This window comes from Pinus tabuliformis, chromosome 8, assembly GCF_031772625.1.
Source record: "Pinus tabuliformis cultivar Carrire ecotype Pingquan chromosome 8, CPIR1, whole genome shotgun sequence".
Lineage (NCBI taxonomy): Eukaryota > Viridiplantae > Streptophyta > Pinopsida > Pinales > Pinaceae > Pinus > Pinus tabuliformis.
The window spans coordinates 409129090-409195581 of NC_142294.1; the positions used below are offsets into that span (position 1 = coordinate 409129090).

General features: G+C 38.2%; 1 protein-coding gene across 1 annotated transcript; it reads left to right on the forward strand.

The window, feature by feature from the left end:
• The first annotated feature begins 27273 nt into the window (after positions 1–27273).
• Positions 27274–40796, forward strand: LOC149235785 (C2H2 and C2HC zinc fingers superfamily protein). Its single transcript, XM_089372191.1, has 5 exons — positions 27274–27637; positions 29451–29651; positions 39475–39658; positions 39777–39872; positions 39982–40796. Exons 1-5 carry the CDS (start codon positions 27629–27631, stop codon positions 40398–40400), a joined length of 909 nt encoding a protein of 302 aa, XP_089228317.1. The 5' UTR covers positions 27274–27628; the 3' UTR covers positions 40401–40796.
• The last annotated feature ends 25696 nt before the right edge of the window (positions 40797–66492 follow it).

The following is a 66492-nucleotide window of genomic DNA, read 5'->3' on the forward strand; positions in this document are numbered from 1 at the left end:
ACTTGAGCCCCTCATTACATAAGGAATTAAGAAAATTTTGGATACTCAGATCATTTACAAGGTGTGACATTCGACATGGGTGTCTAACATAGTCCCTGTAAGGAAGAAGTTCGGCAAGATCCGTCTGCGTATAGATTTTCGCAATCTCAACCGCACCTCGGACAAGGACAATTACCCAGTGTCATCCATGGAACACATATTGCAAACAGTATCTGAGGCATCACTAATTTCTTTGTTAGATGGTTTCTCGGGCTACAACCAAGTTCTAGTAGCAGAGCCTGATAGGCTAAAGAATATGTTCTATACCAAGTGGGGTATGTTCGCGTTTCATTGAATACTGTTTGGGCTAGTTAATACAGGTGCAATGTTTCAATGTGCAATGGAAATCACCTTCCGCGGGCTTATCAGACAGAGCGTAGTGGTTTACCTTGATGATGTAATAGTGTTTTCAAGACAATGGTCAGACCACTTGCGCCACCTCAAGAAAAATTTTGAGCGATTCAGAAAATACAGGATATCCTTGAATCCCAAGAAGATTATCTTCGTAGTGTTCGAGGGTAACTTGCTTGGACACATTATTGCTAAAAGTGGGATCAAGGTAGATTTAGACAAGGTTCAGACCATCACGCAGATTCCCCACCTAGTGCACAAGAAATTTATGTAGTCTTTCTTAGGGAAGATCAACTTCCTCAGAAAGTTCATCTCCGACTATGCTAAGATTGTCAAACTTATACAAGACAGATGATCAAGAAAGACGCAGTCTATAATTGGGGAAAAAGGGAAAAGGATGTGTTCGCCCGTATAAAGCAAGTAATAGCAGAAGCACTAGCATTGTACAACCCAGATTTCAACAAAGACTTCTTGCTCTAGACTTTCATTTCTGGCACTTCTCTTGCTGCTATGCTCACTCAAAAGGATGAGTTGAACAATGAGTGACCCATCTCCTTCATGAACACGAGCCTACAAGGACAATAAATCAACTACCCTACCATGGAAAAACAAGCTTATGCAGTATACAAGGCGGTGAAGCACTTCAAACCCTACTTGGTAAAAAACCATTGTATTATCTTTGTTTCGCACCCAGCAATTAGATCACTACCTGTTCAGCAAGAGATAGGTGAGAGAAAGGTGAAATGGATGACCAGATTACAGGAATACGATCTTGACATCAAACTAGTTCACACCATTAAGGGTCATGGTCTTTGTAAGTTAGCAACAAAAGTAGTCAACACACAAGAGTAAGAAGAAGAGCTCGCAGGATGGGAGAAAGAAATATAAATGTACAATGTTGAGCGAGCCTCCCTCACTTTGGATGGAAACTCTTGGTACATAGATGTGTGTCAGTACCTTGAGCATGGCATCATGCCCTCTCACTTTTCTATGCGACAGAAGAGGGAACTCCGACTCAAAGCATTATCATATCAAATGGTGCATGGGGTGTTATACAGAAAGCACCACAATGGGATATTGCTCAGGTGCCTAGAGGCATAGGATTCAGACAAGGTTATACGTGATCTCCATGATGGACCAGTTGGGGGACACTTCACAGGAAACACCACAACACACAAGGTGATGTGGGCTGGTTTCTACTAGCATACATTATTCAAGGATGCTCATGCCTACACCCACAAGTGTCTAGTCCGTCAAAGGTGCACCGACAAAAATTGGAAGTCAACGACCCACTGCAGCCTATTGCAATGGAAGAACCATTCCAATAGTGGGGCTTGAATATCATTGGGGAAATTTTCCCTCATTCATTGAATCAACACCACTATATTTTGACAGATACAGATTATTCACGCAGTGGAAAAAGGAAGTTCCACGAAAACAAGTGAATGATCAGGAAGTCAACAAATTTCTACAAAAGAATATCATTTCTAGATTCGACATACGTACATCACTTTTTTTTGACAATGCAACATACTTTTCTTCGTTAAACATTATGATTTTGCATTGGAAAATGGTATTTTCTTGAAACATTTTGCTAACTATTATCCATAAGGTAATGGTCTTTCCGAATCCACAAATAAGAACCTCATTCGTATCATCAAAAAGACCATTTTCTCTTAGCAGTGAAACTAGCACTCTACTTTGGTGAATGCTTTATGGGCTGACTGAGTTACACCTAAACCTTCCTTGAATACCTCCCCTTACTTCCTAGTGTACGGAAAGGAATCCATCCTCCCGCTACACATATACTTGCCTTCTCTCTAATTGTCCCAAGAATCCCAGGGCAAGCCATGTCTCTTAGTTCAATGTAGGATGGACACTTTGCACAAGCTACATGAAGAAAGGCTAAAAGAAAAAGAAAAAATTCACTCCATCAGAATTGTATCAAGAGATGGTTTGACAGAAAGTCTGCAAGGAAGACTAGCTTTAGTGTGGTTGAATTAGTCTTGAAGTGGGACAAAGCCCATGAGGACAAAGGCAAGCACACTAAGTTTCAATCCCCATGGATTGGTCCTTACACAGTTCACAAAAAACTTGGCCAATACAAATATCCTCTTCAATCACTTGACGAGAAGATTGACTCTCTCCCTGTCAATGGCCAAGACTTATATTATTTTCAATGAAAATCTGGGGCTGCGCCCCACACTTTGTACATAGTCTTTAGTTGTTTGTTGTTATGTTTTCTTTGGTTTTATGTTGTTTTGCTCATGTAAATAAGTGTTGTGCCTTACTGCATTGTGGCTTCCAAGTGTGTGTGTGGCTGAAGTTCAAAGAGTCTTGTGACACTGCAGCCCTTGGCTAGTCCTGTGTCCATATCCCTTATATTGGTTGTACCTTTTGGCCGATGAAGTTCTGACGGAAAATACAATCCATCCATAAGGAGAGTTTTAGTCCAACCATGAACCTATGTCCAGTCTAGGAACCTCATGCCTATACTCAGTTTTATGCTTTGGTGTTTTCAAGCTTATCCAACTAGTAGAAATGGAGAAGGGGGAAATCTAAACGAGCAAACCTAAATCAGAAGTCATTATATGATTCTCTATAGGAACAACCTCTCCTGCTCTCAATAAGTTGGGATCCCTCTTCTGCCCCAAAATAAATAAGCTTCAATGCATAGTTCTCTTTAAATAAATAAATAAAGGTGAAAGAAGAGAAAGGCTTCCTACACAGAGAGGTGAAGTAGGCAACTCCACTGGGGTACTTTACAAGCTCATTGGTAGTGAAGCAATGCTTGTGTTCCTGCATGAATTCGTCGGGGTAATGTCCAATCCTGCTGGCAACAGAGCAACACCACAGATGAAAATTATACTCTAAAAATCATGAGCTCGGGAGCTAAACTACCCTTCCCAATTCAAAACACTGTGATCTGGTTGAATCCTGTGTTGTGTTCAACTGACAAGGTATAAAGGAGACCATGTATACCCATGGGGTAATTGGGGAAGCCAAAGTAATCTGCATGATGAATCAATACTCCCTGAAGGACCAAGGCCCTGCACTAAAAAATGAACCAAGACAGAGAAGTTGGAATTCAACCAGTGTGTCACCAAGTGTTGTAGCGGCTGCAAAACAACCTCCAAAATTTTGGCTTGCACTCAAATTTCAGAACCTTCCTTGGTCTTTCCCTTTATTTTTGTAAACACTTGAGCTCATTTCATGAGCTTTCTTAGAGTCTTTTCACCCCCTTTGCTTGTTTGATCAACTATCATCTTTTAGCATGTTTGATTGTTTTACCATGCTTGCAGACCTTTTCTGGTGGTTTTAAAGGTTTGTATTTGTGTATTTGAGTGGTCCTAGCTATGTAAACATCAGTTACACTCATATACAAAGTTTAAGCATTGTCGAACAAGTGTCGTCACAGTTGTCCTAAAGTCTATATCAAGTGTCGCACTTGTCTCTTTCTATTCTAGGACACTCACACAAAGAGTAATGCTTTGTCTTGTTTTCTGGAGATCAATGTTGTCGTGTTGTCGAAGTATGCAAAGTGTGCTATCACAAGTTCAAGTTCTTCACAAGTTCATCTTTTCCCACATTTAGCCACTTCTCTGAAAGTCCTTTCAATCGGGAAACTAAGTTTCACTGGACCCCGACTAAACTATGCACTGCACAGTCTCAACCCTCAGTGATGCAACCTTGCTTCTTGGAACTACGTAGTGCGTAGTCATTGTCCCCAAGGGCAGTTGCACTACATAATTCTAGAGTTGAGCAACCTCCCTTCATCCCCATAATTATGCAGTAACTCCTCCCAGCCTGACCTGAAGTGCGCATTTAGAAAGATAAATCCTCAAGCTTCCCCCCTTTCCTACTGTAACCCTACAATGTGTAGAAAACACAGCCTACCCTTCCTCCTAGAATTGCGCAGAAGTGTCCCCCGATGTCCTCCCTCAATCAAAGCTCACTAACCTGATGAATTGCGCAAATTTGTCATCCAGGTCCCTCTACTGCCCAGTCCTACCTTGCCCCTGAAAACTACATAGACATGCCTCCCAGGGTCCCATATTGCATCAACCAATTACTGTCTCAACTACACAATCATGTCTCCGAGTGGACCCTACCCAATTTTTCCCCTTAGTGAGGACTGTGCTTAGAAGTTCCTTAACCAAGCCTAAGCTCTATGTAGTCTCAATGACCAACCTCTCTCCCTATCACCTAGAACTACACAATGTGAAGTTACAGGGCCCTTTTTCTCAGCCTGTTACTTGTCCCAGGCACAATCCATGGATAACAATGTATCATCTTAGACTAGGGATTTTTTCGATTGATGTCGTCCCGTCATGAGTGAATTGCAGGAACAAGTACACTATTAGATCATGGTGAGACGATAAAGAATGAGAAGAAGGAGCGAACATGCTAGAAAACTCACTTGCATCTGGACGGGCAAAGGAGCTTATCAATAACAAGCAAAGGGAACACATGCATGCAACCACCTCTCAAGACCAAAGATCATTGAAGAGCCCACATCATGAATCTATGCAGAGGAGAAGAGAAAGCACATCCAAGAACAAGAACACATCCATCACTCAAAAGCAACAACATCTCGACATTACCACATCAGCAAGCCAATCCATGTCAGAAGTGTCATGTCAAGTCATGTCATGAGTTGTCAAAGGCCACATCACTATTATGAGCCATGTATATTGTAAATCAAATGTAATGTAATGTGGAAGTCCAATGGAAACACATGAATATGAAGAGTCATGTCAGTTGAAAAGTCATAGGAAGTTGAACAGTCATGAGGGAAGTCAAAGAGTCATAAGGGTCAAGCATCACCCCTTGGTTATATATACCCCTTCATTGTATGAGCAAAGGAATTTTCACCTTGTCTCCTCCCACAAAGCATGGAGAGTTTAATTCAATTCTTTGAGGAGAAAGGAGTGGCTTCAATGTCCCACTACTGGGGCTAGTGATGTATGATGTAAATATGTGTCTAGGAACTTTTCCTTAATATAAAAGCCTCTTGAGGCCAACACGTTTCCATGCATGACTTATGGATGTTTGTAAGGCTATTCTGTAAGCATTTGTATTTCATGTTTTCTTCCACGCACTAAGATAGTTGAACTATTTTGGTTGTTTTAGTGCTTATCTTATTGGGAATGTGTTGTCATGGTTGCTACTGTTGTCTCATCCTTGTCGAATATTATGCACGATACTAGATAGATATTTCCTTACTTATCGGTTGTAATGACTGTCACATCTGCTATGGACTACTCCACTAGATGGTAGATAGATCTTTCCCCGTTCTTTGTTTGTAACAACTATCGCGTCCGCTATAGACTTTTCTATTGGATGTTGGATAGGCCTTCCTGGTTCATGTGTGTCTCTTCCTGGGTGGTACTATTACCTCTCACTTAGAGGCTCACTTTTCTCCCCCCTTTTGCAGTAAGAGAACCTAGACACGGTTACGTTGCACACTCACCTTGCTGTTCTAAGATACCATTGCAACACTCTCATGTGCTGACAGCTAGAGCCGAGGAAAATCTCCTAGTGTTTGGAAACTGGGTCGTTATACCAGATAGGACTCCTACACCAAATGGTGTGAGGTCTAATTGGGACCTTATATCGGGGAGATCCCTTGAATGTTTCCAGATCCAACACCGTCAACACATCCTTGTAATACTCCTTTTGTTGAGTAAGATCATATAGGAGATGAAACTTTTATAACAACATGTTGTTCAAGAACCTCCCTATTAGCTCTAGTAAGCTTGCCTCCTCTGGTAACAATATTAATGTTAGGCTGGAAAGGTGATTCAGGCTCTATTAGTTTTGCATTAATTAGATTTACACCTCTTTGCTTGTTGCGCTCTTCCTAACGAGAAATCAAACCTGCACAGTCTTAGTAACATGAGTGTTTACTCGACAATGAGAGCACCAAGTACTCCTTGGCAATAGACAATCTCAAGCGACATGACCTTCTTGATCACAATTATAGCACCAAACCAAACCTCTACCTCTAGTCCTTACTCCATTGTATCTGCCTCCTCCTCTTCCTCAAGGTGTGTCATTGACTCGAAATGCAGTACGGTCAAGGCAATCAACCAAAGCATCCAAGGCTTTGCATTGGTTAGTATGGTGAGTTGGGGACACACATAACTCAAAAAAAAGTGTTATTTGAAACATTGGAATATTTCAGCAACACAGGGAAAAGTTGAGGCACAGGGCCATAAGTGTGACATATTTCACAATATTCATTAGAAAACGTACCTTGACGATTAGGGAACATGTGATATTGAGTATGTACTTAATAACGAACAATATTTGAAACTTACACAACCCCTCCATAAGGTCTTGGTTGTGGTGGAGGTGGTCCACATGTGTAACAAAAGGTCCTGCACTTCTCAACCTCGGGCACCTTGTAGCATGATTCCCTTCAAAATGAAAAATAGTACACCAAACCTGTGGATGAGAAGGCCTTGCAACATTCATATCCTTTAGTCTCTCAATTAGATCAACAATTTGATGTTGTAGTTCAATGATAATAGGGTCATTGGAAGCATAAGTTGCTCTATAGTCATGTGGATACCCCGCCATTACCTCAATTTTCAAGGCTTGTTCCAATGATATTATATATTGACAATCTTCTATAGTGTTAGGGGGATTCTAGTCAGTGGTAACAATGCTTTAATGAACCAGTCTTTTTGGTGATGCAAATGAATAGAATAAGTCAATTTTCCAACAGAATCCTTAAAATGTTGCATGCATTCCCATGCAATTTCTCTGTCATGTTGTTTAATATCCAATTATTTGGCTAAGCCATATTACTCTATTTGGGGAATCTTGTGCTCCTTAATAAACTCTTGTTTGATTGCAATTAGAATTGGATTTTGGATTGTTGTGGACCACTTAACGAACCATCAGAGAGCTCTATCCCTCAAAGTAGTCTAAATCCCAATTATTTTGGAATCATCTAGATTTTGTCTAGCCCTCCAAATAGCCTTGCAGAGATACCAATGTTATTCTCCATCTTGATCTCCTCAGCCTAAAAACTCAAGGTACCAGGGAAACGTTCTTGCCACATTCCCAACTATTGATGTATGACCATGCAAAACTATAATAAAGCACTGCGAACTAGGTTGCAAAAAAGTTGTAGAATGTGATTGAGTAATACTACTAGAATTAACATAACTACTAGATGCATACACCTTATGAACTTTCTGAAACTTCAATGTTTTGACCAGCTTTGAAATAAAACTAACAGGGTTTTGATAAAGTACGAGGGGGAGGTTAGGGAGAGAGCTAACCACACTGATATCTTGCAGACTTATATTTGTGTGGAAGGAATCATCCTCATGAAATAACGTCCTCATAATGAAATGCATCTTCTTGTCCACATGAGCATTCTAATTAGTCATCACAATCATTTGTCTTGGCATTTCTAGTGTTCATACTCTATTTGATTCTTGGTGGGCTACACTATTTCTATTCTTATTTCCAACATCATCTCTTCTAGCTCCTCCTCTTGTGCTAGAATTTGATCCTTTGCCTACTTCCACATTATGCAACTTTGAGTTGCCCATTCCTCCTATCCGAAATTGTGGACTACTCAACACTTCTCCTATCTGTTGCAACTCTCTTTGTCTTCTCCTAATATCATGGAACTTCTGCTCCCACCATTGTTATAGACATTTTTGTGCCTTACAGCATTGAGCATGAAATGTCCATAATCCAAGGGATCCAAAGTCCCTAAATGAGTTGTTCCTACCCCTAAAGGAACAAGGTCAACCAAAGACAGCTTCTCCCAGAAGTTCTCCACCAAAAACCACTCAAAAACAGTCAATTCAGGATCAATTCAGAGGCTCCACTAGTTGTCTGCGCTGAAATGCAGAGATTGCACTGGCTAGGTGCACTGCAACGCAGGTAGAAGCACTACCAGGGTGCACTGAGTGGGAAATGACAAATGGCAAGCTCATTCAACGAGGTGGAAAGACCCTGGAAGCTTCCAGAATCTTCTCCAATGACACTTGCCTCAATGAATTCGACTAGTGATGAGTAAGAGGTTCTCAACCTCCAAGTGGAAGCAAGAACTGACAGAGAGTAGCCACAAGTCAAAACATGAGCTGACTCATCTTCTCTGCTCACATCTATATATGGATCTCTCACCCAGAGGTTCAAGAGGCTGGAATTTTGTTATTGCAAAGAATTGTTGTTGGTTTGAGATTGGAATCATTGGGTGCTTAATGCTTTGAAGGGAGGTGAAGAAAGGATTTCATTCGCTGGGAGGTAGATGCTGGATTGGAACTCTCTTGGTTGTATCTTCTCCTGAACCTTGTTATTTCATCAATAAAGCTATCTTGGTTTCTCCTATATACTGATGTGTCTTTGATGTATGATTGCATTAGTATGTTTAGTTTATTTCTAATCCTGAACTAGTTATGAATATGAATCTATGTCTTTGTGTAGTGTTCCCTTCTTGTGATCTTGCAGGAACTTGTTGAAGTTGGGCGAGTGAGAAGGCAAGTAACTGGGGAACTCCCAAAGGGAAGAGAAACCGGATCGAGGGACAAACGGAAGACATCGGTTAGTCCATCCATCTCTCTTCATTCTTAATTCATAAAGGAAGAATACTAGAATAGTTGTTTCTGTTTGTTGCTAAGGCACTGTCACACCTTAGGTGGATAGGATCGTCCTGCATAGGCATTTTTCCCCACAACAAATTGGCGACTCTGCTGGGGATCGTATCTTGTTGGTTTATTTGTGTTTCTATTTTGTTCTTCTCATAAACTCAGGAGTGCCGAATCGAAATGCATTTGCCATTTTCAAATGCAAAGTAGAGATCTGCCACTCTAGTCCACTCACTGGGCCTGTTTTTATGATCTAAACAAACTGATCCACAAGTGCTCTAACAGCCCTTTGTGATAGATCTTAGTCCTCCTATAAGTCATCCTCCTAATAGTACCTAATTGATAGCTTTGATCCGGCCAAAAACTGTAGATTTGACTGCAAACTGTAACCCAGAACCCAGAAACAACTCTCGTTTTTGCTTCAGCGCAGACTCTGTGAAGAGGTTCTGCATTTCAACACAGGTCCCGTGAAGGCTACCTGCGCTGAATGTCAAAACCTCTGTGTTGGGAGTGCGTTGATCAGTCTTTGCCTTGTGCAGCTGTGGTTCCCTGATTCCTTTTGCTCAGTTTCATCTCTGTTTTTTGGAGCCTGTTATCAGTCAGTGTACCTATCTGAAACCCCTTTTCTTTGCCTCAATTCCACCTCAGTTGTATAAAGAAACTGTATTTGTTCTTTGTGTATTTGTTACATCATTTGCAGTTTCCCATTACAAAAGTAAACTAGTCATACTGTCACCCTTAGATCTAGACCTGTCGTAAGTGTCATTTTGATCTTAGGAGTGAGTTTGTTTGCTGTTCACAGTTGATTGAGCTTTTACTTTTGTCATTTGGTTTGAATTTATGTATTTCTAGTGTCGAAACAAGTAAATCATAAAGTGTCGTAATCGTCTTTTTGATTTTGAAAAAGGAACTTGTTTATGTTTTCACTTGAAATCGAATTCAAATTTGTACAACAGCTTTCTTTTTAGGCATCAATATTAAGAAAGCGAAAATAAATACATGCATTTGTGCATTTGCATTTTGATAGTTTGCATGCTTTGATTTAGGGAAAAGTGCATTACAGTGTGCTCTATGCTCTTTGAGAAAAGTTGTGTCTTCCTTTTCCCATTGTAGCTAGGATTTTCATTATTGAAAAGATATAAAAGCTTGCTTATCATCTTTAGACTGCATTTAGGAATTGTATCATACATCTCGTGGTGATCCAAAAAGGCAAACTTCTAAGAAAGATCAACCTAAAATAAATTGAATGAACTTAACAACGCTTTGTAACTTAACGCACAACATAGAGGTCTAGGCTAGAGACGTGTTCCGGCGTCGTAAAGCCTGGTGACTGTCGATCTCGCTGATGGTGGGTGATTCCTCCTGAGAGACGATAGCGCTAGTACGGATTGTGCTCCCACGTACCGTCGAGTATATATTGGGAGACCCCTATAGGCATAAAACCTTTATCCTTAGGAAGCCATGTCGGCCGCCCTACTAATCGTAATGCACTGAACACAGCATTCAGGAAGATTGACCGCCCGTACCTTAAAAAGTATTCTGCGATTTTGCGAAAAGTTTGGCACACCCTCTACCTAGAACTCCAGAGCAGTTCCTTTTGGCCTTTTTCAAACTCTATAATGGAAAAAGTCCATCCGAGCATTTGTCACTTCAGGCTCGTTAAAACATCGAAGGAGACTAGAGTCATCTTTAGCTTTTTCTCGACTCTTTAAAACTGAAAAAGCAAGTTGTGTCTAAAGCGTCGTTAAAATTGATTTTAAACGGAACAATCACCCCTTTTTCCTGCGTTGATCTTTAGGTTGAGAAAATGGAGCCCACCAACCAAGGAATTCCCCTTGGTGGAAATCCTAGTCCCTTCTCCTCTTGGGGAGATGTTGGTGCGCCCCATATGGCCACATTGTCGCTTCCAGGACTGACAATTGGCTTGCCGGTCTAGCTCTTCTCAACCAATGTCATTCAAAACACCACTATTCCTGAACAGTCGAATCAACAGTTAGACCAGACCAGAGTTGCCCACCAGCCTTCTACTTCCTCTAATTCTTCTTCTCCTCCTTCCTCTTCGCTTGACGGAACTGGTAAAACAAAAAACCAAGTTCCTAAGGAGAAGAAGGAAAAGAAGAAGAAAGAGAAGAAGAAGAAGGAGCCAAAAGTGACTGGGGGCAAACAAGTGTCGTCTGACAAAAATCCACACACAGCACTGACTAGGCCTAAATCGCCATGTGTCATATGCAAGGGAGACCACTTCCACAGAGATTGTCCCTGCATCCCTCGGATACTAAGGGACTGGTCTCCCCGTTTGCACAATCCGGTAGCATCAACCTCTGATAGCCATGTTGAATGCATATCGTCAACTAGCGAAAGTGAAGTCCTTGGACAAAAAGGGAGAGCTAGATCTCCCTGTAGACTGTGCGAAGGCGACCATGCCATCCACCGTTGTCCCTTCTTAGACGAAGCGAAGAGAGTTTTGGATGATCGTCTGGTTTCACCGTTACGACTTCCTCCTGGATATAAAAAACTCTTGCCGAGTCCTTCGTTAGTTGAAAATCCAGCTGGCCCGCTCAAGTGGTCAGCTGAAGCGCCGGTCATTGAAGATGAACCAGCTGAATCCATACCCGACGAAAGTCAAAAGGTCGAGGCGGCAGTTGACCTGGTCTTGCCTTTAGAGGATTTATCTTCGAATGATACAGTCACTGAAGAGAATAAAGATGACACCATCCAAATTCTCTTCATCAACACAGACTCCGACGAGCACGGGGGCACTCCCCCCATTCCTTTATCGCAGGAAGGAAGTTCGTCAGAGCGATACCCGGCCGTTTACTCGGTCCCACCACCAAGCAACCTAGTTGTCTCCTTCGACTGGAACCAACTAGGCAGACCCCGTTTGCCGGCAAGCATACCATTCAGAATTATCGTCCAAATATACAGAATGGTCATGGCCGGCACCATCATTGATGAGGGGGCATCTGTGAGTATCCTTTCCTCTATTGCTTGGAAAGCGCTTGGTTCACCAGCGCTTTTACCTGAAATGAGAAATCTGACAGGCTTTGATAAAGGAACCAGTCGACCTTTAGGGATCCTCCCCAATGTGCCTATAACATTGAAAGGGAAGACCGTTCAAATGAACGTGATGGTCGTCCAAGGACCCTTGGATTATAACCTACTCCTTGGACGAGACTATATATATTGCATGGGAGCCATCGTCTCCTCACTCTTTAGAGTAATGTGTTTTCCGCACGAAGGAAGAGTGGTCAAGCTCGTGGACCAGCTTTCATTTCCCGGATCACACACCGCAAATAGTCATATACCATCCCTAAACGGTCTCTTCACGCAAGAAATGTCTCAACCCACGGTCCGTCCTCCCGATGAGCGCGAGTGATTCGGAAGGATATGACTGGAACCCAGGGGGCATGCGTCCTGGTCTGCTTCGGCGGGAAAAATTTGGGTATAGGGTAGGTTTCCGCGGGAGAATATGACTAGTTTGTACCCCGTCCGTGATTGAGACAGGGGTTGTTCTAGAATAAGATTCTTTTGTCAAAGTTATGTGTTTGGCGCTCGTTGTCACTCACCTTTGTCTATCTCGGTAGACATCGCCGAAGAAGTGTTTTGTTTGAAAGATTAACAGAACAATCTTTGGGTAACCTGAAAGAGGTAGGCCTCTCTCGGTAAAACAAATGTTTTGGCGGAAGTGAAGTAGGGGTAACTTTGAAATCGTACTTTATACCTGGGGGCATGCAAACCTTTTGGAGTGAAAGCAAAGAGCGATTATTTATTTGTTTTTTGGATTAGTTGTTTCCTAACTTGCATAAAGAAAGGATGCGGAGCATAGCTTTGGTAAGGCGCAAGCTCCATAAAAAATGGAATCTTACATGAGACATTCTTATCATATGACTGGATAATCGAGCAGTTTTAGCACATAGTTCATGCTCATTAAAAAATAAACATAAGATCGAGCAGTTTTAGCACATAGTTCATGCTCATTAAAAAATAAACATAAGATCGAGCAGTGTTTTCCGCGTTTAAGCTCGTTAAAAAATGAACTACCCTCCGGTAAATAACCACCGTGAATGTTACATTATCAGCCATTAAAGCCTTGGTCGTGTTTGCACCGTCACCTCCACTTTTCCATTGGCCGATCATTCACCTCCATATTGATTGTTTACCCATTTTGAGGAACAGCTGCGAAGAGTGATTTCACTAGCCATCCTTGTGACACTGCCGTGATTGGAAAATTCCAAACCTTACCTGGAATCAGCTGCTAACCCGTTTTATCACTCGTTCCTCAAAAGACGAGTCTTCTTTAAGCTCTTTTCATCTGACTCGTAAAATATGAAAAGATTGCCGAGTTTTGGCCTTCCAGCTCGTTAAAGCGACCGGAAGTGCTATCCCTCCTCTAGATTTTAATCTTTTTGGACCTGAGGGATTATTGCACAAAAAGATCGAGCGCTTGTTTTGTTCGGCTCGTTAAAACTATCGAAAACTCATCCCTTCTGTATTGTTTTATACTTTTTCGGACTTAAGGGATTAGATGACGAAAAAGGACTTTCGGAGTTAACTTTACGTACCTTTTCAAACTCTCTAAAAATGAAAAGGACCGAGTTATCTTTGTCGTTAGACTCGTTAAAAACATTAAATAGCGACAAACTTGTCTTTAGACGAGAACGAGTTTCACTATCGCTAGGCTCGTTAAAACATAGTGATGGGTTTGCCCGAAGGGCAAATTATAGAACAAGCATATGTTATCCTCCTCAAGCTTGACAAAAATAAAGAGGTACTGGTTAGCAATGACTGGGGAAAAATTGGGAAGAAACTCAAAGAACTTTATTGGTAGCAAGTCGCTCTTGAACATGACACTTCCACTCCGTGCCTGAGTCGGGTTGGGTTGTTTCATTCACCGGTCACATCGCCATGGTCTCGCCATACCATCCATCTTTGGGGTAAATGCTACCAATCCATCACACAAGTGTCGCCGATATGTTCAATAGAAGTCATCCAGAGAAGTCAACCATGTCCCATCCACTACCATACATTATCCTTCATCCTTTCATGACCGCCACCCTGAACCATATATCATCACATCGTTTTCACCTCCACCAAAATCATTTGCTCCGTTCCGTGTCACTGATGTGGGATACATTAAGGCCCTCCTTTGACGGATCGCTTCTTGTCGACATCAGCTCATTATCCAAGAAGTTGATCTAGGAACAACCCCTTCAGTACTTTGAAGCTTGCATGCCTCAATGGCAAGTTTCTCACTTCCAGCGACAGGTATACATCAATGACCTTCGACCGAAAGATTTTGCATGGTGTTCGACGCCAAGTCCTTTATTCACACCACGTGAATTGTACTGCAATACCTTGAGGGTCATTATCATTAACGGTGATTCCTCTCGCGCTTGTTAACGGTTTACATCATTGATCGGTAATGAAGCGATGTCTTTCCATGTTCGACTTCAGAACATTTCTCACATGGATCGACTTGTACTTAGAGTGAAGATCGAACGAGATTGAAGACCCCGGATCTAGTTTCATCCATCCGGGCTGCGATATATATTCAGGAAAAATAAAGACATTGACATGTACAACATTGTAGAAGATAATCATCCTACCAAAAGGATGATGATTTCATCAAAATCATCAGTCTACCATCAGACGATTGTCTGTTCTATGTACAGAAAAATGAATTTATAAAGCTGAGCATGGGAATGCCCGCCTCAGCTAGATCATGAAAGCAGTATGAAAAATAATGTATTGTATTGTATTGTATCTTATTACAGGTCTCCTCCCAACATTGGAAGAACTTCAGATCCTCCTAATAAAGCATTTCACTCGATAAACGGCCTCATACTTTAGGGGGCAACTGTTATAGACATTTTTGTGCCTTACAACATTGAGCATGAAATGTCCATAATCCAAGGGATCCAAAGTCCCTAAATGAGTTGTTCTTACCCCTAAAGGAACAAGGTCAACCAAAGACAGCTTCTCCCGGAAGTTCTCCACCAAAAACCACTCAAAAACAGTCAATTCAGGATCAATTCAGAGGCTCCACTAGCTGTCTGCATTGAAATGCAGAGATTGCACTGGCTAGGTGCACTGCAACGTAGGTAGAAGCACTACCAGGGTGCGCTGAGCGGGAAATGACAAATGGCAAGCTCATTCAACGAGGTGGAAAGACCCTGGAAGCTTCCAGAATCTTCTCCAATGACACTTGCCTCAATGAATTCGACTAGTGATGAGTAAGAGGTTCTCAACCTCCAAGTGGAAGCAAGAACTGACAGAGAGAAGCCACAAGTCAAAACATGAGCTGACTCATCCTCTCTGCTCACATCTATATATGGATCTCTCACCCAGAGGTTCAAGAGGCTGGAATTTTGTTATTGCAAAGAATTGTTGTTGGTTTGAGATTGGAATCATTGGGTGCTTAATGCTTTGAAGGGAGGTGAAGAAAGGATTTCATTCGTTGGGAGGTAGATGCTGGATTGGAACTCTCTTGGTTGTATCTTCTCCTGAACCTTGTTATTTCATCAATAAAGCTATCTTGGTTTCTCCTATATACTGATGTGTCTTTGATGTATGATTGCATTAGTATGTTTAGTTTATTTCTAATCCTGAACTAGTTATGAATATGAATCTATGTCTTTGTGTAGTGTTCCCTTCTTATGATCTTGCAGGAACTTGTTGAAGCTGGGCGAGTGAGAAGGCAAGTAACTGGGGAACTCCCAAAGGGAAGAGAAACCGGATCGAGGGACAAACGGAAGACACCGGTTAGTCCATCCATCTCTCTTCATTCTTAATTCATAAAGGAAGAATACTAGAATAGCTGTTTCTGTTTGTTGCTAAGGCACTGTCACACCTTAGGTGGATAGGATCGTCCTGCATAGGCATTTTTCCCCACAACAACCATTCATTAGCTAGTCATGCCCTTCTAAGTGCTCTAATGTTTCATGCCTTCCCCAACTCCTCCCCATCCATCACAACTTCCTCTCTTCTTCTGCAACTAGCCAACATCTATCCCATGAACCTTACCCCTAATATAAGGTTTTACGTTGCCATATTGGTTTGTTGGAGCAACAATAATATTTCTTCCACCATAGGGACCTTAATCTGCAAAGGATTTTCCTTTAATATCTTACCTCTCAATCTGTACTAAACACTTCTTTAACCTTAGAGAATGACTGGTGATTCTCGGCAACGAACTCAATAATATAGCCCTCAACATGGCTTGAACCTAAAAATCAATTACCCTAGTTATTTCGTTATCCAACTGATGTAAGGCAACTAAGTTGGTTGTAACCCAAGTTTTAAATATTCACCTAACACTCCCAATTCTCGAGGTATACCTCCATCTACTCAGCCAATGATATAATTCTTCAAGGAATTTGCACCAAAAAATTTCATATTGATCACATTTAGACTCTACAAAAAGAATTTCTTCCCTAACCCAATCTAGGATTTTATGCCATAGCTCAACTTGTTGATGAACAAATAATTCAAGCTTCTCTTCCCACCATTCCTGAATGCTACTCTTAAGAATTCTTGTCACCATTATCCGAAAACCCCAATTAATCTTTGGGTCCTGACAATGAAACCATTTCTTGGTGAAAATTTTTATGTATTGACTTGGTGTTCAACCGTAGGGTGCCAACAAAGGGTTCATGGTAGTCTAGCATATCATTGTTGGGCCGCGAATATGCCCATTTTTTTCCATCGCACCATACCACTATTCATAACCTACATTCTTAGTATTTTAACTCATTTCATGCCATAATTCCACAACTTGTCGCCAATACATATCCTACGCCTCGTGGTTGATTATCATTAGTTTTCTTGAATTTTCTATGATTAGAGATGATTTTGTCATGATTTTCTAATGACTATTTTTTCTAAGTTCATTTGTCGCAGGATTCCATTGTGGAAATTCTTCACAAGACAATTAAACTAGTTGCTACAAATTGAGTACGGAATAAATTCCTATAGGTGAAAATATGAAATTTGTGATCAAATGAAAAAGAATCTCGACATTCCAAGACTTGGATCATGTTCAAATTACCCTCTTTCAGGTAACCCAGAAATTGTTTATCAAAATTCATCACCAAGAAGGAATTATGGTCAAAAGAATTCTGAAGTACAGAATCAGTGCCGAAATACTCCACTTAAGTACATAATCAGTGAACGGTGAATGGTTTCAGGCTTGAACGAGTTTAGATCTGAACGGTTGTGGGTCGGCCACGTGGGACAACCACGATTGGTCCAGTTTATTGCATGTTCCAGAAGATCCTTATTTAGTTTAACTCCAACTCTTTTCTACTATCCAAAGCCCTAATCCACTCTTTGCTTTATTTGCCATAACCACCTCTATGATTTGTTACAACAGTTGAATTATATAAAGTTGAATGTAGGCAGCAACAACAAGGGGGCTGAACGATACGAATCTGTATGGTGTGTTGCACAGGTTGAATCGACATATGTATATTTTTATGTATGGAGGAGCTGGGGAATACTATTAAGCAATTTCTATTACAAAGAGGCTACGCTCAGGAATTTTGATGTATTTGTTTTGCTGAACTGTAATACAAATTCTTGATTCAACATTTAATTATCTATGAGTATGATGGTTTCTTGTGATTTTTAAGGCATTGATTTAACTTAGACTTGCTCTGGGAGTGGCAAGGGCCCACCACCACCTGGAAGCAAGTCTCGCCATTAGCATAGACTGTAGGAAGTGTGTTTACTGCAATTTGCAAATTTACATTTCGTTTTGAAGTTGTTTTCTAAATAAGATTTCAGATTTCCTGTATTCTGTACTTAAACCACTACTCTGTTTTCCTTTGATTTTGGAAGAACGTATTGTCTCGAAACCTTTGCGAACAAAAGGACAATGTTAATTAATATTTGTTGTGCATGGATGATTCCATAATCACATTTCTACAGTTCAGAACACTTAAAACGATGCTCTCCAATTTCAAACAAATTTCAAAACAAATAATAATCGTGTTATGAGCTTAATCTATTGATTCTTGGATTTTGTCTTTGTTATTTAAAACCATGTACACTTAACAATAAAACAGAGTTCTTGTGAAATCATAGAGGTGGAATGTTATGCATTAATGTAAGTCATGTATTTTAGGATAGATTTGAGTTTTCATTTAAATCCCTTTTGAATTGAAGTGTGTTGAATTAGGCATTGATTTAAATTGTCATTTAGTTTCCTTTTCTTTCGGAATTAGATGTGTGAATTAGATAGGATTAAAAAGTTAGTTTGAAATTCTCTTTAGCTTGTCTTATTTGCCTGGGGAATTGAAATTAGTTTTGTTTGGATTGAGATTTCTTAGATTAAGATTGACATCGTTTTGGAATAGAATTAGTTTCATTTAAAATTAAAATTGTTTTGATTGGAATTGGTTACTTGGATTGCGATTTCCATTTAATTTCTTGAAGATTTATTTGAATTGTAGTAAATAGAAAGTTGGTTATTTGTTTTAATTCGTAGGAAACTTTAATTAGATTTATTTATGTTCATCATTAGACAAATTAAATTAGAAACAATAATTTTGTACTTAAACAATAAATTGATTTCATACTCTAGTTTAGGCTAGATGCTCTAATCTTGCGTTACCTGCACTTGTGCCTCTAAGTCTTACGACCCCAGATTGATAATTTAATGTTGGAATTATAACATATATAATTTTCCCCGACATTTTTGGCATCGTTGCCGGGGAGGTGCAAAAAAGGATTAGAGCATAGTTTCTTTCACAAGTTTTCAATGTGATCTTAGTTACAGGGCAACTAGAGGGCGGAGATGACGGTAAGATGTGAGTGAAGAGCCACGCATCCGCTTTGGTTTGGGGTCACTCCAAAGTTTGGTTGTCCAAGTAAGCGAGGATTTCAAGTTTGGTAAGTTTTATTGCAATTAGCAGTTTTTAATTCATTTAGATTAAAATTTCAAGCTCTTTCAAGATAAAACATTTTTGGGGTGCTGTAAGAACCCCTTTGTACTAATCCATGTTGTGAGACATGAATCATCAACCAGCAGGAGAAATTCAAGAATGATTGAGAAGCTTGAATAATGTCCCTCAAAGTACTTTCTCAAATCCTAGCAGTAGCTAGGGTATCTGCCTCTCAGGATAAGTTCATCCTGACTGCATTCAGGAAATTATCTATCTCTCCACAACCAGAAAAGGATTTGGAAGTCTCCCTTGATTCCTCTTGCCTATCTACCAAGGAGATTGAGAACTCATGTACCAAATCCAATGGGGAGCATCTAGCTGAACCTGAGATCGAAGAACTTTCACCATGCCCAATATCAAGTCTTGTATGCATTCCAAAGATTAATTATCCAAGGTTGCTTGGCATGATCGAGGAGGGCTTTCAGAGTGGTTCAAATGAAGAAATGGGCCAATACCACCAGGATTACATCGAGCACTGGTTCCAAATCACAATCCATTCAAAGTACCACTCTCATCTTCACATACTCTTTATATCACATCTTTCAAAACTGTTGGTTTTTCATGCTCATGTACATTCTAAATTTTATATGTTAAATCTGAGCATGAATATATCCTTGTACTTGATCTGCACATGGCTTCATTGGAAGTTCTATTTCACTTGAAGGAGGACATCTTTTCTCCAGTATATTAGGAAAGTTAGTATTGTAAATAAATAAATGAAAATAGTAAAGAGAAGAATAAGTCCTTTTGTGAAAACTAGCTTGTCTGGCACAACTGGGCAAGGACTTTGCTTGAAAATCAGATAACTAGCGAGAAAGGTTCCCAATAAAGTTTGTAAACTTGTATGAGTTCTTCCAATTATGTACCTTTCGAGTTATTATGTCTTGTATTCGTGTTAGTTGATGTGGGATCCCTTAAGGCCCACCTGCCAACAAGCCTTGTCCCATCGACATCAACAAATTATCCGGGACTAAGGTTAGGGTTAAATAAGGTACCTAGGAGCTTGCATACCTTAATGGAAGGCATCCTTGTCATATACTAAGGAAATACATCAATGTTTCTTGGTGGATGAATTATGTCGTCCATTCGACTTCAATAAATCCATTCATGGCTACTAGAATTTACCTAGTGCCTTGATTCCCATTGACATCAAAGGTGGGATATCTCGCATTGGTTAATGACATCCTTAATGGTCAATAATCCAATGATTCTTGCTTATGTTTGACATAGACACCATTTATTCACATATGTAAGACTGCACACAGGTGTGTAGCAGTTGCAAACTATCTAGTTTTAAGATCTCAACACAGATTTGCAGCAGTTTGGATTTTTGTATCAATATTCCTATTATCATTTGCAGTAGTAGTCACCTTTCCTCAGTTATTTGGGGACATACAACTCCTCAAGAATGGGGGATAAGGGGACCTTCAATTCATCCTTCAGCACTTCAGTTCATCCTTCAACCTTCTTTAGCAGGTCAGATCAATAGTCACATCAGCTCCATCCAATTCATCCTCCACTTCATCTTGCAGCACCGAGCACATCAATGACAAAGGTAAAAATTGAGGTAAATTTGGCTTAATATTCTCTAATTCATTAGAAGGTTTAAGAAACTTAATGATTCACCACTTCTCATTCCATGTATTTTATCTTTCATAAACCTTCTATTTTCCTTCCATTCATTACGCATATACTTTGATTACAAGACCATGTTAAAAGAAAATCCTTATGGTGTATTAATAAAAACAGTCTCTATAATGTCTTCTCCTCCCATGATAACAAGCATTCTATTTGGAGGATGAAGTCATTACTGCCATGAAATGATAAAGGAAACCACCTATAAGCATTGGCCTTACGATGACAGAGTATGCAAGCACCCATCCACATACTTACCATCTCCATCACCACCTCATTTCATCCATCATCTCTTCCTCATCCATCCCTTTCTTGTCCTCAATTTGTATTGCTCAGTAAATTAGTGTGATATATTAAACGTGAGAAGTGTTTCTCCACAAGAACCAGCACCTCCAAATATTCAAGTAAGTGTTGCTCCACAAGAACCAACACTTCTCAATATTCAAGCAATGTTGTCCAAAGAACCAATATCTACAAAACAATTTCAAGAATTTGTCAAATGAGCAAGGGATTTATTTGCATGAGGACATGCAAATCCTCAGGCATGGGGGGATGTTGGGCCTCGAATATGCCCATTTTTTCCATCGCACCATACCACTATTCATAACCTAAATTCCTATTATATTAACTCATTTCATGCCATAATTCCACAACTTGCTTCCAATACATATCCTATGCCTCGTGTTTGATTATTATTAGTTTTCTTGAATTTCCTATGATTAGAGATGATTTTGTCATGATTTACTAATGACAATTTTTGCTAAGTTCATTTGTCGTAAGATTCCATTTCCGAAATTCTTCACAAGACAATTAAACTAGTTGCTACAGGTTGAGTATGGAATAAATTCCTATAGGTGACAATATGCAATTTATGATTAAATGAAAAAGAATCTCAACATTCGGAGACTTGGGTCGTGTTCAAAATACCCTCTTTCAGGTAACCTAGAAACCGTTTGTCAAAATTCATCACCAAGAAGAAATTATGGTCAAAACAATTCTTAAGTACAGAATCAATGCCAGAATACTCTGCTTAAGTATAGAAACCTGAACGGTGAACGGTTTTGGGCCTGAACGGGTTCAGATCTGAACGGTTGCGGGTCAGCCACGCAGGACAACCACAATTTGTCAAGTTCATTGCATGTTCCAGAAGATTCTTATTTAGTTTAACTCCAACACTTTTCTACTATCCAAAGCCTTGATCCACTCCTTGCTTTATTTGCCATAACCACCTCTATGATTTGTTACAACAACTGAATTGTGATTTGTTACAACAACTGAATTGTGTAAAGTTGTACGCAGGAAGCAACAACAAGGGGGCTGAATGATACAAATTTGTATGGTGTGTTGCACAGGTTGAATCGACATATGTATATTTTTATGCACGGAGGAGTTGGGGAATATTGTTAAGCAATTTCTGTTACAAAGAGGTTGCGCTTATGAATCCTGATGTATTTGTTTTGCTGAAATGTAATATAAATTATTGATTCAACATTTAATTATCTGTCTTGTCATTTTTAAGGCATTTATTTAACTTAGACTTGCTCTGGGAGTGGCAAGGGCCAACCACCACTTGGAAGCAATTCCCGCCATTAGCATAAACTGTAGGAAGTGTGTTTACTGCAATTTACAAATTTGCATTTCGTTTTGAAGTTGTTTTATAAATAAGATTTCACATTTCCTGTATTCTGTACTTAAATCACTGCTATATTTTCCTTTAATTTTGGAAGAACGTATTGTCTCGAAACCTTTGCGAACAAAAGGATAATGTTAATTAATATTTGTTGTACATGGATTATTCCATAATCACATTTCTATAGTTTAGAACACTTAAAACGATGCTCTCCAATTTCAAACAAATTTCAAAACAAATAATAATCTTGTTATGAGCTTAACCTATTGATTTTTGGATTTTGTCTTTGTTATTTAAAACCATGTACACTTAACAATAAAACATAGTTCTTGTGAAATAGTAGAGGTGGAATGTTATGCATTAATGTAAGTCATGTATTTTAGGATAGATTTGAGTTGTCATTTAAATCCCTTTTGAATTGTAGTGCGTTGAATTAGTGCGTTGAATTAGGCATTGATTTAAATTGTCATTTAGTTTCCTTTTATTTTGGAATTAGATGTGTGAGTTAGATATGATTAAAATTTAGTTTGAAATTCTCTTTAGCTTATCTTATTTGCCTGGGGAATTGAAATTAGTTTTGTTTCGATTGAGATTGCTTAGATTAGGATTGACATCGTTTTTGGAATAGAATTAGTTTCGTTTAAAATTAAAATTGCTTTGATTGGAATTTGTTACTTGAATTGCGATTTCCATTTAATTTCTTGAAGCTTTATTTGAATTGTAGTAAATAGAAAGTTGTTTATTTGTTTTAATTCGTAGGAAACTTTAATTAGATTTATTTAGGTTCATCATTAGACAAATTAAATTAGAAACAAGTAATTATGTACTTAAACCATAAATTGATTTCATATTCTAGTTTAGGCTAGATGATATAATCCTGAGTTACCTATGCTTGTGCCTCTAAGTCTTACAACCCCAGATTGATAATTTAATGTTGGAATTATAACACATATAATTTTCCCTAACAATCACCGAAATTTTCAATCCTTCAAAAGGGAAGAAGGTATCACCTGAGGTGTGCCAAGAATAAGAAGTGATCTGTTGGGGTTTTAGAAGGTAACAAAATTTATTCCATTAATTAAACATATATTGAACCCATAAATACCCACATATTTGTAGAATAACCCTTGCGCAAAAGCAAATAGATGCATAATAGTGATTCTAATATAGTACTTTAAGATTTTAAAAGGGGGCTATACAACACAATTACATTCATTCATAAACATACATATTTAGATCCTTGCAACAAACTCCCTTTATATCATATCCTGAGGAATTCAAGCATTACATCATAGATCCACGAAGTCTCTACGAGATTTTTTCATAGCCCTCATCCAAATTCTCTCACCATAGGATCATATTACATCAAATTGTATCAAAATACAATAAAAAATATATGCAGATTCTAGCAGCATGATGGCCCTTCTCTGATCTCTTTTTCCTTGCAGTGTAATCTACACGTCTATATATAGATTTCTCTCCTTAGATATTTTCTGTGCTCGCTTGATATGGTCCAACTTAGCCGGCTTGACAAAATTTATGGGTTTGGTCCACATTTGTTTGATTTCTTCAAATTCAGCATCTCGATCTTTCTTCCATGGCTTTGATGAGTTTCAATGTAACTACTCTCTTTCCTTATTTTCTGCTTTCTTCTTTCTGTTTCCGCTTTCCGGCCTGTTTGACCATTTTCTTTTCTACTTGTGCTTCATATTCCCATGACTCTTTTATGTCAAAACTGGTCAAAACTGCTCACAAAAATGAAGGATCCAACAAAACTACATCTAGTTCTACTTCATCAATAAAATCAACACTGATAACAAATTTAATTTTGCATTATTTGGTTACCTTCATTTTTGTATCCTTATTTACTCAACCTAATGGATATGGGTTTGGATGATCACGTACTTACAATCCCAATTTGTTGACCAACTCTGCTGCAATGAGATTCACTTGTGATCCTAAGTAAAAAATAACATCAATCTTGATATTTTTAACTTATACATGTATATGGAAGAACCTGTTCCTTTTGTTGAAGGCTGCTCAGGTTCACCTCCTTCTACACTTATGTATAGACGATATTCTCATCCATGTTTGACATACTTTCAACCTAGTTGCTTGAATCAATGGCCATGAGATTCTTCTGCTTATTATCTTTCTTTTTATTCTTTGGGCTAAAATCTGGATGCAACTTCCAACACTTCTCCTTTATATGACCATCAATGTCATAATGGCTGCTGGGGTCTTTGCAATAGTGTGTTGTGGTTGCAATCTTCTTATCTTCCCCCCTTTCCACTTCTTTTTCCCTTGCTTAGAAGAATCTTGGTGCTCCTTATGCTTCGATCCACTTGATTTCTCTTTCTTCAAGCCTATGTTCTCAAGGTACTGTGCCTGCACACAAGCCTTGTCCACTGTTTTGAGCTTGAACAACATCACTTGCTTCTATAGGTGGTTGTGTAGACCCCCTAGATATTGGAGGAGTACATCTAGGTTCTTTGGGGAGATACCTAACAATATGGCCATCTTTCTAAATTCTCCGGTGTACTCCTATATACTCTGTCCCTACTTTTTCCTGAAGTAGTGCCACTAGATCCAATGGTCCTCTACATACTCAATAGGTTAAAATTGTGACTTTATGAGGGTTTTAAAATCATCCTTCTTAGTCAATGAAGGATGTCCCTCAAACCTCATGGTCTTTGTGTGGATTTCCCACAAGGTTAGGGCATGACCCTCTAATTTTAGTTGTAAAAATGAAATCTTTTGTTCTTCCTCTATATCATGAACACTAAAATAAACTTCTAATTGCTGCAACTAGTGATTTAGCTTTAGAGCATCGATCTCACCTTAATACTGCTTGATATCGACCTTTGCTTCCATTTTGAACACTCAAACTGGGTTTACAACACTAGAACTGGGTTGATCCTTTTTGGGTCCTTTGTTTGGCTTGTTCTCTGTTTCTTTCCAATCCCCTGATCTCCCCTCTGATCGGACCTCTACATTAGAACCACCATCTTCTCCAAATATACAAAGCTCATTGGTCAGGGCCACCATGAGGAGATTCATGTTACGGTTTATATCTGCAACTTGTGCTTCTAGCTATGAAAACCTCTCCTTTGCAAGATCATGAGGGTTATTCATAGATTCGTTGGCCATGACTTGGGTTTTATGACTTTTAGCTTAGCCAATCTAAATTCCTCGAGAATCTCCACAATACACCCATAGAAACTTGCTTTAGTACCAATATGATCCATAAATTGTCGTGGATATTCCATTGGACGATTCGTCACAAACATATATGATAATATTATACTTAAAAATCCAAAATCTACACAATGAGGGTTTATTTCTCTTTAGATTTATGGATATGTGAATTGTTGTTTATTGTGTACACATGCAAATTATAATTACGCAAAAATAGAGAGCAACGAAATAAAAACTCGCAAACCACAATTCGCACAAGATATAATCGAGGAAACCCTTTTGGGAGAAAACGTCACTGGAAGGTGAGGCTACTGTGCTCTCTTTCTATGAATAGAAAATGGTTGCGAGTACAAAGAAGTAAGGCCTGTGGTCCATGGGCTACTATAGTGGACAAGTCTTCTTTGTGTGCTCTCTCCCTATCCCTCCTAGCTACTCTGCTTGTCTATGGAACAAAATGCACCTAGAAATAATGGAACCCCTTTTCCTCCTGGTGGCTCGGTTATAACACAACTCAATAACCTACTTAAATGGTTAGGTTTAACTCATTCAACTCTTAACGAGAGTTAGAATATGGACTCTTTGAGAGTTTTCTTCATCATGAACATTTGGCTAGCCCCTTTTCCATGAGTAATGGGGGCTGACGTGGCATCCTCTTGAACTATGGTCGTCAATTTCGATAGGTCAACTTCCAGGAGGCACGACTTTCTCATGCAAACTCTGATTGAAGAGATTCTTGTGCCATTGAAAAGACATCAACATATAGATTATGTAATCTAGGACCACAAAAAGTGTTCATTTAAGGTCTCAAAATGACTCTTGATGTTTTTGACCCGAAATTTTTCAAACTGGGACTGCTGGTAAAAATGGTCCTAGTAAAGAGCTTCAATATTATTAACAAACTCAAAATATTAGCATCTCATATACTAATACAATTTCCTACTTGTTTAATTATTAATGAATTAAATTGTATTTGAAAAAACAAATGTCAATGAAAAAGCTAAACTAAGTATCAACATTTATATCACTTACATCTCAAAATTTAAATTAAATTTCAGTTTTTTATGTGGGAAATAAATTAGGAAAATATAATAAATGAAGAAATAATTTGTGTCGAGAGAATTGAACCCACCACCTCTCAAAGAAAAAAGTGCTTTAACAATGGAGACATGATCAATTGAGCTAACACTCAAAACTTCAATATATATATATATTTTATCAATTGATCCAAACATGTATAAGGAACAATTGATTGAGAAATTTAACCCAACAACACAAACTTTAACATATTATATTGTCAAATACTAATTTTTTAAGTTAATAAATTACATATCAAGAGAGTTATATGAATTAAATGGGTAATAAATACTAATAGACATCAATTCATAATAAACATCAAAACACTTATTTTATTTTATAATATATCTCACATTGATACAATTATAGAAACTAACTAAATTATAATCTTATTTTAAACTATTAATATTATTAATTATTATAAAAAATTTAATATAAAAATTAAATTTTAATAAACAAAAAGTTTATTAAATTTATTTCCATTTAATCATAAAAATTATTAAATATCATCTTATTGTGAAGATAACCACATTAAATGATTTAAAATACGTTAATTTAAAATTTTATATGCAATTTTTACTGAATTTTTTTTAACATTCATAATATAGATCAATAAACCCTTCAATTCCAATATCATAATATTAGATTAAAGTTATTAAAACTCATTTAAAATAAAACGATTCATAAATAATAATAATAATAATAATTAATTAATTAATTAATTAATTGTTGTGTGATTGCGTTTGTTGTTTACCAAGATGCTATGGTATTAAAGATTTTGAAATCTGAGTTTGCATGAAATTTCTCGTTCGGTTGACTAAACGAGAAAATCATCTGACATTCCACAGATCAAATTAACATTCTTCAAGCCGAATCGATCCCGTTCCTCGTATTTACACATGTGTGAACACAGCAATAGTGTACATTTTCTTAGGGAAGCATCTCACGCCCTTTCCTGTGCGCACAGACCATCCTCTCTTGGAAAATAACCTCCTATGGTCGAAGGCTTCTCCACTTTAACGGAATGGTAGTGGCGCGAATGCTATTTTGTTTGCAGAAGTTCATTTGAGATTTCTTGTACCATCAGCGGGGCTTAAAACATATACAGTCTGCAATTCCTCGAACTATAATTGTAGGCAACCATGACAGAGGTGAGTGTTCCGTCTCCAGTGTTTTAATTCATCGTGGAGTATGTTTCATGGTGTTTTCTTCTTAGTTACAAAGCATTTTGTCTTTTGGGTATTGTTCTAATGCATCAGTTTCTCATTATAGAATGGGGGTTTACGTTCCAGGAATAAATAAAAAAATTTACTGTTCATTTCAAAAATTTTCCCTTTGCTATTGTTTTAGGGCTTCTGCTTTTATTGAGTGTGAATGGAACAAATTGGTTTTGGTCTATTTGTTAGTGCTTGGCATTTTTCAGTGTTTCAGATCAAAGTTCAATCTCTTTGGAATCACAGGATCATACCCGATGTATAGGTTATACATCTGCATATCTGAACAATTTAACTGCTGGATTGTTGCAATACCAACTGCAAGAAAAATCTGTAGAATGTCAAATCAATCAGATTATGTCTATACTAATAGATTTCTTCATGCCCTAAATTAATTAATTTATGAATTGAGAATATTCATTGAAATCCTTATATGTTATAATCATGGATGATTTCACGGAGATATCTGTATTTTTCTTGGAAAAAGTGAAGCTTTTCATTTCCGGATTCGTAGGAACCCAATTTGGGACGAAATTTTTATCTAACCATCGTCGGAATTTGTAATTGCCATAGTATTCTTTTCATTAGGTTAAGAGAACTTTGACCGGGGTATGTTACATTCAGTGTTTTCTTTTAATCTTAGGTAAAGTCTGGGTACTTTGCAGCTGAGTTTACCATACTTGGGATAAGCTGGGATGGCTTTTAGTATTAGTCAGTATACGAAACTGTATAGGCTCTATTGTTACTAGTTAGGTATCCAAATGTGCATTTGAGTATTATTATTGTCAATTCTGTTTGTATATCAATGGAAACTCGCTTGATGTAAATTGCACATTTCTGTGCTCTGGAAGACCATGTGTTTGAAATGTTTGGAGCATAAGGAACATGGGAGAGCTGTTTAAATGTTTGCATATGATTTACTCGTTTTTTTCCATTGAGGTATACTTGTCCATGGTGCTACAACTGCACTGATGGACTCGTTTCTGATAACAAAAATATTCTCCACCGGTAATCTTGCCCCGATTGTTTGTGTCTCAACTAGGCATCTTCTCCCCCCCCCACAAAAAAGGCATTTTATCAAATTATCGCCAAATCATGAAAAAGGCTTTGCTTATTTGATATTTAACATTTAAATCAAAATAATATTTCTTTTAGGATCCCACATATTCATTCTGCATAAGCATTATCAAACCCATTGTTTCATGGCACATGGATAACTATTCTTCAATATTACTTATTAAGTTATTAACTGTCCTTATTGGTAGTCCTTGAGTTTTTTCTGTACATTGGTCAATAGAGCATGCTCTATGTGGAAAGGACTGACATTGTGTGCTTCTTTATATAAAGTTCTAAACTGACACAAGTCAGAACTATTTTCCATGGATGATACTTAAGCCTTAACCTGCTCTAAGAAGTAGAGCAAAGGATATGTTTTTCAAAATAGCTATGGAACACAAGATTTTAGTCACCTTTAGATGTGCTGAAAAGAGATACTAAATACACATGATAAAACTTAAAATCTTGTTATAAAATCAGGCTACGCGTAAAATACTATTTGATTAAACGAACCTGTAAATAGCCTAAAGGCTAAACCATATAAATCATTGAAGTTAGATTACGGCCTCTCTGTGCCATGCTCGTCCCTGCTCTCTATTACAATATCACATCAATCAGGTTCACCTTTTCATATTCTAATTGTTTGCCAATTTATGTAACCTATAAGTATTTAATGATATATTTGTTCTTGCAGTACTGGGTAAGCCAAGGGAACAAGTGGTGTGATCAATGCAAGATATTCATAGCCAACAATCCTCTAAGCATACGGACACACGAACAAGGCCAACGGCACAAGGACAATGTTACTAAAAGACTAGCTGCTATTAGGAAAGAGAATGCTGCAAAGGAGAAGGAAAAGGAACAGGCTATCAAAGCTCTTGCACAGATTGAAGCTGTAAGATTATTCAGTAATTTTTATTTTTCCGTTGATTCATATATTGCTGGAAGCAATCAGAACTTTTATTTTTAGTATAATATATTGATTTCATATTGTGTATTCAGATTTTATTGGTCTCTTTATTTTTGTAAAATTTTATTTTTGATATTCCAAGTTTTTATTAGTACTGTAGGAAATTTGTAGCTACCAATATTAGTGATACGTTTAATGATTTTCTTTTTTTCTAACAATAACTAGGAAATTTTTATTAAGCAATATCTGTGTCTAAATGCACAGCAGAGTTACATACAGACTTCTGATGAAAATTAAGATCCATGACTACTTCAGGTTGGTCCAGGACCAGGCGTTCTAGTAGTGAATACCCTGTAAAAGACCCCCAAAAAACAAAATTTAAGTTGGATACAGAATTAAACAGTAGAACTGTCCTTAGACAGACTGGTAGCAGTGGCAGGTTCTGGAGGAGGAGCATCCAAATTCAAGTCTGGTAGGAGAGAAACAGAGGGACTGACTGAATTGACTGAGGGTGAGGGAGATGGAATGCCCCCCAGTGCCAGCAGGTTGAAGTTCCTTCAATTGTCCTTTGAGACAACCCAGTTCATCTTCCTATTTTTGAATTTGTTGTCGGTACTCAATCAGGATGTCCATAGTAGCTGATAGTTGTGTGGCCAATTGCTCTAAGCAAATGTCAAGATGATTGACACTCACCTGCATCTTAGCAACCTTGACGGATGAAGCCAATCATAGTTTTAAAAACTGAAACCGGTCTTTGAACCATTGTTATGACATTCGAACCGATTGAACCCTTGAACTGGAAACTGGTCAGAATCAGACTGAAACTGGAAAAGAAAAAACAGGACCAAAAAACCGGTCGACCAAAAATACGTAAAATATTCAAATTTTAAAGAAACACGCACACACATATATTCATGTGGATGCATATGTATCCAAACAATTTATACACAAATATGTAAAAGTTCTCATTTATACAGCAGGTAAGAGTGCATATAACCAAAATAGCACTTAATGCAATACATCTCTGAACCAAAAATACATCAACAAAGACGCTCTAAATGGGCTCTAGCATAAAAAAATCATGCTACAACAAAAACCTACATATCATCAAAATCATTGCCCATATTGGGATCATCATCAATATCATTCTTTCTATGCATTAGAATAAGATAGAAAAAGCTTAACATGTCAATAGGAGCTACATAAACATCATTTAGCTCAAAGTGTTTACTCTCCCCAAATTCTTCAACCTTAAAGTATGGTAGGGCGCTACATACCTAATTAATGATTATGGTTTGGTTTGGTTTTGGTAACTCATGCCACCATGATTGCTCTATCCTTACATCTATATAGTTCGGATGTTGGACCCCTATTAGCTGGTCACATCGCTATGGCACTTGCCCTGAAGCCTTTCCCACTGCGTAATCATTATCTCACACACTTGTGTTAACTTGGGACATGTCACTCCCCTTGGGAGTTGGAAACATATAACAGGGTTATTGAACTAATCATCCCTAATATAAGTGAGGTAACTTGTTTAAATGTTTTGATCTAGTTAACATTTGAAAGTGAGTTTTGTGTGAAGTATTCTTGTGCCCTTAGCATTAGATATGGCCCATTATGATGCTATAATGGTTATTGTCTCTAATGATTATTGATATCACTTGATCTTTGGAGGCTTTTGTTAGGTGGTGTTATCACAAAAATAGGGACCCCTTGAGATCTGGGTTTGATTCCTTTCAATAGTGCTTGCGAGGTCATTGTACCCCATCTCGAAAGCAATTCTGACCTTGATGATGCAGTTTTGCTCCTCTGGTGATGAGTGTTGCTCTGTGAGGTGATTCCACATGGTATTTGACCCTCATATGTGCCCTTGGATGCTAAGATGCTAAGCCAATGAGGTTAGGCATTGGACTATTAGGTGATGTGCCTAGGATGCCCTTAGACAAGCTTTGACATCATTTGATGGATGTTGCTTGTTCCATTGCCTAGATGATGGTTGATTATCCTTGAGATGATATCGTAGGGATGGTACATCACTTTTGTGCCCCAACACTTGAGTGTGATGATGGCACGTCGCCCTTTGAAGGGTGAGGTAGGGAATAATTTTGACGATGTCATGGTTTTGGAGGCTCTTATGGGGGCATATCCATGCACTTGGAGCCTTTCTTGGAGTGAAGAGCACTCATCGTCCATTTTTTCACTTGCGTGTGGCACCTTGAGCATTTATGGAGGGTGGTGTCATGGTGGAGGTCATTATTTCCCACTTGTGTGGCTTATTTTTGGCATCTATGTTATGTTTTTGGGCTATGTTGAAGTTGGCTTGTGACCTTACTTTTGTTGAAAGCTTAAACAAACTTGTTTTAGGGCTTCAATTGTAAAAAATATGGAAATAAGGCAAGTTAGACCTCATATAAATAGAGGAGGCCTTATTTCATGTTTTAATTATCACTCACTCATTAGACTCTTTTTTAAAGAGTGCGCATTATTCTTCTTGTCTCTATTGTTTCAAAATGTGATCTTATATGGTGCGAGTTCCTCTTAGAGGTGGTTTTCACTTGGAGGTGTTTTCCTCGGATTTATTGAAATAATTCTTGTGGAAAATTTTGTAAGTTTACCCCATATTTTCTATATTTTGCATGTTGTATTTGTGTAGTAGGGTTTCCGTTAAAATTGGCAACTAGGGCCAAACTCCACCTTGGACAGATCATATGATGGAGATGATATTTTTATTGGATTCCTCTTTCTAAGAGGTGCAGGATTGATCCAAAGATCATTTCATTCTGACAAGTATAATTGGAATTATGATTTTTTTTTATTTGACAAATTGTCAAGGTCGGCCAAAAGTCTAATGTAGGCTCATGAAGCCCAACAGACGTGTCTCTTCACCCTCAACATTGTGTATATATAGAGGAGTCATTTTCCTCATTTGGTCACTCATCATCACACATCTTTGTCTCTCTTCATCTGATTGGGTTGTACGAATTTCTTCTCCACATATGTGAAGAGTTGATTGGATATTTCTGTTCTCTTCATTGACCAAGTTGCAGCCAGCTTTGACTAGCGTTGACCGGGTAGTGTTTGACTTCATTTGACTGCGATTTTTGTGGGAGAATTTCTTTTTGTACAGGCCGCATATTTTGGCACAAAAACCAAGATTATCTGGGCAGTTTGACCAGTGTTGACTGCAGCCCTTTGACCACAAAAGTTGACTGCATTGACCAGATTTTTTAGGACTGATTTGGACTATCTTTGGAGGCCAAGTTGACTGGGTTTGACTGAGCTGAATTGGAGGAGAATTTCTGCTGGTTTGACCAGTGTTGACTTTCTAGTTAGGGCATCCTGTTGACTGCAGTTTGACTGGACAGTTTTGACAGTGTTTGGGCAAGTAAATTTTGTATATTGTACTCTCTCTCTCTGCTGAACTTTTGAAGAATAATAAGAAGATTTGATCAAAGGGTTTTCCCCACATTGGGGTTTTTCCCTGGCATCTGCCAAATATTGTGTCCTCTTGTCTTGGCTTGTCTTCTGCTTATTGTTTATGTTCTATTTGCATTTACTATCAATGTTAATGTGATTGCTAATCTGGAAATTGATATTGGGCTAATAAGAAAAATTGAAGTAAATTGCTCTTAAGCATAGAACATACCATTGTTATCTAAAATTAACATGGTATCAGAGCTGAGGTGAAGACAAAACCCAAGCAAAAATGATCTTCTATCAATTGGAGAAATTATTGCTGATAGGGAGCTCACTCTCAGTGCCCTTGGAAGTCTCCCTCGTGAATCGGATGTGTTCAACACTACTATCCTCAATAATGACGGGATTCTAGGTTTTGATGAATTGTTGACTAGATGTACTCAAGAAGAAACAAGGATGATAGAGAGAGACATGCCTTCGAATAGGAATGATCCTATTGCATTCTTCGCTCATGCTAAAAAGAAGAACAATGCAGGTTCAAAGAAGCAATGTCAAGGAAGATCGAGATTCAAAGATGGAAGAAAGGGTAGATGCTTCATTTGTAACAGGTTAGGCCATTATGATAGGGAGTGTCCTAGTAAAAGGGATACACCTTGGGATGATGACAACAACAACCGCAACAATTTCAGGGGCAACAACAATCAAAGGAATGGCAGGTTCAATAATAAAGGAAAAAGGAATGCTCCCGCTACTTAACATGGAAATGTTCGACCTCCCAAAAGATCAAGAAACTCCAGGAATGATGAATCTAATGCTATAGATAACAAGCAAAAATAATTTTATCTTATATTTGCCCTCTCTACTGCCTCTCCTCCGGATACCTTCGGAAATTGGTTGATTGATAGTGGTGCCTCAAGGTACTTCACTGGGTATAAGGAAGCTCTTTCAAATATGATAGAAAAGGATACAAATTTGGAAATCATTCTTGGAGACAATGCCACCTATCCCGTGAAAGGAGTTGGGAATGTTACTCTTCAATTGAATCAAGGTAACACCATTCATCTACAAGGAGTACTATATGTACCCGATCTAAAGAAGAACATGGTATATATCTCGGCGATGGAGGACACAGGATTCAAGGTGTCATTCACTGATGGAAAGGTACGTGTTTGGAAAAGAAATTTCAAAGAAGCTTTTACTCTTGGATTCAGGGTTGATAACCTATATCAAGTTGGAGGAAGTCCATAGGGAGCTATGTCTTGCGACACATCTCTTGAATCCGAATTATGGCACCAGAGGTTTGCTCATCTACATTATAAGGCTCTACCCGATTCAAGGAAGATGGTGACAGGAATGCTCGAATTTAAAGTAGAACATGACGGTGTTTGTCAAGAATGTGCTGAAGGAAAACATCCAAGGGGACCCTTCCTCTCAAGTGATAGCAAGACTACCAATAATTTGCAATTGGTTCATTCAGATCTATTTGGTATGTTGCCCGTGACATCTTTGGGAGGATATTTATTATTTATATTATGCTATCTTTGTGGATGACTTCTCTTGCAAAACTTGGATTTATTTCTTGAAGAAGAAGGATGGAGTGCTCACATGGTTCCTCTCTTTCAAAGCCTTAGTTGAAAATCAAACAGAGAAGAAGTTCAAAATATTGAGGACCGATAACGGAACTGAATATGAATCAAATGAGTTAATGCTTATTGTAGAGAAGTTGGCATTAAGAAGGAGACTACTACCGCATATACTCCTGAGAAAAATGGTGTTGTCGAAAGGAAGAATCGTTCTATTATAGAAGCCACTCGTGCCATGCTTCATGATCAAGGCTTTCCGAAGTTCCTATGGGGAGAAGCTGCCAACACTACAGTGTATGTTCAAAATAGATGCCCACATCAAGCATTGGACTCCAAAACTCTGAAGAAGTTTTCACCGGTAAGAAACCTAATGTTTCTCACTTTAGAATTTTTGGTAGCCCCGCAGGGTATTTTCATGTGCCAAAAGAAAAGAGAAGCAAATTGGATGCATCTGGGAAGAAAGGAACATTTGTGGGCTACAATGAAACTTCAAAGGCATATAAAATCTATGTACGTTGTCAAAGAGAAGTGGAAATAAGTCATGATGTCACCTTTGATGAAGATGTCGCCCTTGGGAAAATTAGGAACCTTCCTATTCCAAGGAAGGACAAAGAAGCAGATACAAGAAAACAAGGAGAAGTGCAGGATGAGCCGATGCCCGATGTTGAAGAACCGATGGATCCCATTGATCCACCTCCTCATGAGCCCTCCTCCTTAGAAAGGAGACCCTTATGGCTCAGGGACTCTCTCGAAGATGCCGAGAGATATATCGCACCTCGGGGGACATTTTGTGAACGTAAGAAGCCGAATAGGTACCAAGCGTACTTAGCTGCCATGATCACCATTGTTCAAATTGAGCCTTGCACATTCAAAGAAGCTGTGAAGCACCAAGTTTGGAAGGATGCTATGAACGAAGAGTATGAGTCGATTATGAAGAATGATGTCTGAGATGTGGTCCTAGACCCAAGGAGAAATCTGTTGTTACCTCGAAATGGCTCTACAAGATCAAGCATGGAGCTGATGGAGGTGCTGAAAAGTTCAAGGCTAGGTTTGTTGCTCGAGGCTTCTCTCAAAAGGAAGGTGTGGACTATGATGAGATATTTGCACCAGTTGCCTGACATGCCACCATCCGTTCGATCATTGCACTTGCTACCTCACAAGGATGGAATTTACATCAAATGGATGTCAAGATTGCCTTCTTGCATGGCTCACTTAAGGAGGAAAGTCTACGTTGAACAACCCGAGGGGTTCGAAGTTCAAGATTGGGAGACACATGTATGCAGGGTGAAGAAAGCCCTCTATGGGTTGAAGCAAGCTCCCCGGGCTTGGTATGAGAGGATCGACAGTTATCCGATGAAGTTGGGTTTTACAAGAAGTGAAGTTGATGCGAACCTTTACTTTAAGGTTGAACATGATAGACCTCTCATCTTGGTACTTTATGTGGACGATCTCTTTCTAACAGGTGCAGACCCTCTTATTTATCAATTCAAGAGGGAGTTGGCTTTCGAATTCGAGATGAAGGACCTAGAATTGATGTACTACTTCCTAGGCTTGGAGGTCTGGCAAAAGCCAGGTGAGATTTTCTTTTCACAGGGAAAATATATTGTGAAGTTACTTCAAAGATTTGGCATGGTGGATTGTAAGTCCGTGACTACTCTGATGGAACTTAATTTCAAGAAGTTATGTGAAAGTGCTGCTGGGCCCAATTTGGGAAATTCTTCTGAGTATCGTAAACTTGTGGGGGCCCTGATGTTCTTGGTGAACTCCCGTCCGGACATATGCTCTGCAGTGAATGCATTGAGTCAATTTATGGTTGAGCCTCATCACATACACTGGATTGCTGCCAAGAATCTCTTTAGATATCTCTGAGGCATAATCACTTATGGACTGAGATACACTGCCAGGAATTTGAGGCTCCACAGTTATTCTGATCTTGACTGGGCTTGCAGTGTGGTGGATCATAAGAGCACATTGGGATGTTGCTTCTCACTAGGTTCTACTTCGATATCCTGGATGAGCAAGAAGCAAAAATCGATTGCTTTGAGCACCACCGAGGCTGAATATATTGCTGCTAGTATGGCCTCTTGTGAAGCTGTTTGGTTGAGGAAGCTCTTTAGTGAGTTGTTTGGGCATGTGCTGGATACCACCGTGATCTACTGCGACAACCAAAGTGGGATTCGTCTTTTTGAGAATCCCATGTTTCATGACCGCTCCAAGCATATTGATATTAGGTACCACTTTATCCGGGATATGGTACAACGGGGAGCAATAAGGCTTCATCACATTGGGATTGATGAATAGGTCGCAGATATTCCTACGAAGTCCCTAGCGAAGGTCAAATTCTTAACCTTCCGTGAACGACTTGGAGTCGTGGAGAGACCCGCTTAGAGTTGGATATTGAGCTCTGGGAGCTTCGGGGGGCTTGGGGTACTTCTTGGAGCTATGAGTGACCATAGGGTGAGTGGTTCACCTTCCCCTAGTGGTGTGCTGTGTACAGGGTGAGTGGTTCACCTTCCCCTATGATACCCCATGATGGTTGATATATGCATAGGATGAGTGGTTCACCTTCTCCTATGGCATATGAGCAGGATGAGTGGTTCACCTTCTCTTGCCGATACATCCTACCCATGCAGTCTGGGACTCATGGGAAGTGCCTCTCATCTGGCCAATGAGTTGGGAAATGAAGATAGGGACCATAGTACTACCGATGGACACATCGTGTACTACTCTACTCCCTATGCTAGGATGTTTGATATTGATCTAGGATTAATGGAGACTGACTTTGGGTTAGTGGAGAGTGGTATGATACACTCTCAATCATTTCTTCATGGTTCAGCAGAGCAGAGCAGAGATGAGAGAGATGGTACAGATTGTTAGATGGCTTGGCAGGTGGAGTTCTCCCTAGTTGAGAGGGAGTGTTAAAATTGGAAACTAGGACCAAACTCCACCTTGGACAGATCATATGATGGAGATGGTATTTTTATTGGATTCCTCTTTTCGAGAGGTGCAGGATTGATCTAAAGATTATCTCATTCTGACAAGTATAAATGGAATTATGAATTTATTTCTTCTATGGACAAATTTTCAAGGTCGGCCAGAAGTCTAATGTAGGCTCATGAAACCCAACAGACGTGTCTCTTCACCCTCAACGTTGTGCCACATGGATAGGCACCTTTCAAATATCTTCATGGCATATGACAAAGGAGGAGGGTTGTAGCTTCACAGATGTGGAGATGGAGGAAACAAGGGCATTGAATGCTGCAATATTTGGAAGGGGAGGAGACACTGCTCCTCCACAGTCGAAACCATGAGGGACATACAGAAGGGAACAGAAGCTAGGGTTACCTCAGGGCACAATCAGCATGCGACTACTGTACAATTCTTGACAAATACATAACTGTAGAAAATAGGTGGAATTTCGTGTTTAACAATGTTAACGAGTATAAATTTTTTGCATTAATTTTGAATTTGAACATATTGTTTGCTTTCCTTGTGAGTTTATTTGAGGAGCCTTTCTTTCTCATGTTGAATATGGAAAAAATGGATTTGGCAAGATGTGCTTATTACTTTATAGAAAAAAATACATCACAAGGATGTGCCAATTGTATCTTCTGTTATTTTACCAGTGTTCTATAGTGATGTATCCCCAATGCTCCCCATGTTCCCTGGACTTTGGGACGTCACTAGGAATGTCCCCTGCTGTCTCCTGTTTTCCCCTGGTACTTGGAGATTTTGTTGGGTAGGCATGCTCCCGGAACTTGGGGATACTTTAGGATGTATCTGGCTGGATTCTGTAAGGTACATAAGAGTGTTAGATGTTTTGAGATTTGGCACAGGATTTAGAATGATCCGGTAACAAGGCTGTTAGAGGGACACACACCAAGCTGACCTAAGTTAGCTCTCAAATAAGGGGCTTGTAGTCATCCAATTCAGTCGAGCACTTTCTTTTTGAAAATTGCAGGAAAGAATGTTTACAGTGTTACAGTCCCATCTTTAACTGGATGTATGCAAAATCGATGTGTCTCGACTCTCATAATGTATAGCCTATGTTCTGTTGAGAACTTTTCTGGAGGTTAGAAAATTCAACATGCATATGCACTGGTCCACTGTTAGAATACATTTCATCACTGCAAAGACCGTGTTGCGATTTGCAGCTATTGGTCTCTTAGCTAGATTTCATCAAGTGACACATTTTTAGTTTGGTGCTGCCAAATCACCCCTCTTTGTTCCTTTTCTAAATGTTCTGTATGCTTGTGTATGCTCATGCTGTGTCTTTTCTCCTTAGCAACAGAAATTGACATCTTTTTCTTAAATTATATTAATCCCCCATCTAAATAATTCCCAAAGCAAGATTTCAATAAGATTTGCTGTTTTGTAACAAAATGTCTGACATGGCACTTGTTTCTGTAGAGAAAATTATTCTGGCATGGAAATGTCTGGGAAATGTTTCCCAGAAATTCCCCAGCAGATTCAACAGTTTGTTTATAAGTACCATGGTATTTTCATGTACTTGCAATGCTATTAATTTGTTCTTGTTGGCCCACTGATATTTCAATACTATCTCTTACTATTTTTTCAAATTGAAGCCAAATGAAAGCTTAACTGGCCTATGCTTCTTTCATTTCTTTGCAAGTATCATTAAATGAACAGTGACAGTTTTTCTCTGAGCTGTAACTTGTAGGGTATATGGAGCAGAACTTCTCTAGATGTTTGGAAATTAATAGTCGTCTGTACATTTTCTGATTTGGAAAATGAATGTTTCTAGTCTTCAAGAATTAACTAATGACATTTGAATTGAAGTTCAGAAAGCTAAGCAGAGCTATCAGAAAGACCTTGCAGCTATTCGAGAGACTAAAATTACACCTGCAGAAGATCAATATAACATTTCAAAATCTACTCTGGGATTGGACAGAAAGACACGAAATTCATCTTCATATTCATTAGCGGCTGAGCACAGACCTGGAAGTGCATCAGAGAGCAAGGCAGCTGGTGAGGAGTTCATAACCCATAGCTGTGGCTAAGTAATGATCATTTGAGTGTCGAACATTTGCTCCAGTGCCATAGAAATGTTTAACTCTATTAAACTTGTCTCTTTTGTGATTGGCAGAATGGGAACATGATGAATCTTCGGGTTATTATTTCAATGCAGATACAAAATATTATTATGACCCAAACTCTGGCCTTTACTATAGTGATATAATAGGTATGATTGTCTATGAGAAACAAGTTTTGGTCTAGGACTGTCACAATACTGAATACAGGGATTACACAATGATCATAATAGTTCTGACATTAGATTCTGTTCAAAACAGGAAAATGGGTGACTCAGGAAGTGGCTTTCAAATCATCTCAAGTTTCAACAACAGATACTGGCTTCAAAAACTTAAATTTATCCAATGAAGATGGAGTTGGTACCAAACAGACAGCATCTTCTAATATCTCAGCTCCTCGGACTGCTACTTCCAAAGTTAATATTAATTCAACACAAAATAGTGTTGCAACAAAGAGTGAAAGTCGTCCACCTCCACGTCGAGTACTTCCGGCTTCAAAGGTACCAAGGAGCTCTTCTAAGGGAGCCCCATCTTCATTACAGGTTGCCAAGAGGAAGAGGGAAGAGAAGACTGGCCATGTATCAAGTGAAGAGGCTGCCGCTGTTGCAGCTAGAGAAGCGGCAAAGAAAAGAATGGAAGAAAGGGAGAAACCGCTGTTAGGTCTTTATAAAGCTTATTGAAGACAGCCTCTGAAATTTGTGCATACATACTTTAAACTTGAATGGATGTACAATCCAGTTGTACTTTTGATTCTTGATGATTCCAGGTGTCGGATGCCTCCAGGGTGGTTATTCATTTATTTTAGTTTTTTGTAGCCCCTACTTTATATCAAATATTTGGTGACTGGTGGTTTAAATGATGATTGAATAACTCATGAGAAGTCTGTATATTTTTATTATGCAAATTGCATAGAAGCTGCATCGAAAAGCTCTTGAAAAGACAGGGATGATGGAATTTGTAAGAAGCTGTCTTATGTGGGCTTTATGAATACTAGCAATGTAGTGTCACTATCGTTTTAAAAGCCCATGGTTGCATTGGCAGCATGCTGTATTCAGGCAGTTTTCATTTTACTTGTTCATGACTTTCATGGTTGTTTATTTACTTTTCCCTAACGCGCTGCTGTCCTTATGTTGAATGTCAAATATTCACTAATGTTGAATGTTAAATATTCACTAACAGGCTGGTGTCAAATGCATAAGATAGCAGTGACGTGAGTTCCTTGATGAAGATCCCGGTTTGGTCCTTGTAACTATTACTTGACTGTTAATGAGCCAATATCCACTTAGCTTTTTCCAAACACACAGCTTGTTAATGGAAATTGATGATAGAAGGGGTGTGGAGCTGTTTTGCCTGGTGTACAGCAGCAGTTAAGTTGTTTGAATGCTTCATGTTCTTGGGGAATGCAACATTTTCCATCTTTACTACTACCTTTTTATGGACGTATCCATAACGTTGCAGATTAAGATTTTTCTGTATCTCATCAAGCACATATTTCCATTATTTGCATGACTTCTATGTATTTTCTTTAGGTCTTGGAAGAAGAGTCTCGAGTAACTCTTACTTGACCGTTGATGACCACAAATCCTCTTCGCCTTACGCCAACATATAAACTGTCTGAAGGACTGTCAGTGAACATTGATTATAGAATGGGTTTGGAGCTGTTTTGCTTTGTGTTCAGCAGCAGTTAAGCTGGTTGTATGCTTCATGTTTTTGGGCAATGTAGCGTTTTTCATCTTTATTACTACCTTTCTATGACTGTCTCTATAACATCGTAGAATAAGAATTTCTGCATTTTAACAAGAACTGTTTTTCCGTTTGTTTGCCTGACTTCTTTGTAGTATTTTCCATTACTTCGCTCCTTAAATGAATATCTTTATAAAGCCATGCATTCAGATTTTGCTATATCTCATGAAGAAAACTGTATTTACATTGTTCATGCAACCTACTGGGCAAGTTTTACTTGACTTTCTCTGGTTTGTAAGCAAGATTTCATTAGTACTTGCCACAATAGGGAATATAGCGATAGATTCACGGTAAAAGATGAATCGACAGGAAATTTTTATTAGTCCCTGTTGTGTTGGAGAATTTAGCGATCCATTTGCAAATATGAGTTGACTTAATATTAATTTAATTTTAGATATGATTTTTATATGTATTTTCTAATATTTTCTTAAAAAAATTGATTTTTTATTAATTTTATAAAATAAAAAAATAAAAAAATGGTTTTATAAATTTTCAATTATAAAAGTAATAATAATAATTTAATTTTAAGGTCACGGTCAAGTTAGACATCAAATTGGTGTATGAGATTCCATTTTTTTTTAAACAAGGGACTCTCCAACAATTTGATTGAATGTAATGTCTATAGAGGTGTACAAATTATATGTTCTCTAGATTTGAATTGTTGATGTTTTAGGAGGAGACACATGTTCTTAACATTAAATCTGCTATAATTATATGTAATTTTTGTTATAGAAGTTGATTTGATAAAAACACTTTGGTTAAAGTTGATATATATATATATATATATATATTAAAAACCTTAAACCAGCATTGAAGAAGTAAATTTGGTAGTGATTGATAATGCAAATCTTGTGGGGCATCAAATCAACAAAAATTTCATGTATGCAATCTTTTGCCATGTTAGTGTAGTATTGAATGTGCCATTGAATGTGCAGTATTGAAGGTCTGATTTGCCATAGCAGTAGGTACATTGATGTGAGTGATAGGTTAGAGTAGAGTTAAAGTTGTCCATTAGGGTATTGAGAAGGATGCATTGTTCATTAGCAAAGTAAACAAGCTAGTTCATCCTTCTGTAAAATGATTTAATTTGTAATTCAATGTGTGCAAATTATAAATTGGTAGTGGATGATGTTTTGAGGTGTGCTCTGGAACATAAAAGGATGCTATAATCAGCAAAGCACATGCTAGACTAACTTGATGACTCTTTCATATTGATACAATTGCAAGCAAATTTTTACAATTAAGACATTGGTGGCTTGCACAAATATTTTCAAACCAAAGATAACAAGTATGATAAATGTCAGAGAATTAGTCGACCGCTTTGGAAGGATGAAAGGTCACTGAATTCAATCAATCTCAACCCTACTTTTTGAAATTTGGACTATCAAATTGGTGGTGCTGTTTCCAAAAATAACAAGACGAACAAGTTCTAGATACATCATTACTGCAAACAAATATTTAATTAAATGGGTAGAAGTTGAACTAGTAAAATCATGTACAAAAGATGTTGGAGTAAGGTTTAGATATGAGAATATCATTATTCTATTCAGATGCCCTTTAACATTGATAAGAGATCAAGACATTCATTTTGTAAATGTTACCATCAATGTATCAGTGGACCAATTCTTAATTGAGCACAAAAAGAAATCGCCATACCATCCCCAAACAAATGGTGCATTTAAATTCTTTAACAAGATCTTGTATAAAGGGCTTACAAAAATATGTGGTGTGGATAGGTATGATTGGGATGACCAAATATTTGCTTTACTATGGCCATATTGCACTGCATACAAGTGGTTAATTGGACAACTCCCATATAAGTTAGTCTATGGTAAAGAAGTTGTAGCTCCACTACTTTTTTGGATGAATGTAGAAAAATTGACTTTGATACTTCACCACGATTTCATGGCAAACCAAGAAGTATAAAAATAGCAGCAACCAACATAACACATTGAATATTTATGGAAAAAAAATATAACTATTGGTGACCTCGTATTGTTTTATGATAGTAAAATTAAAGGAAACCACAAAGAGTTAGAAACTTCACGGTTGGGCTCGTATGTAATTGAGGACGTTAGATTGACTAGAGAAATCCAATTAAGAACAAGGTAGTCCATGGTGCTTGACTCGAAAAGTAAAATGTAGTGGAAACCCCTTGGGGTAATTACTATAGAAGGGTTCATTTGAAAACTATTGCATCTAATGAATAGACTCTTGAAAAAGATAACAAAAACAACAAAAAATTCAATAAAAGGGTGGATTAAGGAGAATCGAATATAAAAATATTCTAAGATTACAATTTATTTGACAATTCTTAACCCTCGATAACTAGCAATAAGTATCGCACCTTTAGATCAAGGCAATTGCTTCAAACTAGGATAGGAAATGAATGACAAGTATGGAGGAAGTGGTCAACAAAACCCTAGTAAATGAGAAGATCTCAATAGAAGAAGACACTAAGACCAATCAATAGGTCCAAGCAGATGATGACATTACAAGAAATAATGGACATAATAGACAACAAATCACAACAAAGTTTCATTAGAAGAACAATGTAAACAGTATAGGAATGAAGTTGGTTGAAAAATTTTGCGAATCAACTAGAGGCACCAAATCAACTATAACCATTGATCCAAAGATCAAAAGTAGGCTAAAAAATGAATGTGCTTGGAATCTCTTGAAACCGATGTCAAATCCTAGTCTTCGTTGTCCTGATTCCAATGACACTTGAGTCACCTCAATTCGATGTCGTATGAAGAAGTTATGACATTCTGAAGTTTTTTACCAACAACTAAAAAGTCAACAATAGGGTTGATTAGGCAGTTCATACAGCTGACATCATTAGCCGACTGTACAGGGTATGGATGATGGTGGACCAATCCCGTCTTGACATGTGGCAAGTTCGTACAGGTGCAGGTGGCAGGTTTTAATTGGTTGGTTTGGTTTGAGGTGGCCCAATAAGAGGGCGCCATGTGGCCCTCTGTGATTGGCTAAAATTTTTGTATAAGGCCCGAAGGGCCTCGACAGAGTTTGACCCCTAGACTTTCCACAACATAGTTCAACGCCCAACCATTAGACCACCACATTAGTTCTTAACAAACTATGGTTGCCAGTTATATTTCAATTGCAATGGCTTTGATGTTTTGGGGGAGGGGCATGGCACTTGGCCCCAACCCTTGGTTATATGTCGACATCATACGACTGCAGGCAGAGCAGAGAGGGGCGAGCAGGAAGTTCCAACCCTTGGACTTATTGGCACCATAGGACCACTGGTAGAGTGCTATGGTGGTGTTGATGCCTCGAAAATCGCTGCAACAACATCGGGGAAAACCACCCGGTCCGGACCTTAAAGGAAGCTCCTTTTCCATTTGGTGTGGTGGCTCCGACTGGAAATAATGGGACCAGTTTCCCAATGATTGGTAAATAGGATGGATAAATGGTTGATTCTCTAATATCTAATGATAATGGATGAATGATTTAATCTAAAAGTAAAATTATAAACGACTATCCTATCCCGGGAAATTCTGCTAATAGTGTAACTTTTGGTGATCTTTATACACAAACAGGCATATAGATGACTCTATTGGTAAACAAAGATATTTATTCATATGATAATTACTTTGTTCAAGTAGTTGAACAAAGTAATCAAGAAAACATTATTACACTATTCTTCATATATATATCATAGACATAAATATGATTGAAAGAATAACAGTCCTTAGACATTCAATAGTGAAAAGTACAAGGATTGTTGTTAAAACACATACATATATCCAATGATAGCAAGATTAAATAAATGCTGATTCACATGTAAGAATGAGGCAAGAGCATAGATAATAGTACCATATGTTATTTGAATCACTCCCGATATCAATCGCATTCAAATTCCTTCTTCTAACTTAGAAACACTTCCACAATAAAGCAATAGTGCACATGTCATCAAAGCTTTCTTCGTTAAAATTCAGAATACTGGCCCAGTCTTCATAAAAATAGATCAGAAGCACAATAGTGTGACTTACTGATATGAGTTTATACAAAAATTGAGGACCCTTTCTAAATGCATGAAAGGGCCTATAAATACTAATTAGGCTAACTAATTACAAAATAAAAATGCTATTAATTGGTACAACTACATTATGAGTATCTCCTCAAAATCGGCTTGTTTGCAGTCGGCAGCATGATTCATTGTTTCAGATGATCTCCCTTTTGCTTGAGTTGGCAGATAGCAAGCATCGGTTGCAATTCTGGAGGGCGACTTAGACGAGAATGCAGTTGGGCTGAGTATGTGGCATCATGGATTTCGGGAATCATACAACCGATCACATCGGTTAAACATTTGAGTGCGGCCCTTTGACTGTATGGTTTAATTAAGAAAAACCAAAAGGTATCCCAAGTTAAACTTTGGATGCCGGCAATTAATCTTCCATTCTTTTCCAATTCTTGATTGCATGTTTGTTCCAAGGCTTTGGCTGACGTCAATTTACCTGGAGTGCACTGTGAAATCATGTTAGACAGATAAAGAGTGTCATTGATTAACTCAATTAAATTACTGGTAGATACTCAGCATCCTGAGGTTTTGATGAGCCCCAAAAATGGATAATTATTTGGGCTCATTCAACCTCCTAATTCGACTTAATCCACCATTCTCATTAGTTTATTGCATGTTTTTGATTATATTTATGCTAATAGAGTGAATTTGGTTAGTCATTATGCCAACAAGTCTAATGGGTGCTTTGTGTAGCCTTTTTGGTCAATTTGGAGACAAAATTGAAGGTCTTAATGAGCACTTGGTAGCCAAATTCGTGGGAGAACAAGGGAGAGGATTTGTAGGAAGGTGTTCCCTTCATTTATGGGCCCTTACCTCGAATTCTCCACCATCAGCTCAGAGTTCAAGGGCCACCAAATCAATCAGCACAAGGGCAGCCAAGCAAGTCAAGTAGGACTGCTGTTAACTACAAGTCTTGGGCAGCCGAGTCCCTAAAGTTTAGGAGGACTGTTGGGGTCCTCAATTTGTATAAATAAGAAGGCTTAGGGCCTCATTTTGGTTAGCTAATGGTTAGTCATTTTGTAGCCAATGGTTAGTCATTTTGTAGGCAGAAGTTAGCTAGTTTGTAGTTCGATTTTTATGCAGTAGATCAGCTTTGCTTTCAGCACATTTTCAAGTTTCCATTGTGGAAAGTTTTGATGTAACTCTTCTTTTCTTGCTCAATAAAGATGAATCCAGCTTCGCACCAGCTCTAAATCTCTCTTAGGAGGCTGTAGCTCTCGGGGTTGGGCCCATCTCAAGCGCTCAGTACCTCCTTTGTTTACTTTCATGTGTCTTTGCTGCATTCTTAGAGTAAAATCTGCTATTTAGATTTAAAACTTGTTGTGTTATTTAGGTTGCTTTTGATGATTAAAGTGGATTTTCATGTTCAGATTGATTTGGATAGATTAATAACATAAAGGATCTTTGGAAAAAGGGGCTCAAGCACCTCTGATCTTACCTCTCCCTCAGTGGGATCGTGAGTTGGGACAAAGGTGACCTTGCTGCCCAAAAAACGCTGTTTTGCTTCACCATGCAAGTATTAGTGTTGGATTCTTAGTTGTCAAACTTGATATCAGTTTTGACTGCATGCTTAGGGTTATGATTGCTTAGTTGCATAGTTAGTTCATCTGATTTTGTGCAAATAAACTTCTGTTTCATTTCTTTTGCTATTATCTAGGTCAGATTAGGTCAAGGTAATTAGGTTCTTGATTTTCCAAGTCTTCATTTGTTAAATTCGAAAAATAACTTGCAGAGCACCTGTTATCCTTCTCTATCTACCCATAATCCATCAGATAATCTGCTCCAACCCTTAGTCCATGATTCGTACCCTTCATTTTCCATACTTTCCCCACCTTGCCCTAATTCCTACATTCTTGTGCATCATCGCTTCCTCCATCCTTGAACAAATCCAATCGCTCCTTAGCCTCATCCACCAAGTCCTAGACCTCTTCACACCCTATTTCACCTCCAAACTCATTCCTCCATCTTTTTCCCTTCATCCATGCTCCAAAATCCCATTTCGAAACATCCTGTAGAAGAATTACAGAACATCCTGTAGAAATCTTGAACATCCTGTAGAACCCCTGCAGACTTCCTGTAGAAGCTCATAAACACGGTTTCTTGGCAGCCAAACTTTGTGAGACTCTCTAGAAGGGTGTTAGGGACCCCTTAGACCCTCTCTGAACCTTCCCAACCTTTCCCAAGCATTTCTCCTCCTTGATCCACCTCTGCACAGTCAAAAATAGTTAGAAGCACATGCATGATAATTCCAACAACTTAAACAAAAATACAAAAATATGTTTTCTTCAGATAGAGGTAGTCTAGACACATCTATTTTACCTTCATAGAAGTAATGGCATCTCTTTTAGTAGTTTGCATGCTCTCCTTTGCGTTAGTAGGACTAGCTGGTAGAATTAGGGTTTGCTAGGGTTTGTGTTTCTTTTTGGCTTTCAGTTTCTTTCCGCAAGTAGATCAACTTCCTTTGAGTTAGCTTTCATCCATCAGTTAACAAGCTTCTTCTAAGAGCTCATAGAAGTTGGCTTAAGCCCCTAGCGGACTTGTGCCAGCTGACCAAGTGACAGCTGCGGCAAGAGCTAGTACTTGTGCATACAGCACCGTCACTTCCAAGTTTGTTATGAACTACCGGGTTGATAAAATTAAAGAAGGGAGTTCCAGGAGTTGTAGCATTATTGCTACAATACTGGGGCCCACCAGGTTTCTCTCTCTGCTTTCATCAGTTGTGACTGCCATTCTAGGAAAGGGATGTCTTTGTGTGACTCTAGAATTTTGGGCAGATTCACAGCTTGTCCTTCACTTGTGTCTTGCCAAGCAAGAAAGTTGGTTAAAGTCTCATCGGCCTGTTCTAAATCCTGCTTGGCATCGACTGTTTTATCAACTATTGATGCAGTAATTTCACAAAGGGGCTCAACCAGAGAAATGTTATGACATAGCAGTTTTAGCTGTGTAATCAATGCTTTATTGATTTGGAGAGCTTCGGTTATGAACTCTGCTGGTTGAGGAAGACTTTTGAACTTTTCTACTTCTTGTGACAGTTGAGCGATTTGCTCATTTAATTGATTGTTTATCTGTTGCTGTGTTGAAAGCTACTATTCTAACTGTTCTATTTTTCGTTGTGCTTCGGACACCTGTGACTGCAATGAAAAAATTGTTTGGTCTCTTTCCTTAAGTAGATTGCTTACTTCTAAGGCTTTATCCATGGTGGCTGCTGAATAGGCTCCTGCATACTGAGAAAGTTTTGTAAGGTCATCGGAAGGGTTAAATTCCTTATTCCACACCACATTAGCCATCTCTGTTTGTTCTGGTAAAATGGAAGATTGATCAAGTCTCCTCCTTTTTCTCTGTCTTTTCACCACAACGCTGTGTTTAGGACAGTAAAAGACATCTAATGGTGGTATGTCTTCTATTTGCAAAACAATCTGATCAGATGGATCTTTAGGAATTATTTCTACATCTTTGCTGACGGGTAGGCCGATGGTTCCTTCAATTGGAACCGTAGTTGTTGTTGTCTCTTGACTGACTGTTACTTGAGGTGTGCCGAATCCTTGTGAAGTCTCGAGATTACTTATAATAGAGTCAAATTGTTGCCACTCTTTGAGGAGTTTGGGATCAATTTGAGTCTCTAGATCAATATATTCACTGTCTTGCTTCTTTTCTTTCTCCTGCTCTGTTTCTTGTTCTGGCTTTTTTCCCTTTTCGGGAATTTTCTCTGTAGCAAGAGATTTGTCAATAATTTTATGTTCAAGCTCGCTTGACCTAGTTGTTGGTGTAGTAGCTAATAACTCCAGAGGCAGAGTTTGCAACCTCTATTCTCTGAGCCTATTGAATTCTACCTGTCCTTCATCTTTATATTTCATTTTGGCCAATGTTTTCACCTAAAACAATGATTCTGCTGAAGAAAACAGGTCGTCAAATTCATCCTTTTCATGGTCAAACTTTGTAAGTTTGGCTTGTTCAAGCACATTATGGGCAACTTTCCTTGGATTGAATTGCCTATTAGGAATGGTTAGAAGATTGAGCATATTTATTTTTCCTGCCTCCTTTTCCATATGTTTGTAATCATGTAGAGTATAAATACCGCATCTCAAAGGAAATACAGGCCATGACTGCTTTCTAGAAGTTTTAAGAGTTTTGGATGTTTCCGCTGTTGTTATTTGGTAGGCCAACTCTCGGGCTAGTAGCTTATCAAGTATATACAAAGGAAGGACATGAGGTCTTTCAAGGCTACCAAAAACTCTTATATATGTGAACTTGTCTTCCTCAAACCAATTCCCTACAGCAGTCAAGTCAATCTCTGCTTCCTCGGAAATTTTTGGGGCAGGCTTATCAAAAATGGCATAATAGATATGCAACATGAAACCATTACAGATTTGGTACAAGTGGTCTTTATAGTGTGCCTTCCATAACATTTGATGATAAATGTGGATTGGTTTACGGTCTTGTGGCGTCCATCTCCACCCAAGTACCAGGTATTCGGAATTAAGACAAAGCATATCCATAACATAAGCACTGTAATAGAAAGGAGGAATGGTCCTGGTGGTTTTACGTGAATTTGATCTAAAATCAAGAATTGTCGAGGCTAGTTTATCGAACAATATGTTAGCCCAATCCATTACATAATTGTTAATAGCCGCTTCCATTAAAGGAACCATTTCAATAGTAAACTTTGTTGAATCATGCATTCCCCATATCCGACACATCATTGCCCCAGCGTAACAGTAAGGAGATGACAAGGAATCCACAGAGTACTTACCCGATGATTCATGTTTGTGTTTTGTGGGATTCTGTCTCCATTGCTTAATCGGGGTCGATTCCGTCTCGTTCTTCGTTGTGAATTTCTCCAGAAAGGCTTTGCTGTATTTCTTTTCCGATTCGGGAAAATGATACATCTTCCTTAAGTCATCAGGCTGAAATGAACCAAAAATTCTTCGTCAACTGTGCAAAATGTTCTGTTTGAAACTGGAATTTCTTCAACCACCCATCTGACTACATCAGTGTATGGAAGAATTTTCTCCCGAGCTGCTATCCTGTGCAAATATGAGTCGGCTAAATCTTTCAGGGAGGCTTCTGATTTATTAGTTGAGTCTGCAGTAGCTTCTTCCGACACTTCCTCAGGCTCCTCTGCTTCAATTAAATTATAGATGCTTTGCCAGCTTGTATTTCCAAGACCGAGACATGTAGTGTCTGAGATTAGGCCTTTTTTACTTGGTCCTGGATCACTGGTCGGCTGCACTGTTACTTGAGGGGCCGCTGCTGCCGCGGATCTCTTGGATTTCTTTCCCATTTTCTTAAAACTTGTTATTTCCGTGGAATTCTACACAATGAATGAAACCAGCGTGATACAGGGAAATAGGTAGAATGAGCCAATATGAAAGAGTTATATCAATTAGCGAATAATCAAAGATTATAGTGAAACTGCCGCAGATAGAATCTAAGTGGAAAATCTCGGCATAACTGCTTCATTAATTGGCCGCTTCACCTGTCAATCATGGTAAGGGAGTTTTTAAATACCCATCATAACGTTTATATGGTGAATGATTCATTCAAGCGTGGCTTAGATTTTTGGCAGATAAACGCAATTGATGATTGGTGACGTGAACGGGAAGGTTTTAATAATAGTCCAAAATATCCTTTGATCACCAAAAGGTGATACAATGCATGCAAGATTTTCAAATATGTTTCGAAACACGTGCCTTGATTTAATGTATCGCAATCGGGAATGGGCTCGGGTCATATTACTTACACCATTGCGAAATCGCCGATTGCCGATGGCGATACGCCTTATCGCATCGGAAGATTTGAAGGTGTGACAATTCATATGCAGGGTTGTTGAGGCCGATTGCCGATGGCGATGCCCTTTATCGCATCGGAGGAATGGGAGAGGTGTTTTATATATGCAATGTGTTTTGCCTTTCCCCGATATCCGATAGCGATTTGCTTTTTCGGATCGGAGTAATTAATGGGTCTTTTATATATGTTTTTCTTATTATTACGATATGTGATCTTGCGATCGCTTTATCATAATAATAAAGAGCTTTCCAATTATTTAAAAGACCTATTGTATTATTGTTCAAAAGGTTTATTATATATTATTTCCCTTGGACCTTTTGATGAGGATTTTCAAATGATGAGTTAATACCAATTTATTCACACATCTAAGTTTAAAAGGGACCCATTTCATATTATGATTTTTCATGAAATTTTTTATGAAATGGGGGGTTGTTGTACAACACAACAATTGGCGATTCACTGGGAGAAACAATTATCTCTGAGAAATGTTAAAATATTTAAACTTTCTGAATCTGGAAATCTTGACTAGCGAAAATTTCTAATATAACTAGGCAATCATAAATTCTGAAAATAATGATTACTCTTTCTGCTATTTTCTTCTCGTGCTAAAATTAAATACATTCTATGTTTTAAATTAGCCTTAATTGGTTGTTAATGATAAAATAAAAACTTTTCCAACTTAGCTTTATAGTGACTCCTCTGTCATAGGTAGAGCCTCTGCTGCCAGCAAACGTCTATAGTCTTGACAGGGATACCTTTTAACCATTTGATCATTCATTATCCCATCCATTTCAGAGTATAATAAAAAAGAATGAATTCATAAATATGTCTCCATATTTTGTATTACTTTTTCCTTTCTCCTTCTTTTGTAAGATAAAAAGCCATTGTCCTGGTTTGGTGGCCAGCTGTTTGACAATGCCATTCACTGGTTGTAATTTAACTGAACAATCTGGCTCGTGATGAGACCCCTTGTCTTATAATTATAAGCCATTACCCTGTTTTGATATGCAGTATTGGTAATGTCAGTTAAACTATTCCTCTAATGATCATGGTAAGTAGGCATGTAATAAGACCTCTTATCTTTTTATATCATACATATTTTAGAATTACACTCTGAGTAATTATAAACTTTGATGAATGGGATGAACAATTTTCTCCTTAAGAGAAGATGGATGACAGGATAAGAGTTGAAGATGCTAAGATTGAATCAGTATCTATTTTGTATTGATAACCGTTTTTAGGCTGCTTAAAAACATTAAAATGATTTACAATAGTTCTAAATCTTGAGAAGATTTCACAAAAATAAAATGGGGTTTCAGAATCTAAATCTACCTAATTTCCTAGAAAGTTTCCTTTCGTTTAAGGCTTCCATCTTTAAAAGCAAATATCAGAACTATTTCTTTTGAGAAACTTTTTCAATATAGCAAAGACCAATGGAAAGCTTCTTACAACTTTATTCTCCGAAATCCTAAAAAGTATAAGCTATGTACAAAAATTTTGCTGAAAATTGAATATTTACAAAGGGAGAAGGGGTTACCTCCTCAATTGAAGAATTTTTTCAAGATAAGGCCGTTAACAGGAAGAGCATCTTTCTTTCCTGATAGATCTTGCAATATGAAAGTAGAAGGGCCTATCTTCTCATTGATTTGAAATGGTCCGAGCCACATTTTCTGGAACTTAGTGTGTTTTCCTTTATCCTCATGGGCTTTGTCCCATTTCAAAACTAAATCACCAACTTGTAATTGCTTTGAACTGGTTGAAGTTGTATCAAACGATGACTCGATAATTTGCTGATGTTTTGTTGTATAATCCTGGCTTTTTCCCTTTCTTCTTCTAGTTTTAAAATTTGATCATGTCTTAGTTGAATAGAAGATGATGGACTTTCTTCAATAAACTACACTAAAGCTAGAGATGGAAGTACTAAATTTGCTGGTATGACAGCTTCCTTTCCATACACTAGATTAAATGGAGAAGTGCCTATGGAGGCCTTTTGTGTTATTCTGTCAGCCCATAGTGCAAATATCAAAGATTTGTGCTAGTTTTTATGATTATGCTCAATAGTTCTCTTAATAATCTTAATAAGGTTTTTATTGGTGGATTCTGCCAAACCATTACCCTGGGGGTAGTAATTGGCAGAATACTTCAATTTAAATCCCCTTTTGATTGCAAACTCAAATATAGAATTTCCAGAGAAATAAGATGCATTATAAAAAACAAGAGCGTTTGGGACACCAAACCTGGTAATAATGAATTGATCTATGAATTCCATGATTGCCTCAGAGTTCGTTGTCTTCAAAGGAATTGCTTCAACCCACTTAGTAAAGTAATCAGTGGCAGTAAGGATATACTTATGCTGTTTGGAAGAATGTGGAGTGATTTCCCCAATGATGTCCAATCCCCATTGCTCAAAAGGTTGTTCAATGTTCACTGGTTGCAAAGGGAAAGCTGGCTTTCTTTGTCTTCCACTAGATGTTTGACAACTTTGGCATTTCCTTACATATTCATGAGTATCTCTGAACAGGGTGGGCCAATAATATCCAGCGTGAATGATTTTGTGAGCTGTTGTATCAGCTCCAAAATGTCCTCCTGCTGGTCCATCATGTAGTTCCTACAAAACTTTTTGTGCTTCAGGTTTTTCTAAGCATCTTAATAAAATTGAGTCATAATTTCGCCTAAACAATACATCATCTACAATTATGAAGTTTTTTGCTTTTAATCTAATGGCACGTTTGTTTTTATAGGAAAGATTAGAAGGAGCGTATCCATTTTTTAAATAGAAAATCAAGTCCGCATATTGTGATTTAGAATCTGTGATACTTATCTGATTGATTTCTTCAGTATCTTCTGTACCTTCAGGTTCTTGAAAGTTGGATGCTCCTGCTAACAACCTGTAAAAACCTTGGCCTTTGACAATCTTTGCTGGTTTTATTTCTAAGTCATATTCTTGTAATGCTGTGACCCAATTTGCTCTCTTTTCTCCTAATTCCCTTTGAACTAGTAATTGTCTTACTGCTGAAAAAGGAACTATAACTTTAGTGTGAGCTTTCAAGAGGAAGGGTCTGTAGTGTTTGATGGCTTTGTATACCGCAAAGGCTTGTTTTTCAACTTCCGAATAATTTAGTTCAGCACCTTGAAGATTTGAGCTGTAAAATGAGATTGGTGCTTCCAAGTTTTGATCATTAATTTGAGTCAATACTGCCACATAAGACGAAGTAGACACGAGGGTATATAATATGAAATGATTTGAAAAATTGGGAGTGATTAAAGCAGGGGCATTTATGATTGATTGTTTGATAGAATCAAATGCCTCTTTTTCTGAATATCCCCATTTGAACACCGAATTTTTCTTAATCATCTTTTGCAATGGTAAAATAATCTGGGAAAAATCTGGAACAAATCTTTTGACAAAGTTAATTTGACCCAAAAATGACTGCATGGATTTTTTATTATGAGGGAATGGAATTTTAGAAATCTCTTTAATTCTATCTGGATCAATATAGATACCATTTTTTGAAACAATGAAGCCTAAAAGCTTTCCTTGATCAAGAGCAAAAAATGACTTCTTTGGGTTAAGAGAGATACCATACCTTCTGCAGCGTTCAAAGATTTGTTTTAAATCACGTAAATGATTAGACATTTTCTTGGAAAATATAGTAATATCATCTAAATAGACAACTACTAATTTATTGAGCAATCCTTTGAATGCTATATCCATTTCTCCCTGGAATGTAGCTCCTGCATTGATAAGTCCAAAAGGCATTTTTTGGTAAGCATAAGTTCCCCACTTAGTTCTGAAGGTAGTTTTAAGCCTGTCATTAGGATGAATAAAAATTTGGTTATATCCTGAAAAACTGTCTAAAAAAGACATTAACTCAGAACCAGCTACTGAATGGAGTATCTGCTCCATGGTAGGTAAAGGGAAGTTATCTTTTTGGCTTGCCTTATTAAGATTTCTGAAATCGATGCAAATTCTGATATTACCATTCTTCTTTCTAATAGGCACCATATTGGACACCCAGTTTGAATGTCTGACAGGAAAAATTATCTTAGCCTTCAAGAGTTTATTTAGTTCAGCCTTTATTTGACTCTCTAGATTAGGATGAATTTTCCTTAACTTCTGTTGCACTGGCTTTTGTTCGGAGAGCATTGGAATAGTATGCTGAATGATCGATGTATCGTATGTTTTTAAATCATCATATTTCCAAGCGAAGACATATTTGTTTTTTCGCAACAATCTAATGAATGCTGATCTTTCTTCTAAAGAAAGTCCTAATCCAAAATTGATGTTTTGAGGGTTTTTCTCAGTACCTAGGTTTATCAATTCAAATCTTAAAGTGGAACTCTGGAGTTTTGAATTAGTCATCTATTTAAACCTGTCTTTAATATCATAAAGATCCTCAAGTTTGACCATTGGTTTAGGTATTGAGTTTTTTTCTTGCTTTTCTTTCATTTGAAAGTCATGATCACTTTCATCGATGATTTGATCATCATAGGACTTATCGGAAGTCAAGAAATTTAAAATGTCTTCATCGTGATTGAACACTCGCCAATTGGTGACATTGTCAGGAATTGATGGTATAAAAATTAATTCTACTGAAAATCTGTCTGGGCTATAATCTTCAGATGTAGGAGTTGGGAGGCCACGTTAGCTAGCAAGTCGGCTGCTGCGTTTTGAGACCTAGGGATGGGAGAAATGTTGAATGCTAAAAATTGAGATATGAGTTCCTATACCAAAGACTGATAGTGTTTGAGATGACCAGAAAGGAAATGAATTGAGTTTCTAACTTGTTTGATAATAATTTCTGAATCACAAACACCTTCAGATATTGAACTTTGAGACCAATTTCTTTGTAAAGTCATTGAACTAAGGCCTCATATTCAACTGTATTGTTTGTGCATTCAAATTCCAATCTACATGATAACATAGTTTTTTCTCCCTCAGGACTAACTAAAATACATCCTGCTCCTGCACCTTCACTAGAATTAGACCCATCAAAGTATAATGACCAAAATAAAGAATTATCAACAATTTTATTTACAGTTTCCTCAGCAATATTAACACATCTTGACCTATCTGTTTGTGAGAAGTTTTCGATTTGAGATGTGAAATTATTAACTAGGAAAGGAGATGGTTGGGTAGTGAAATTGCCAAAGAATGATTCAGATGAATAATTCCCCAAAATATTGTTATTGAATGCTATTGGTTGATTTTCCTGTTCGAATTCGGTAACAGTATGGGTCATGTGTTTCTCCCGATCGATTTTGATATGATTTTGCTTTCTTTTATAAGGTAACCACATATGGGACCAATCGGTGGAAATATAACCATGGAGTTTTTCAGACCAATCTCTACTTAAAATCAACCCATAGAATTCAGGTATATCAGCAATTAAAATATCAATTCTTTGAACCACTCTTGGATCAGCTGATAACCTGATAGTCACTGAGTTGATTTCCCCTAAAACCTGGACCTTAGTTCTATCTAGCTGTACAATATGAATTGCAGACTTTTGGGGTTCAATGTTTAGTTTGGAACAAACTGAAGCTGGCATTATATTAGAGGAAGCCCCTGAGTCAATCAAACAGTTGTGTAGATTTCTATTATAGATCTCATAGGTCAAGAGGAAAGGAGGAGTATGAGAATTTGATCTATCCCCAATTAAAACTGCATCAGTAGCTTCTACCCTACCAGGAGGTGGTTGACCTGAATCATTAGCAGCTTTGGACAACACAGCATTAGGAAGAGGTGAAGAAGGTACGACATTTAGCTCCTTAAGAAGTAATTTCTGTTGATGCTTGAGTTTGCTAAGTTCAAACATAGTAATATTTGCCTTAGTCTTCTTCATGTCTTCGATAATATTGTAGTCCATAGAATCTGTAACTACTAATGTCTTAGATGTTGAAGGTGAATTTGAAGATGATGGCTGATTTTGGGATGGTATTGGTGCAGATTTCTTTGTGGAAACCTTTTCTTTAGTAGTAGTGGTACCTGCATTCCTTTTCTTCGAAGTTGCCTGAACAAGTTCAGGAGTACCTTTGCTTCTGGTAGTCACAGGAAAAGCTTCTTGTTCATTTTCTATATAGGAGTTGGGTAAAATAAAATCCCACATCCCATGGCATTCAACAGTCTCTTCTTCTTCTGGTTCCTCGGATGGCAAGACTGCTTCATCTTCTTCTTCCTCTTCGGGATCTGAGTCTGCGTTAGAGATGGCATTTGGCGGTTTTGATTCAGGTTTCTTAAAATTTCTAAATGGCCTTTTTGTTGAAGTTTCAGCTACTTGTTTTTTGATTTCAACCATTTCATTTGATATATTCTTGAGGACTTTTTGTAAACCTTCCATATCATATGGATCTTTAGGGGTTTTCTTCTTTGAATCATCTTTAAAAGAAACTTTTTTGGATTTCCTATCTTCAAGAGCAACTTTCTTTTCTAAAGCAATAATGCGTTTCTCTACAGCAAGCGCCTCTTTCATGTTCTCAGCTAAAGTTGGTTTAGCAGCTATGTCTACAAAAATAGCTATATTTGAAGGTAGGGCTGTTATATACCATTCACTTATGATTTTCTCACTTGGTTTAGAGACGGTTGGAATCTTATTCAAGGGTTTATTGAATCGTGAGTTGAATTCCTTAATAGGCTCTTTAGATTCTATCCTAAGATTTAAGAGATCATTAATTAACGTTGCTAAAGATCTATCATCACCATACTTAGTTAGAAACTGTTCTTGGAAAATGTTCCAACTCGTAATGGATCCAGAGGGCAGAGAAAAATACCAAGACCCAGCTGATCCTTGTAAGGTATAAGGGAAAATCCTAACGACAACATCTTCCTCTGTCACTCCTTTCAAATTAACGGATAACATAAAATTGTTAATATGATCCTCAGCTGGTGTCCCTGTATCTGGATTAAATTTCGGCAACCATTTTTTAGGAGAATCTGGCAATTGGTGTAGTGGTGCAGGCATATTGACCACACCAAGACTACTCCACAGATTTTGAGCCATTGAAAAGTAATAACAGATGATATTGCAGGTGAAGTTCCAGCTGTTTGGGAAGGAGTTGATATTGAGGTTTGAGGTTGAGATGTTGAAGTTCCTGATCCCTGTTGAACAACAATATGTAATGATGGGGTGGATGGCTGACTTTGCACTGGAGAAGATGAGATGGAGGATGATGATGAGAAAGTTTCACTGTCAGATCCTTCAGTGTTCTTTTTTTCCCTTTTCCTTTTAGGTAAAGGCAACTCAATAGGTTCAATACCGAGCTTTCCACTTTGAATTCTGGTGAGAGGGTGAGGTATATTGAATTGCGAAGTCTCACTGCCTTGAGATACCTCGGATTTCTATGGTGATATCGAAAAGCCTTGAAGTTTATGGATCAAAGATTGAACTTCAGGGGACTCAGGACTTAGTCGTTCTGAAGTATGATGGGTTTGAGCAGTTGTGGTTGACTCCTATTCTTCTCGTTTGAATACTGGTGTTCCAGTATGCAAATGGGAGGTCCGAGGTGAGGTGGAGGGAGATTTACTCTCAGAATGGGTTATAGGTTTGGGTTTGCTCGCCATTCACAGTTCATGCCCTCCTTCTAAGCCAAAAAATGTTGATGCCTCGAAAATCGCTGCAACAACATCGGGGAAAACTACCCGGTCCGGACCTTAAAGGCAGCTCATTTTCCATTTGGTGTGGTGGCTCCGACTGGAAATAATAGAACCAGTTTCCCAATGATTGGTAAATAGGATGGAAAAATGGTTGATTCTCTAATATCTAATGATAATGTATGAATGATTTAATCTAAAAGTAAAATTATAAACGACTATCTTATCCCGGAAATTCTGCTAATAGTGTAACTTTTGGTGATCTTTATACACAAAGAGGCATATAGATGATTCTATTTGTAAACAAATATATTTATTCATATGATAATTACTTTGTTCAAGTAGTTGAACGAAGTGATCAAGAAAACATTATTACACTATTCTTCATATATATATCATAGACATAAATATGATTGAAAGAATAACAGTCCTTAGACATTCAATAGTGAAAAGTACAAGGATTGCTGTTAAAACACATACATATATCCAATGATAGCAAGATTAAATAAATGCTGATTCACATGTAAGAATGAGGCAAGAGCATAGATAATAGTACCATATGTTATTTGAATCACTCCCGATATCAATCGCATTCAAATTCCTTCTTCTAACTTAGGAACACTTCCACAATAAAGCAATAGTGCACATGTCATCAAAGCTTTCTTTGTTAAAATTCAGAATACTGGCCCAGTCTTCATAAAAAATAGATCAGAAGCACAATAGTGTGACTTACTGATATGGGTTTATACAAAAACCGAGGACCCTTTCTAAATGCATGAAAGGGCCTATAAATACTAATTAGGCTAACTAATTACAAAATAAAAATGCTATTAATTGGTACAACTACATTATGAGTATCTCCTCAAAATCAGCTTGTTTGTAGTCGGCACATGATTCATTGTTTCGGATGATCTCCCTTTTGCTTGAGTTGGTAGATAGCAAGCATCAGTTGCAATTATGGAGGGTGACTTAGAAAAGAATGCAGTTGGGCTGAGTATGTGGCATCATGGATTTCGGGAATCATACGACTAATTGCAGTGGTTAAACATTTGAGTGCGGCCCTTTGATTGTATGGTTTAATTAAGTAAAACCTAAAGGTATCCCAAGTTAAACTTTGGATGTCTGCAATTAATCTTCCATTCTTTTCCAATTCTTGATTGCATGTTTGTTCCAAGGCTTTGGCTGACGTCAATTTACCTGGAGTGCACTGTGAAATCATGTTAGACAGATAAATAGTGTCATTGATTAACTCAATTAAATCACTGGTAGATACTCGGCATCTTGAGGTTTCTCTCTCTGCTTTCATCAGTTGTGACTGCCATTCTAGGAAAAGGATGTCTTTGTGTGACTCTGGAATTTTGGGCAGATTCGCGGCTTGTCCTTCACTTGTGTCTTGCCAAGCAAGAAAGTTGGTTAAAGTCTCATCGGCCTGTTCTAAATCTTGCCTGGCATCGACTGTTTTATCAACTATTGATGCAGTAATTTCACAAAGGGGCTCAACCAGAGAAATGTTATGACATAGCAGTTTTAGCTGTGTAATCAATGCTTTATTGATTTGGAGAGCTTCGGTTCTGAACTCTACTGGTTGAGGAAGACTTTTGAACTTTTCTACTTCTTGTGACAGTTGAGTGATTTGCTCATTTGATTGATTGTTTATCTGCTACTGTGTTGTTAGATGTTGTTCTAACTGTTCTATTTTTCGCTGTGCTTCGGACATCTGTGACTGCAATGAAACAATTGTTTGGTCTCTTTCCTTAAGTAGATTTCTTACTTCCGAGGCTTTATCCATGGTGGCTACTGAATAGGCTCCTGCATAGTGAGAAAGTTTTGTAAGGTCATCGGAAGGGTTAAATTCCTCATTCCACACCACATTAGCCATCTCTATTTGTTCTGGTCAAAGGGAAGATTGATCAAGTCTCCTCCTTTTTCTCTGTCTTTTCACCACAGCCCTGTGTTTAGGACTGTAAAAGACATCTAATGGTGGTATGTCTTCTATCTGCAAAACAATCTGCTCGGATGGATCTTTAGGAATTATTTCTGCATCTTTGCTGATGGGTAGGCCATTGGTTCCTTCAATTGGAACCGTAGTTGTTGTTGTCTCTTGACTGGCTATTACTTGAGGTGCGCCAAATCCTTGTGAAGTCTCAGGATTACTTATAATAGAGTCAAATTGTTGCCACTCTTTGAGGAGTTTGGGATCAATTTGAGTCTCTAGATCAATATATTCACTGTCATGCTTCTTTTCTTTTTCTTGCTCTATTTCTTGTTCTGGCTCTTTTCCCTTTTTGGGAATTTTCTCTGTAGCATGAGATTTGTCAATAATTTTCTATTCAGGCTCGCTTGACTTAGTTGTTGGTGTAGTAGCTAATAAGTCCAGAGGCAAAGTTTGCAACCTTTGTCATCTGAGCCTATTGAATTCTACTAGTCCTTCATCTTTATATTTCATTTTGGCCAATTTTTTCACCTGAAACAATGATTCTGCTGAAGAAAACAGGTCGTCAAATTCATCCTTTTCATGGTCAAACTTTGTAAGTTTGGCTTGTTCAAGCACATTATAGGCAACTTTCCTTGGATCGAATTTCCTGTTAGGAATGGTTGGAAGATTGAGCATATTTATTTTTCCTGCCCCCTTTTTCGCATGTTTGTAAACATGTAGAGTATAAACACTGTATCTCAAAGGAAATACAGGCCATGACTGCTTTTTAGAAGTTCTAAGAGTTTTGGATGTTCCTGCTTTTGTTATTTGGTAGGCCAACTCTCGGGCTAATAGCTTATCAGGTATATACAAAGGAAGGACATGAGGTCTTGTAAGGCTACTGAAAACTCTTATATATGTGAACTTGTCTTCCCCGAACCAATTCCCTACAACAGTCAAGTCAATTTCTGCTTCCTCGGAAATTTTTGGGGCAGGCTTATCAAAAATGGCATAATAGATAGGCAACATGAAACCATTACAGATTTGGTACAAGTTGTCTTTATAGTGTGCCTTCCATAACATTTGATGATAAATGTGGATTGGCTTAGGGTCTTGTGGCGTCCATCTCCACCCAAGTACCGGGTATTCGGAATTAAAGCGAAGCATATTCATAACATAAGCACTGTAATAGAAAGGAGGAATGGTCCTACTGGTTTTACGTGAATTTGATCTAAAATCAAGAAATGCCGAGGCTAGTTTATCAGACAATATGTTAGCCCAATCCATTACATAACTGTTAACAACCACTTCCATTAAAGGAACCATTTCAATAGTAAACTTTGCTGAATCATGCATTCCCCATATCCAACACATCATTGCCCCAGTGTAACAGTAAGGAGATGAAAAGGAATCCACGGAGTACTTACCCGATGATTCAGGTTTGTGTTTTGCAGGATTCTGTCTCCATTGCTTAATTGGGGCCAATTCTGTCTCGTTCTCCGCTGCGAATTTTTCCAGAAAGGCTTTGTTGTATTTCTTTTTCGGTTTTGGCAAATGATACATCTTCTTTAAGTCATTAGGTTGAAATGAACCAAAAATTCTTCCGTCAACTGTGCAAAACGTTCTGTTTGAAACTGGGATTTCTTCAACCACCCATCTGACTACATCAGTGTATGGAAAAATTTTCTCCTGAGTTGCTATATTGTGCAAATATGAGTCGGCTAAATCTTTTAGGCAGGCTTCTGATTTATTAGTTGAGTCTGCAGTAGCTTCTTCCGACACTTACTTAGGCTCCTCTGCTTCAATTAAATTCTAGATGCTTTGCCAGCTTGTATTTCAAGATCGAGACATGTAGTGTTTGAGATTAGGCCTTTTTTACTTGGTCCTGGATCACTGGTTGGCTGCACTGTCACTTGAGGGCTGCTGCTGCCGCGGATCTCTTGGATTTCTTTCCCATTTGCTTAAAACTTGTTATTTCCGTGGAATTTTGCACAATGAATGAAACCAGCGTGATACAGGGAAATAGGTAGAATGAGCCAATATGAAAGAGTTATATTAATTAACGAATAATCAAAGATTATAGTGAAACTGCCATAGATAGAATCTAAATGGAAAAGCTCGGCATAATTGTTTCATTAATTGGCCGCTTCACCTGTCAATCATGGTAAGGGAGTTTTTAAATACCCATCATAATGTTTATATGGTGAATGATTCATTCAAGCGTGGCTTAGATTTTTGGCGGATAAACGCAATTGATGATTGGTGACGTGAACAGGAAGGTTTTAATAATAGTCTGAAATATCCCTTTGATCACCAAAAGGTGATACAATGCATGCAAGCTTTTCAAATATGTTTCAAAACATGTGCCTTGATTTAATGTATTGCAATTGGGAATGGGCTCGGGTCATATTACTTACACCATTGCAAAATCGCCGATCACCGATGGCGATACGCCTTATCGCATCGGAAGATTTGAAGGTGTGACAATTCATATGCAGGGTTGTTGAGGCCGATTGACAATGGCGATGCCCTTTATCACATCGGAGGAATGGGAGAGGTGTTTTATATATGCAATGTGTTTTTCCTTTCCCCGATATCCGATAGCGATTTGCTTTTTCAGATCGGAGTAATTAATGGGTCTTTTATATATGTTTTTCTTATTATTATGATATGTGATCTTGCGATCGCTTTATCGTAATAATAAAGAGCTTTCCAATTATTTAAAAGACCTATTGTATTATTGTTCAAAAGGTTTATTATATATTATTTCCCTTGGACCTTTTGATGAGGATTTTCAAATGATGAGTTAATACCAATTTATTCACACATCTAAGTTTAAAAGGGACCCATTTCATATTATGATTTTTCATGAAAATTTTATGAAATGGGGGGTTGTTGTACAACGCAACAGGTGGAGAGGGCAGGGACTAGGCTCCGACCTTGGTCTCATGCACTTCCCATGTGACCATAGGTGGACAGAGCTGAGGGCTCCGGTGGTGGGGCGGGCGGTTAGCCCTGACCCCGACCACATCATTGCCATGTAGCCACTAGTGGAGCCAAAGCTAGCAGGGGTAGGCAGTTAGCCCCGACCCTCAGCCATATCAATGTCCATATGACCTTACCCCAAAGTGGAAGGAGCTAAACTGGCGGGGGCGGGCAGTTAGCCCCGTCCCCCGGCCACATGGCACAATGTCACACTATTTTGGCGATTTAGAGGTTATTGGAAAATTTAATGTAGCAGAAAAATATACCTTTTGTGGTGGGAATCTCACTGGTGCTAGGTAATTGTCACTCAACGGATTGTGTGAAGGGCATGCTCCGTACATAGGATATGGACCCTATGTTGAGAATGATGCTTGCAATTTTTTTCAACATCTGAAAGATTCTCCTTATGTGGCAGTTAGTAAAAGTAGTTGGCTAGAGACATCATACACTTGTTATCAACATTTGAAATGGAAAAGATGGGTGGATGACCAAAGGAGGTAATTATTGTTTCTAGTTCTGCTCCTTCAGCTAATGTTGATAACACATCTTTTGCAGCTTTTGAAAAACATACCAAGGGGATTGGTATGAAGATTTTAACTCATATGGGTTATGATGGAAGAGGCATCAGAGTCAATGGCCAAGGTATCATTAATCCTATTGAAGTGAAGGAACAACCACATTATGAAGGATTGGATTATGGCCATGAATAAATTGGAGGGTGCTCCAAAATTGTTGAGGCAAAGAAATCATCAAGTGATGATATGTCACACCATGATGGTAGTGATAATGAAAAATTGTCTCCGAAGAGAGATGAACATTCCAAGGGACATGCCAAGTCCAATTCTTCTCATCAAAGTCACAACCCAAAAGACAGGTATAAGTGTCATGGAGATTTCAGAAATGTTGGTGATTTTGATCATTTATGGGAAATGTTTCCTTGCACATTTTGTAATGCATCTGACCATTGTGTGGTTGAGTGTGAGAAATGTAAGGTGATGGTCAAAAGAATGGATCAAATCCTTGGGACAAGATATGAGGAACCTCTCCTAGGTATGAAGACTTCCTTGTTGATGGGAAAGCATAAGCATTTTTGTACCCATTGTAGCATGAATGGGCACCGAATTGAAAAGTGTTGGAAACTCCATCCGGAACTTTGTCCCAAGAAGGACAAAGAGGTCATGTGATCTCTTACAAAGAAAGCGATAGGTGGCAAAGTGGAAACTGATGTAGTTCTTGCAACAGATTTTGAAGCAGAGTGAGTGAAGAAAGAGAACCCATAAGCCTGGTTAGGCAAAGAATGGGTAGACTATTTTGTACAATCAGCTTTCTTTGTAAATTGTAATAACTTGTTGTATATTCCCGTTTGGGTACTTTATAAAGTGAAGTCATGTAAAGATCACTTATTTGCAACAAGTGTGTTTTATTTGGCATGTTATGCTATTTTGGCTTGATGATGAGTCCATTTGTATGAGAATTTTGGGATGAATATTTGTATTTCATCCAATATGTCTATGATTGTGTCAAGCACTCACCTATACAAGTATTTTGATGTGAAGCTTCTTTGTGAATTTGATATTTGGTAAATATTGTGCAGAAGATGACCATAGCAATGTGGAAAAAGTCAAGCATGTCTTTAAACAAATGTAGTCAGTGCATCTAAGAGTACAAGTGTAGCTTGAGGAAAACAAAACAAAGTACAAAGAAATCCATGGCAAGCATATTTGCTTGTGATTTCCAGGTGGAAGGTCAAGCAAGTTTGGTTTAAACAAAGAGAGACTTCAAGGTGAAGCTTGTTTGAGCCAAAGAAAGATGGTTTTGGAGAGAATGTTCAGATTCCATCCATCAAATATTTTATTCCTATGTGTTTAAAAGAATTGCAGCAAGCCACAATTCTTGACAGGAGGATAATGACTTCATGTAGAGGCAAGCTGGAGTACCTTGAATGGGGCTCAAAGGAACCAATTCAAACATAAAAAGAATGATTGAGATCGAGAAAGTAAATGAGATTTTTCCTCACATTTTTGTTGATTGAAGGTAGACATTTGGAGGTCCAAAAGTTCCTACTGGGGAGGTATGGTCTGGAGATAAAAAATAGGCTCAACAATAAAAGTGCTCGGAATCTCGTGAAACTGACATCAAATTGTAGTGTTCATCATCCTGATTCCAGTGATGCTTGAATTTCCTCAATATGACGTCGTACTATGAATAAGTTATGATGTTCGGAAGTTTTTGACCAACAGTTAAAAAGTCAACAACAGGGTTGGTTGGGCTGCTGATTGCGAAATCTATATAACTAACATCATCAGTTGACTGTGCAAGGTACAAATGATGGTGGACCAATCTTATCTCGACACGTGGCAGGTTCGTACAGGTGTAGGGGGTGGGTTTTGATTGGTTAGTTTGGTTTGAGGTGGCCCAATCGGAGGGTGCCATGTGGCCCTCTGTGATTGGATAAATTTTTTGTATAAGAGTCGAAGGGCCTTGGAGGGGTTCGACCCATAGACCTGCCACAACATAGTTCAATGCCCAACGCATTAGTTCTAACAAACTATGGTCACCAGTTATATTTCAATTGCAATGGTTTCAACTTTTTGGGGGAGGGCAGGGCACTTGGCCCCAAACCTTGGTTATGCTGACATCATACGACCACAGGCGGAGTAGAGAGGGGCAAGTGGGAAGCTCCAGCCTCAGACTTATCAGCAC

What these genes read in the sequence shown, in the direction of transcription:
- LOC149235785 (XM_089372191.1), top strand. An exon ending in CTCTTGCACAGATTGAAGCT is followed by an intron (nt 29,652 to 39,474) that starts GTAAGATTATTC and finishes ATTGAAGTTCAG; the next exon opens with AAAGCTAAGCAGAGCTATCA. An exon ending in TTACTATAGTGATATAATAG is followed by an intron (nt 39,873 to 39,981) that starts GTATGATTGTCT and finishes TGTTCAAAACAG; the next exon opens with GAAAATGGGTGACTCAGGAA.